We start from the raw sequence: 72,089 nt of genomic DNA, 5'->3' as shown, positions 1-72,089 counted from the left end.
CTCAGTAAAAAATAATAATTAAAGGAAAAATTTATTAATCGGTAAGATTTTATCGAAGGTGGAAGATGCTAACAATTTCTCCGAATACCTTTGATAAAAAAGAATTATTAGGCACGCGAAAAGGCGAATTAGACAGACGACTTGACCAATTCGTTTTGCTGCATTTGGGTAATTGGACCGTTTATTCAATTAGCCTTTGTTATAGGTCCAATTGTCCTAAAAGTTTTCTAGGCTTAAAAAATATGAGTTTTGCTTTAATACTGTTAAGAACTAAAAGAAATAGATAAGTATTCTTTTAAAAAGGAATGAAAATTCCTATAAGAGAAAAATAAGAAAAATTCGAGTATTTAGTAAAATCACTATGCTTATGTTGAAAGCGCTTTGCAGTATAGTTATAGTGACATATGGCAAAGAGTAAAGAAAGTTTTTTTTATCAACAGTGGATGTTTATACTGACAATTGTCTCCTCTCACCTTTGAGGGGAGTTACATCGTCAAAGAAAATCTTGCAGTTCCCTCAAACATCATCCTTCAACCTTGGACTTAAAATTAAAGGGAGATATAAATGTTCATATAACATATGAATCCTGGTTTGTTAATTAATTAAATTTTTAATGCAACTTTGTTTTTATTTTTACTGCTTGAAGGTATTCTATACACAACTTATACCTATATTTTGGTTATAAATATTGTATATTATGCTTTTAAAACTTCGCGCTGCCTTATGCGCATGTGTAATTTTACGAGCCATCGCGTCTGCGTATGCCTTTTCTTTTGTTCACTTGTAAAAACGATTTTTCTAAGTAAAGAGTTAAACTGAAATCGTTTACATTTTTACTTGCATTTAACCCCAAATTACATTAGGTTATGGGCCTAGGACGTTACTCGGGCAAGTAAATGGTGAATCACGGGCCGCTACGGAGGTTATTTACGTGAATAGTGTGATACGCGAAATTTTCGTAAAAAAGACGCTTTCTTTTCTCGTGTGCGAGTGATTCGTTGTGAAAGAAAAATGGCTGATCTGATTTCAACGCGGCATATGAATAAGTTCAATGGTTCAAACTATCAAATATGGAAATTTCAACGCGAGTGAAGCCCAGGGTCGCCGGTAACGAGCTAAATACTTGGAAGAAAGACGACGCCATTGCTAAGTATTTTATTTCCTTGACTATGGAACCCGCTCATATCGAAAGCATATTGACAAGTAGTTCGAGCCAAGAGATGTGGACGAAGCTCGCTTTAATACATGAGCAAAAATCGGAAACGAATATACTCATTATGACGCAACATTCTCACAAGTATAGGATGGAATCGAATGACACGATATCTCAGCACATTTCAAAGGTGCAAAATATGTCCGCGCAACTCAAAGACGTCGGTGAGACAGTTTCTGACGTAGCGATAATGGAAAAATTTTAGCCAGTCTGCCTTTTAGATTCAACGCTTTAAAAACTGCGTAGGACAGTGTCGATCCTGCGAGACAGGCATTAGAATATCTCCAGGAAAGATTGCTGAAAGAAGAAACCAGATCCTTGCCAGATGACGGCGCGATGTCGGCGTTCGCAACTTTTTCGAAGAACGCGAAAAAGTTTCAGAAAAAAGAAAAGAGATTTGTCAAACGTCGAATGTTTTTTTTGTCATAAAAAGGACATTTCGCCTGTCAGTGTCGCACAAGAAAAAGAAGAAAAATGACCCAGCAAAGAATAAAAATGACCAGAAAAACGACAAATCGGATGATTGTGCATTCATTATTACCAATGGCGAGAAATCTCGCCAATCAATCGAGAGATTCGATACGATGGACGGTGGTGACGTGTGGCTTCTTGACAGTAGCGCTTCTAGGCACATTTCCTTCAGACGTGAGTGGTTCACAGATTTTTCTATTGCCTCCGGTGAATATGTCGTGCTCGGTGATAACGCAAAATGTGAAGTGCGCGGCATTGGAACTATAAAGATTCGGAAATTTGTGAATAACGAGTGGATTTTTTCAACGATAGAAAATGTTCTATACGTTCCGAAACTTTAGAAAAATTTATTTTCGGTTAGAGTGTGCGTGGCGCGAGGTTTCGATGTGACATTTTCGGAAAATCGCGTAGTGATCTCAAAACACGGAAAAATCGTCGCGGAAGATGTGAAACAGGCAAACGATATTTATCAAATGTTCTTTGCCATGCCTCCTGTTGCGGAGACTGCACAACGGAGATGAATGTGAGTGAATCATCAGCTGATTTGAGGTTATGGCACGAAGGTTTCGGGCATGCAGAAAAAGTAATCATTCCGACTTGTGCGGGCCGATGCACATTGAGTCGCTAGGTGGCGCTAGATATTTCGTTTTGTTTGTTGACGATGCTTTGGGATATGGGCAAATCTCTGGAAACTTTAACATTCAAATTTTAATTTTTTAAAAAAATTTTTTGTGTGCACAATTTTGATATTTTTGGTCTTACATCTTTGACCAAAATAAATTTCATTTTAATTACTGTACAACCATTATTTTGTTGCCTTCTATTTTAAAATATAAATTTTTGGAAAGAAAATAATGTTAGGTTATCTAAATCTGTAACAAGATATACGTAAACATTTTATCTCCTACACTTAAGTAAGTTATTTCTCAGTATCACAAAAACATAATTAAACATGAAAATAAATATAATAAACGTCTAATACAACTAATAAGGACAAAATCCCAATAAAAAAATTTAATGACAATTTTTTACGTATAATTATTTGAATTAGTAACATGAAATTTTCTAATTATTTGATTGGCTGAATTGTTTTGAAGAAATATCGAGGATCTTAATATAACCTTGAAAAAACACTAACAGTTTCATGAACGTTTAATAAAAAATAAATAAATATTACTTAAGTGCCTTCCGTTGATAAATTTTTCATTCCGCGTTTACTTTTTCTCGCTTTTTATTTTCTTTTCTTTGATTTTCTTTCATTTTGTCACTTTTTATTACATTTTTGGTTACTTCATGATAAATAACACGAAACAAATAAATGCGAAACTTCAGATTGATTGGAAAACTATTGATTTGACCAAGCGACATATTTGACGAGCGACAATTTGAATATCCACGTAAAAAAAATAATTAAATAAGAATTAGAATAAATAAAAACATATGTACAGTTTTAAATACATCTAAAGTAATATGTGCCCCAATTTTGGAGCAAATTAAATAAGAAACTTTGGAGAAATTAATGATTTGACCAGCGACATATTTTTCGTACTACACCAGTATCACAAGTATCCAACAATTATTTTGCTTAAAATATAGTTCAAAATAAAAATAAAAATCACGCACATAAAATTTGAATTACTATTCAATTGTGCCTCTTATTTCAAATTTTTTCATTTAGTTTTTAAATGTTTATTTTATAAAACCATTTTGATTTGACCAGCGACACAAAAACTGAGGGACACTTTTTAGAAGATTATATCTTTCATAATTTTTACTTTTTATTTTTTTTTAAGTTTGTTTATGGAATTCTTAAGATATTTTTAAATAGTTTATAACAGTAAAAAACGTGTTTTTCAAAAAAATCTTATTTAAACAGTTAAAATACTTTTAGAAAAAGTGAAAGTGACATTTGCAAACTCATGGTATTGTGAACTTTAATAAAGAAAAACATAGAAAAAATAAACAAAATAATTTATATTAATGGTTAAATCTTAATCCTTATTTTCTTTTTAAAAACATGTAAATATTTAAAAATCGTTAGTTTTTATATTTAGGCTGTTTAAGTGAAAATAATGTGAGGGACATAAAGGTTAAAAGTTCCAGAGATTCGCCCATATAAAACTGTGTACTTTGTGCGTTCAAAAGATCAAGTTTTCGAGAAATTCCGCGAGTTTGCTACGATGATAAAAAACAAATTCAATCGATCTATAAAAGTTTTCCGAAGTGACAATGGATTAGAATAAATGTAAACGCCAAGCTTAAGAATTATCTCGCCATTTGAGTTTTGGAACAACGAGAAACCCGAGCTTAATTACCTTCGTGTTTTTGGAAGCGTTGCATACACGCACATTCCAAAACAATTTAGAAAGATATTTAACGCAAAGTCGGAAAAACGCATCATGGTTGGATATCAAGGAAACTCGAGTAACTATAGAGTCTACGACCCGATCACAAAGAAAATAGCTGTGTCTAGAGATGTTATTTTCAACAAGAAATTAGATAGTGACATTATTTCATCGAAAGGTTATAATTACGAAAGCGCCTATACGCCACTGTAACCGAATAGCGTATGTGTGCATAAAGTAAGGTACAAATGCAAGAATTGCGTGCGAGGGACCCCCTTAGGCTAGCTGAAATTTCCTAGAATAGAATTAATTGCGAGCGAGCCTACCCCTTAGGCTAGCTAAAATTCGTTAAAATTAAACGACTGTGTGAAAAGGAGGTTGTTTTCTTTCCTGAAACATTAATTAAAATTAATTTTTTTAAACATTTCTTTTTCACAAATTGGAAAAAAGAAATCTTGTGAGGTAATAAGTTAAATTTATTTGGAAAAAAAGTAAAATTATCAATTTAACTTCAAAATTATTTTACTTTTTTTCCAAATAAATTTAACTTATTACCTCACAAGATTTCTTTTTTTTAATTTGTGAAAAAGAAATGTTTAAAAAAATTCATTTTAATTAATGTTTCAGGAAAGAAAACATAACCTCCTTTTCACACAGTCGTTTAATTTTAAAGAATTTTAGCTAGCCTAAGGGGTAGGCTCGCTCGCAATTAATTCTATTCTAGGGAATTTCAGCTAGCCTAAGGGGGTCCCTCGCACGCAATTCTTGCATTTGTACAGTAGGTTTCAAAAATGCCTTCCTAGTATAAACGTGTCGCACTCATATGTTCCCATGGAAACATATGAGTGCGACACGTTCAAACTAAGAAGGCATAATTGAAACCTACTGTACCTTACTTTATGCACACATACGCGATTCGGTTACAGTGGCGTATAGGCGCTTCCGTATATAATGGCGAATTTTTCTGTCCGTCAAATGAAAACTCGAACGATGAGCAGATTCTCAGCGAGGACGAGGAGGATTTTCAAGGTTTTCGTCAAAGTAAGGAGAGACCGCAAGGCAACGAAAACAACGACGGAGCGAGAGATGAGCGGATTGTAGAAGAGGAGCAACAAAGTAATGTACCATATCGGTATAAACTTCGATTTTAGAATTATTTACAACGGAACGAGTAAAAATTCAGTTTTGACTGGTATCACTGATTCGGACTTTGCGGGAGAGAAATAAATAAATTAATTCGACATCAGGATTCGTATTCTTTTTGTGCGGTGGAGCTGTTACTTGGTGTTGTTAAAGACAGAGGAACGTCAAACTAAGTACTACTGAAGCGGAGTGCGTCGCGGCAGCATTGGCCTCGCGCGAAGCTGTTTGGCTGCGTCAAGTTTTGAAGGATCTTGCTCGCGAACAGACTAATGCGACATGTTTGTTTATCGACAATCAAACTACGATTGGAATGTTAAAAAACCCCGAGGTTCACAAGAGAACGAAACATATCGACATAAAATTTTATTTAGTTCGGGAATTAATCGAAAATAATACGTTACTTGCAAAATTTGTGTCTTCGAGTGAGCAATGTGCAGATTTGTTTACAAAGGCATTTCCAAGATGCAGATTTTGTTATTTGTGTGAATGTATTTGTATGAGAACGATAATAGTATATTAAGCAACAAGAGGAGAAAGGCAGCCATTTCTTTACGGTGATTTTTGTGACACGAGTGGAGGTCGAGGGCGCCGTAGGCGCCCCGAGACCGGAACGAGTGTCACAAAAATCATCGTAAAGAAATTGGCTGCCTTTATTCTCGTGTTACTTACGATATTTTTTATTCCTAATGCACAAAAGCGGCGATTTCAGATAGCAGACGACAGGGAGTAAAAGTCATTCACTTGTTCGATTTGTATGAAAATGGCGGCCGATTTCTCCCTTGGGCAAGAAACATGCATGTGAACAGCTAATTTTCTTGCCCTTGGGAGAACACGGCCGCCATTTTCATACGATCGAAGAAATGAATGACTTTCCTCCCTGTCGACTGCTATCAGAAAGCGCCGTTTTTGTGCATGTGGGATAAAAAGGAATTTTTCGATACATGCGAATATTAAACTTTCAAATGTATTGTGCATTTTGTATTTTATGCAAAGTTATAAAGCAGAGAGGATATTGTGTATTATGCTTTTAAAACTTCTTGCTGTCTTATGCGCATGTATAATTTTATGAGCCATTGCGTCTGCGTACGCCTTTTCTTTGGTTCACTTGTAAAAACGATACAATTCTTGTTTGTCAACAAGCCTACGGATAATAGAAATTGATTTCATTAAATTGTAGTAAATAAAGTAATATTTTTCCCTGGTAACATAATAAAGATTTTGCTTTGAATTATCTATATAAATTCTTTTTCAAATTGAGGTGAGATACCTGTTCGGAGTTTGCATGACTTAAATATCATCTAAATAATTTAAAAAGCTCAAATAAATTTTGAATGATCAATAATAATTTGTACACTAGCTTGGGGCAATTTGATTATATTATCTTATAATATTCTTTAAATTCACAATCTCAACTACAAGCAATCCCCAGAAATTTAGGGGAGAGAGGGGCAAAGGCGCTATGCAGGGCAAAGACGTTTTTTAAAATATCTCCTTTATTTTCTGTCTATTCCAATTGATATTAAAAATTTAGTTTCAATGCAATCAGACCAATTGATTAAAAAAAGAAAAACATAAAAATATCAAATATTTTAAGAAATATAACAAAAAATTGTTTTGCCAAGATGAAATGATAATTATATTGAACGAACTCTTATTTTTCAAAACATAAGTTTATGTATTTAATTTTTAAAAAATAACATGTAAATAAATTAAATATTTCTCTACACACAAGTGGTGTGGTGTTTTAGTTTAATTTTGTATCTAAATATTTGAAATTTAAAGTAAAAAAAAGATTGTTATGTGGGGCAAAGACAATATTAAAAATTATTTGGTTAAAAACAATTGAATATTCGAATTTTCTATTCATTATTATTTATTAATTCAATGTCACTTACATTATTTTTTTTTTTAATTTTTGTTGTACATTGAATTTAAATTATTCATATGCCCAGATAGCCAAGCGTACTGATTGTCATTTTCCAGTACGGCGTGCTGAGATTATTCTCGTATTGTACCAGCACAAAATAATTAAGTATATACGTATTGGTACGGTACCAGTATAACGACGGTATGTCGTACGACTGAAATTGTAAAATAAAAGTACTCCATGAAAGTATGAGGCTAGTATAATACCATGACGTTGTACTGTCATTTATGAAAATACAGCATATTCGTACGATACAAGTACCATACCGGTTCACCGTACTCTGCGTGGTAATGCGAACATAACCTAATTTACTTTACAGTTGTCAATGACATATGCCTCCAGTGCACATGGTGCAATGATTTTTTGTTGAAAAGCTGACTTTTAGGATGCAATACAAAAGTTTTAATATTTGTAACATGTGTCATTATATTTAAATTAGAAATCAGTGGTTTAGTTTCTATTCATCTATATGTAATATGTGTATACTATTAATCTCAAGTGGTTTTGCTTTGTCATGATGCTTATTTTTATCATTAGCGTATTCTAATTACTACAACAATGGACAACTTCTGATTTTTAAACTGTTTTGTGCTTTACACTTGAGAAAAAAATTTTAATTCAAGAGTTACAATAAAATATATAGAAATCGCAATATTTTTAAATAATTTTTCTTATAGATTACATATACATGTGTTATCATTTATAGGTTAGAACGTCCAAATTATTTTCCTTACAATAAAGTACTTTAGATTATAAATGGTCATTATTCACAGTTATTTTAAAGAATGTTTAAAAATTAGCAAAGCAAAACCACTACAGAATTATTTAATTAAAATACTTAAAAACACTGATTATTCTAAAAAAAGTAAATGTGGTTACAAGTTACATGATTTACATATAATATCTTTAGGTACAAAAAAAAAATAACTCTTTTAATAAAAATAAATTACTTCAAAATTAAATTGATCTTAGTAATGATTCTTTCAGAAAATTTATCATTAAATATTAAATTAAAATAGTTAATACTTAATACAGACTAAAGCACAAGAGGGGGAGGGATATAAAAGACTTTACACGCGGTACTAGTATAGTACGAATACAGTAACCGTACGATAAACTAAATTACAAAAACCTTCAGTACACCATACTATTATCGTACTCGTATTATACGAGCATAAGCATACTGGTACGACATATTAGTACAGTACCTGTTACCGTGCGAAGGTAGATGGCGAGTACAGTACCAGTACGACTAATACGCCATAGTCGTATTGTACATGCATCATACTAGTACGCTGGTTATCTGGGTGAATATTAAAAAATTCATTTGAAACCAGAATTATTAAATTTTTATTTAAAGTCAAATATATGTTAGAAATTATTAAATTTAATTAAATATTTAAATAATAAAAATTAATTAATTTGATAACCTTATTTTAAATAAAACAAAAAAGACCCGAATTCACAATATAAGGTTAAAATCACTTAAAGTTTTTATTTTTTATTTAAATAGTTTAATTCTTTTAATAATATGTTGTTAACCCTAGTAAAAAAAGTATTGAGTGGAGCGTTTAGGAATTGAGTGAAGCTCTGAGCCAATACGGATTCGAGTAAAAACCTTATTGGGACGTTGCGTCAGCGACTAAATGGGACCTTCACCCCACAAAATTTAAAGCCATTAGGTAGTTCCGTGGGTTGAAGAAAAGTCTAGAATAAGACGGGAGTGGTTTTTAGAGAATCGACCAGAACAAGATACGAAATAATTTTAAATAATGAAAGATAGTTAATTTACTCGAACAGATGAAAATTAAATTATAATTAGTTGCAAATAAGATGAAAACCATCTTCTTTGCCCTACTGATTTATACATACTTTTAGGTATAACTTCCTTGCAACAATGCATGAACAACGACGACGTTAGCATCTGTAATCGCACACAACCATAATATTTATTAAGCAAAATACACTCTTGTAAAACAAATATTATTAGAACCCGAAACAAAATTATGACAGATAAAATGTGTCAATTTTGAGTATTCTGAATTCCTGAACTTGCCTGTATCTTACTTAAAGACCCTAATCAGTAAATTCTGAATATGAATAGCTCGACAGAGTGACTATATTTAACCCTCTGCTGACGCTTACTTATCCCCACTCTATCGCCAAAGAACGTAACTCCCATAGTCCCCACCAGGCGTCCAGAATGACGATTTTTGACGATAACGGTCGTTAGCATCAGCAGAGAGTTAAATAAGAATATTTCTTATAAGTCGAACGCCGAAGATATAAATTTTTTTAGTTTACCGCAAATTATTACACCAAATGTCTATTATCCCTGTTGGCATCCGCGATCCCGGACAACTTAAGGAACTAAGTTTCTTCTAAACTAGGGAGGCCTGACGTTATTATAAAAAAAATTATGTAGTTTCCCTTTTTAAATGACAAATCCCTTCAATTTTTATCCACCCTTACTTTTGTCTAAGCATGTTTAGTCAGCAAGTCACGAATCTACGTACCGATCGATTACATAATTTCTGATCTGCGGACTGTTTTGTAATTTTATTTAGCCGAGTAAAAAATAATTGATATAATTTCTCATATTAAATACAAAAATTTAATCTAAATAATAGTGTTTTTTTTATCCGTCACACATGTACATGTAAATATATTTGATCTTGTTTGTGAACTTCTACAGAAATTAAAATATTTCAGGTTTTTGTTAAAAAAAATTTATTTTTATGTTTTAACCCTCGGAGCACATGCAGAGTCTGTGTAACTTTGTCTTTTAGTTCAAACTGGAATTTCTTTTAAAAAGATTGTAACAATTGAAGGTCCTGTGACCTAAAAGTATTTCTGTTAGGTTCTAGTAACACGTTCTAATGTTCCTCGAGTATAGTGCTCCAGTAAGTTGTCGCCTACATCTCGTTAAAAGAACCACCTTCATCAACTTGCAAAAAAATCCTTTTTTTAAAAATTACAGTATAGAATTTATTTTTATTTTATGGTACTACTATTCAAGAATGCAAATGTAAAACATTAGTTAAAAATATTAAAAATTACAAGAACTTCAAGTATAGAAACTTATTCTTAAATGTTTAAAGAATATTAAACAGTTCTTTTATGTAAATTTAATGATACATTTTTAAATGGTAAAGTTTTGAAAAGTGAATAGGATCTGAGTGACCCTAAGTGTGCTTCTTGTTCGAAATAGAGGTATGTGCTCCGAGGGTTAAAAACAGAATAAGGTACGGTATTTCCAATTAAGCTTACTTACCAGTGGCGTAGGCATTTTGCAAAATGCCTAGGCAAATCGGGAAATACCTAAAATCTTAGGTATTACTCGAATTTCCTGGACATTCTTAGGTATTTTCTGAATTGCCTAGGCATGTTCGTAAATTTCCTAGGCATTTCACGAAATACCGAAGTCGATTTTGTCAAATTGAAAAATTTATTAAAACTTTAATTCTAAACATATATTTTTTGCTGGTTATTTGTTGCAGCATGTCGAACTTATAGGATTTTGCCGTAGATTACGAATCTGTAAGTGAAATTGTCCCATCACGTCTCAATTTTGAACAAAACGATGTCAAAGTGTCAAAATATGCCATTTTTTGTGTTTTTTGAAGCACTATAAAAAAAAGAACGCGACGTGATAGAAAGCTCAAATATGTTTTAAATGAGAGCTCGAACCCTCAACTTTAACATCCAAAAGCAAAAAACCATATAGAAATAACTTAAAATTGTGGGGAACAATTTTTTACCGCGTGCGCGCCCAACAGCTATTATTTTAGTCAGCGATCATATAGGGTAAATTAATAAAAAGTTGTTCCTCACAATTTTGAGTTATTTCTACATGGTTCTTTGCTTTTGGATGTTAAAGTTCAGGGTTCGAGCTCTCATTTAAGACATATTTGAGCTTTCTATCACGTCGCTTTCTTTTTTATAGTGCTTAAAAAAGTGCTAAAAATGGCATATTTTGACACTTTGAAACTGTTTTTCTCCTCAAAATAGAGACGTATTCTTGTAGCAAAATTTTGTCGAACAGTGTAATAGACTAATAATTTTGTCAACAATATGTTTACATTAGTATGCTGCTTACAATGATCAACTTTTCATTTTGCCTAAAATTTCTAGGTAAAACTCGAATTTCCTGGCCACTTTTAGGTATTTCCCGATTTGCCTAGGCATTTCGCAAAATGACTGGACTTCTGGTTTTACCAGTAACACATATATATATATATATATATATATAGCTTTGCCCCTCCGGAAAATAATAATTCGTTCCTACGCAGCTGTTCCTTATATTGGTATATTTACTCTAATACTAATTATAAACGTACGGGATATTTTTTTAAAGAAAGAACTTATATCCAATGTGGCAAGTTCCTAAAAATCCACCCGCATAGAATACTGATATGTGACCTGGTTTAGAAAAAGAGGGGTTACGTTTTTCCTATCTATATAGAATTTGAGAAGCTCTTTATTCACATAGCAAAAACTAGAAAGTTATAAGTTGAAGCTCTCACCGACAGATTAGCTCGGTCGGATAAATGCCTGGCTCGGTGGGCGGACCAAGAGTACTTGGTTCGCGCCCATTAGCCTGGGATTTTTCCGGCACGTAAGATAATCTAAGCGGGAGGTTTGACGTCGAGGTATAATGATGTGCACTGTCGATTATTGTCCAGTACACACCGTTAAAACTCGGCTGTCGATAAACCGGTTGTACTCAGGAGAGGTTTTCTACACTTTCCCTCTTCTCTGGCGAGAAAACCCATTGACGGGTGGTCCTGGCAAATGCGAGTACTCCTAACCTCAAAAAGTCGTTCTGTAGAAACGCAAAAGTAGTTGGTATATAAGAGTGTGTGTTCTGACAGTTGGCCTAGCTTCAAGTCATTTAAGAAGAAAAAAAAAAGTTGAAACTCTCAATTCAAGAATCGGACGGACGCTCGAACCGTAAGCGCTAATACCAGTCAGGTAGCAGTGAATGGCCCAGAGGCGCTCACTGCTCACTGACTGGTATAAACGCGTGCGTCCGCACCGGTTCTTGAATTGGGAGCCTCAGTTGTAATTGTTGTTAAAAATGAAGAGAAAAAAGAATAAACATACGAAAGAAACTGATTTTTCTACATCGATAGAACATGTATAAACTTTTTAAAAATTCAACGAGTAAAATCTCGAAATAATGAATTTAATGGGAATCCATTAAATTTTCAAACAAAATCTTTGGAATAATAGATCCACTATTACAAATTTTACAAATCTGGTATCGAATTCCTAAAAGCCTCCGATTAATAAATTATCAAAATAATAATTGACGAGAACTGACAAAACTTAGTTATTTAACGTTAACAGCAATTTTCTCAAAAACTTCTATTAGCACGTAAACCCCCTTTTTCCAGATTATGTCACATATTATAAAGAAAAAGGAATAAATTTTACTTGAATTAGTAAAGAACTGATGGCTATAACATTTAAACCCACTGAACAAAATAGAAGTGGCGAAAAGCAAGAGTTCAGTATCTTTGAATATCTAAAAAATAATTTGTAATTATTCTTATGTTATCTTATTATACGTCATTTATTTATTATATTAATTTACAACTTACTGAATTGCATGGTTGTGGCATTTAATACAAGATGTCAACTGTTTATAATAAGTATCATCTATTATGTTATAGTTTTTTTCCTTATTCGAAAGCATCATTGCGCTATTTAACTTATAACTAATCGGAAACAAAAAATAATTTTGAATGTTTTTATTTTAGGATTATTAATAAATAGGTAGGGTAGAGTGGGGTAAAAAAGCCATTTGAGTTTTATTTAAAAACTATTAAGCCGACTTATCAGCTGTTTAGAATATAAATACTATTAGGTAATACGCAACTTTTGAATCTAGTTTGAATGTTGTACCTAGATTAATATTGTTTTTATTGTAATTTTAATTTTTTGTTGCTTTTTTGAAAACATTTTGGTGAACTTTTCAAACATATTACAGTCTGATTAAGTGAACGAATAATAAAAATAAATGTTTGTACATAAGGAGAAAAGTATACCGAAAACGTATACAATGTTAATTTTTGGAAATTGAACTGAATTAAAAATTTATTTTTGCTTTTTTAATAACTGGTCTTGGGTGTAAAAAAGCCAGGGCAAAAAATCCATTGAATATTTTGTGAAATTCACTTGTTTTCTATTTAAACTAACCTTATTATTTTACAAAATTTCTCGTGTTTATTTAATAAAATTAATTAAACACGACGAAAAAGTAGTTCAAAGTGCATTCAAAAAATAAACAATGGATAAACGGTTGCAACGAAATATGTTATCTGTGGTGAAACTTAAAGAGAACCTTTAAAAAAGGTACGAAAAATTGGCAGTGCAAATCGAAAACAGGTAAACTTAATATAATTTTCAATTTTCCTTGCTAAAAACTCTTTCATAATTATTAAAATATTTTTTAAATAAGACTATTTGTCATATAAATAAAGGAAAACTATAAAAATACCTAAATTGATAACATGTTTTGCTAAAATCGTAAGGTGGCTTCTTCACCCCACCAGGTGGTGCAAAAAAGCCACTTACAGTGCTTTCGTAAAACTCTTATAACTTAGTCCTTTCATGAGATAAAAAATATTTCCGTCAAGAATTTTCAAGCTTAATAACTAAACTTTCAATAACAATTGGAAATTTGAGAAAAAAATTTTAAATACAGATTTTACAGCATCAAAAGTAAAAATGTGGCTTTTTTACCCCACTCTACCCTAAATTCTTATAGCAATGAAAATTTTTCTAAATTAGCTTTTTCACCTTATAATTTTAAACAAACCACAAACATGCTGTGTTGTGACTACTAACATTGACTCGCAACTAAACATTACTGTCAAATTGTATAAAGCAGTAATAGAGCCATGGACCAATAGCCAAGGTAAATATTTCTCTTCATCCAAAGGAAATTTTGCTGCATAAACTAACTCCCTTGGACGAGTTTCATTTAAGGGAATAAAATAGTCAAAAACAATTGGTGTTAATGACATTAATATGAAAGTTAATGCTGAGCCATACATATTTACTAGAAAAAATAATTTTTTAATAATAAATAATAGTCTTCAAGCCAAGAGAAAACAGTAAAAATGAGATTTTAACGTGTAAACACTACTTTCAAAAGACAGATACAGGATCTTTTACGATAGGGATGTCTCTGGGTAAAAGTGAATGTTAAACTGTACTGTATGTTCCAGATTGCTTTAAATGGGAAATACTCTCTTATGGAGGCATGATAGTTACTTTGGGCCTTCTTGATAAAAAATTGTTTTTTTCAGACAAATTTATGTTTATTGTTATTGACAATTATATGAACAATAATTAATATTGAGAGTTAACAAAAATATTTTTGTTTGAAAATAAAATTTTTAGTTTTAATCTTTATGGGACTAAGAAAAAAAAAGACCTTTTATGGACGGACGAAGCACCCGGGTACCAATGTTTAATTTGTTCAATATTTCTTATAGATATTGTTATTTCACTATAGTAACTAAATTACATATTTTATAAAAAAAATTATGTGCAGTACTATTAACATTGTTTAATAAAAATTTTCATAATTTTTTAATAGAATTTTCTATACATTTATCTGCTTGAAATATATAGAGGTACCAGGGTACCTTGTCCGCCTTTAATGGGGGAAAAAACTTTGTTTATTATTTCCGAATAAATAAATAAAAAATGTGCGTTATAAGTAATATAAAAAAACACTTTGAGTCAAAACGCGTCAACCGTGAATACATTTTTTTATAGTTTTGGAAAAGTCAAAACATTTATGAAAATCTGTAGTTCACAGCAAACCAAAAAAACACTTTTAACCGTTTTTCAAAATTTTAAATATTTATACCTTTTTTTATAATAAAAAATTTTTGCATTATTTAAGAAAAAAATTAATAACTCATTACTGTTTTGCTAGAAATTAATGGCAATTTTTTTGGTAGTCATTGAATATCCACTCTTTGAAATAAACTTAATTGTGAAAAAAAATTTTGAAAAATTTTTAATTTTTAATAACAATTTTTTAAACAATTAGTGTTTTTTATGCTTTCTAGAGCAAGGATTTTAATGAAATTTATATGTAAGATACATTAAACCTACATCTTTATATTCCCAAAAAAAAAATTGTATTTCCAATTACAACCGGAGATTTTGAATTTTTGGTTGCGCCGTGCGCCGTCTGCTCGTTTACCGCGGCATTTATCACAGCGATGGATGCCGCGGTGACGGCGCACGGCACAACAAAAAATTCAAAATCTCCGGTTGTAATTGGAAATACAAATTTTTTTTTTCAGGAATATAAAGATGTAGGTTTAATGTATCTTACATATAAATTTCATTAAAATCCTTGCTCTAGAAAGCATAAAAAACACTAATTGTTTATAAAATTGTTATTAAAAATTAAAAATTTTTCAAATTTTTTTTTCACAATTAAGTTTATTTAAAAGAGTGGATATTCAATGACTACCAAAAAAATTGCCATTAATATTTAGCAAAACAGTAATGAGTTATTAATTTTTTTCTTAAATAATGCAAAAAATTCACCATTCACGGGTGACGCGTTTTGACTCTTTGTATGGATAAATTTTAGATGTCAAGAAACCCTTAGGTCGATACGATTTTAAAAATTATGAAAAAAATCCATTTGAAAATGCAAAAGGTACCCAGGTACCTCGTCAGTCCCATAAAAGTTAAATGATCCGTTTGAGAAATTCTGACCCTAATAAAATTGAAGGATAAGCTGATGTGTTTTGATCAGTAATTTTAATGATGACATATGCAGACCCAATTGAGAATGATTCGTTCAGAATTTCTTAAGAATTTGTTTAGAATTCGTGTGAGGTTTGGAAACAATTTTCGTTTGAATTCCAGTCCAAAAAGCGTATACACAATTAATAAAAAAAAATTTCTCAAGCAAATCCGAATAGCAAATCCGAATAGCAAATTCTTCCTGTAATAACTAGGATTTTTTTTGTAAAAATTCCACTAGGAATTCGTTAATAATTATAATAATTTTCGATCACTTTTGCAAATGAATTTTTGTGAATTTATAACGAATTTTTTTATAATTTTGTAAAAATTCAGTTGTCAATTCAATAGTAATTCCGCACGTAATATTCGATGTAAATTTTTTATAAATACACGCTTAACCGAGACCGCCAAACTGTGTCTACCTCTTAAACTTACAACATTAATAATATATATTAATAAAATTGTATTATTACTAGCAAATAAAACTGTAAGACGTCTTCCATGTACTGCACCCTTTTGCAAAATTGATCGTTCTATTTTAGACGTCAACAAATTCCAATCGTTCTCCATATGCTTGACAAGATTCCGCAACTACAGTATTAGTAGATTTTGTAGTAATTATATGAAATTTACAAATAATATAAAAAATTTTATTATTATAATAAATAAAAAAAATGTTTGTACCTTGTCTTGTTTGAGTGTGAATATCCCAAGTTGACAATAGGATAGAAAAACAAATAGGATAGGTGGAAGACACTCAAATATTGCATTAGCATTGCCAACAACCGAAAAGAGAAAGTTAAACTAATGGGTTTAAGATAGTTTTTCAATATACAAAGATCATTTGAAAATTTATGTTTTTGATTATAATAAAGGTTAGCACATTTGCGGTAATTTTGTGAGAATAATGTCTCGGCAATATCTCAGAGGTATAATCATAAACAGGTATTAAGTTTTTTGGTACTGTCCTCTAATAATTTTTATATTAAAAAGTATATTCAACCAGAAAAATCAGTATCGAAGAAAACCTGTTTTTACTGAATTAACCATGATCAATTTTACCTTACCTGCACTTTTTTTCTTGCAGAATTAATGAGAATTTTTATAAATTGTGTAAAAATGTAATGAAAAATACAATTTTTTTATAATTATAATAACAATAACCTAATATTTATTCTAATATACAAAGCATAAATAATAAGTATCACAGCAAATAAAGTTTTGAAAAATAATATTTTATCTCAATTTTGGTTAATTTTGTAATACACGCAGAAAAAAGGTTGGATTATACATCCAATTTTTATTGGATAGAAGAAAATTAGCTTTTATATCTAACTAACCCTTTCGTGCCCCCGGGGAATCAAGCGGTTGGATTTGCTTCCAAATTGGTACTTGGGGGTTTTCGGGGTCGCTGATTACGAATCCTATGTCAGTTTTAAAAAATTCAAAATGGCGGATCCAATATGGCGGACAAGATTTTAAAAAAATGCTTGACTTTGCTTCAATATTGCTACTCGGGGGTTTTTCGCGTCGCTGATTACGAATCAGATGTCAGTTTTTCAAAATTCAAAATGGCAGATCCAATATGGCGGACAATATTTTTAAAAATTGCTTGAATTTGCGTCAATATTGTTACTTGGGGGTTTTCGGGGTCGTTGATTGCGAATCAGAAGTCAGATTTAAAAAATTTTCAAAATGGCGGATTCAATATGGCGGACAAGATTTAAAAAAATTGCTTGAATTTGTTTCAATATTGTTACTTGGGGGTTTTCGGGGTCGCTGATTACGAATCCGATGTCAGTTTTATAAAATTCAAAATGTCTGATCCAATATGGCGGACGAGGTTTTCAAAGATTTGTTTGAATTTGCATTAAAAAACGTTACTTGGGAGTTTTAAGGGCCGCTGATTACGAATCAGACGTCAGATTTAAAAAAAATTTTAAATTGAAAATAGCGGATTTAATATGGCGGACAAGATTTTTAAAATTACTTCTATTTGCTTCAAAACTGCTACTCAGGGGTTTTTGGAGTCGCTGATAACGAATCTGATGTCAGTTTAAGTTTTATTGATAAAATAGTAGAAAAAATCTTTCATGCTCAATTTTGTAGAGAATATGTTTTTGAATCCACAAAAAATTGCCAAATGAAAAAATTAATTTTCATAATTTTTGAAGCATTTTTAATAAAATTCTTTATTTGTACGATTGTTATTCTATTCTGGTGTATCGAAATTCATTTGTATAAGTTTGTAACTAATTTCAGATCATATTTTTATTCTAAATTTTTTGTATATTTTATTTTTTATTTAAAAATTAGGATCTGAAATTAATAATAAAATAAAAAGTTTATTTTTAGTAATAAAAATAAACGAATGAATTTTCATATAAAAAAATTGAACAATAATGGTATTTTTTAGTATTTTCTGCCTACAAACGAAGATTTTTATTGGAAAAAATATGCTTCAAACATTAGGAAAATGAATTTTTTCATTTGGCAATTTTTTTGCGTTTTGAAAAACATGTAGGGGAGGATGGGGCAAGGATACTTAGTGGCTGTATTGATTAAACGGCTTGTTCAAATTAGCGCGTCATTCATGATATTTTCGCGTCTTAACACCAAAAGATGATACTAAAAATTGGAATTTCCTGCTGAACACGAATATCATATTTATTTTCAATTAAATTCACGTCGTTTCACAAAAAATTAGAAATAATTAAAAGATGGGCTACTTTTTCCTCACGGGGCAAGGATAATTAGAGCTAATATGGCACTGTGCAATCCTACTAATGCGACTGTAAATTATAAAAAAATGTTTAATTGTTCTTTTTAGGCTGATATACAGATTAGTGCGTAATTATATACGGAAAACAAAGCTTATTGACCAAGAAATTGGCAGTTGTCTAAAGAAAATTAGTTAAAACTGAGATTCAAGTTCAGACGAATTTTAATGTAAGAATTAAAATTCAGAAAATGTTCAAAACATATTGTTAATACTTCAGATATCAATATTGAATAGTCTAAATCGAATAAAATAAAGAGAACGAAAATCTACTGATTTTAAAGCAAATAGAAGCAATTTTTTGAAATCTTGTCCGCCATATTGGATCCGCCATTTTGAAAATTTTTTAAATCTGACTTCTGATTCGCAATTAACGACCCTGAAAACCCCCAAGTAACAATATTGACGCAAATTCAAGCAATTTTTTTAAATCTTGTCCGCCATATTTGATCCGCCATTTTGAATTTTGAAAAACTGACATCGGATTCGTAATCAATGACCCCGATAATCCCTGAGTATCAATTTGGAAGCAATTTTGATGAAATTTAAAAAAATGTTGAAATTTGTTTAAAAATTTGTCGGCCATATTAGATCCACCATTTTGAAATATTTAAATCTGACTTAAGATTCGTAATCAACGACCCCAAAAATATAAAAAAACGAAGTGTTGTTAAAAATTATTCACTAAATGTTAATGAAATGTATAGTTTGTAACATAACTGTTTTTTTTAAAACAGTCAATGTTTATTCTATTGTTTAAAATAAATATTACAACTTTTTGTAATTTACTATTTTTTTAATTGTAACCACATACATTGGGAATAGAAAGCAATTTAGCGCTAATTAATTGGTTAATTTTTATAAGAATTGCATAAAATTTTCTAAGTGGGACATATATGTCTCGGAGGCACGAAAGGGTTAAAATCATATATGAACAAATGGCGTTGGTCCCAGTGACAATTTTAAATGTATACTTATGATTAGTCATTATATCTGTTTAGTTGGATACGGTTTCCAACGTGTTAGATGTAGCAGCCAACTGAAATTTGTAAGTTCCGATTCCTATAATGCGTATGCGCTGTCAAGATGTTGCGACTCGATTCCAACATTTTCGTGCATGAACTGTCAAGACGAAAATACTATAATGGACGAAAACACGATAAATTTTTTTAAAATAATAGCGTTAACAAACTGTGAACATTTAATAACATTGTTAAATGTTTGTTAATTTTAAAGTCAAAAAATCATAAAGAGAATTAACTCTCAGTTATAACTAATGATATTTAAGTCTTAATTATGTCTAAAACATGCAATAACAATTACTTTTGGTTTTACAGAATACAAAAATGCTTTTCAATCAAGATGAAACGATCACAATTTAAATTTTTGGTCTAACATGGAATATTTGAAAAATTTGTAGTTTCTTTAAAACAAAACGAAAATACATTTTCTATTTTGGGTTTTTCTGCTGTTTTTCAACACTTTCTAATGGTGTAAACAAATGTAGAGAAAAAAAATTTAGACCTTGAAAAATTAAATTAAAAAATAAAATTTCATTTTTTCATCAAATGGACAGTTTTAATTTTTTTAAAAAAAATTTTATCATAAAGGTGAGGTTTTTTCCTAAAAAAAATGTATAGGTCAAAACGTGGGACAAGAACTTTTAACTGGTCAAAATAAACATCTTTTTTCTCTACATTTGTTCACACTATTAGAAAGTGTTGAAAAACAGCAGCAAAACCCAAAATAGAAAACGTATTTTCGTTTTGTTTTAAAGAAACTACAAATTTTTCAAATATTCCATGTAAATTTTTGACCTGGGTCACTTGACGTGGAACCCGTCATTTATGTAACATAAAAAAGGTAAAATTAAATAAACAAATAATTTTATTAATATTCATGTGTAAATTTAATTAAATATGTAAAATATAAATAGTTATTTCACTATTAGAAATTAGTTGCATTATCCAAGTTAAAAGTAGTGATAACAAAAAAATAGACAGTTTACAAAACAAATTGGCCCCCTAGCCATCAGAATTGGATAGTATATCCAACATCTAAGGATCCAATTAAATTGGTTGTCCTGTCCAACTAAATAGATCGCGCTCCAGACACTATCTAAAATAGCTGGGGTATACAAAACATACTATACTGTATATAACTATTTTTCTGCGTGTAGGTAGCTTTTTAATTAATTTTAATATATTTCTTATAGTTAAAGTAACAATTTTGTTAATAAACTTGAACAGAATTAGTTTTGCTTATTTCACTAAGCAGACATTCATTTTTACTACTATGTTTAGTTCGATCGACAAAAAAAATTGAATGCTTTTTTGTAATCTTTATTTAATATTTATTTGTCCCAACTCAAATTTTCTTATATTACTAAATGCAAAGTACAACCCACTATAACTTTTCTCTCCGTGTGATGACGTTTTTAATATCCTTTTATATTTTTTGTAATATGTATAATCCAAGAAAGATTAAAACATAATGACATTTTACATTAGAAATAATTATATAATAGAAATTATATATGTAATCAGTTTTAAATATAGAATGTAGGGGAGGATGGGGAAAGGATAGTTAGGTAAGACGTTTTCGGATCTAGCGGCCAAACCTGAATATGTATCTGCAAACGAGTAGAATTTTTGGAAAGCCTGGTTATTTGGCCTGACCTTGCAAATGGTGGCAGATTGACTTCCAATCTTTATTATCATCTATTGGTATGAAGACGCGAACATATCATGAATTACGCGCTTTTTGAACAAGCCATTTAAGTATGACAGCAACTAACTATCCTTGCCCCATTCTCCCCTATACATTTCCTTAAATGTTTTTTGACTAGTGCCATTACCCTACTTTAATCTTGTAGAAAATGCTGAAGATATTTTGCAAGAATATAAAAAAGTTTTCAAGAACTATATACATAAACCGAAAGACATAAAAATCTCAGAAATTTAGAAAATTAAAAATTATATTACAAAAAATGTTTTCAATAATTACTTTATAGAATATGAATACACATTATACTTAAACGTTAAAAACCAAATAAATTGAGTTGTGACAACAAACATTTTCCTATATGGTATTTGAAGCATGTTTAAGCCAAAGTTAGTTCAAATTTTTTTATATTTGTATTGAAAAGCTTAGCAAAAAGATGAAAATGATTTTTCACCTAATTTTGTATTTTAACTTAAATAACAAATATACACCAAAAATAATCTGTATTGTATTATTAAATATGAACCTATAATTAATCTTAAACTAGTAAAATTAATAAGAATTCCTAATAATAGTCCAGGATTTAAAGTTAAGCTATTTAATAATATTAGTTAATTCTTTTAGACTTTTTTGATTAGGCTTCAATATAAATCGTCAAAATTTTCACACACGTGGTGACAACATTTTTTTTAATATTTTAATCAGTGTATTTAAACGTCTACCGTTGCAATAATTTGTGTATTTAAATTTATTTTTATATTTAAATGTCACAAATAATATAAAATTAGTAGTTTTTGACAAGCAGATAAAATTGTGCACTTTAATTATATAAAACATCATCTGATTAAGTATTGTATTTTGACTGAAAAATCTAATAGTATCTACTAAAAATGAAAATACAAAGTGCGTATTTAGTGTAGTGGTTATTATCATTCCGGGTTTGAAAGTGTGTATTCGTTAGGTTCAGGTGTTCCCGTGCCCCCAACGTTAAATATTTATTTCATAAGTTTAAATTAATTTTAAGGTATATAAATACAAAGTCAGTTATAAATATGTTCAATATAAAAATTAATTATTTTTTTAATTATATTTACTTTTTGTCTTTTATCGGATAATATTAATTTGATTAGGAATTTCAAATAATTTTGATACACAGTCTAGATCTAATATTATTATCCTAGTCAATTTGTCTATTTTTCCTGGTTGCATTGACTAATTTTTCTGTTAACTTTAACTATGCTTGAATCTTATTACTTTGACTAGGATTCTATAATGGGTTGCTCTCGTAACTAGGAAACATAGTCAACTCCTGATATACAGGTCCTAGGCATTTTTTCGATGCAAAACTTTCGACATAAACAATGTTGAGGCAATATTTTCACAAGATTAAGCTCAAATGTTGTGCTTTTTGGGAATAATTGATTCTTCTTATAAAATATTTTATAGAGATGAAAAGCAAAATAAGTAGTATGTAGCATTGAAATTTTCATAAAAGATACAGCTGTATTAAAAAAAATGATTACTATAAAATACCTGAGGAATAATTGCAGTTGTAAGTGATGTCAAAACTAAAATTCTAGTCAAGATTTTCATTTTTACTGTCTGATAAACCCATTGTCCTATTACAAAGAGTGCGATTTTGTTGACTCTAAAATAAGGACTCTCATATAGGTCCATCGAAGTAACAAAAACCGAAAAATGATACAAAGAGATAATGTGTAAATAAGGTGAAATAATAAATCAATAAAAAAACATTTATGTGAATTAACGTGAAATATTATCATGTATTATCTTTTCTACTGTTGTATAAAATAATGTTTGAGAAAATATATCTTATAACGGAAATAAACTTCTTAGAAAGAACTGCAAATAACATTGTCGATTACATTATTTCGAAGAATGAAAAAAGAATTCATCGAGTAAATCTATAATGGAAAAAAATTGATGTATGATACCTTTTACAATATAAAGAATTTATTTCCCTCGCGATAATAGACAAAAAATTGATTTTCTTATCGTTAAATTTAGTTATAAGATAATGTTCTATAATTAGGCGTTCTTCCTTCCCAGTAAAAAAAGAAGTATTGAGTGAAGCGTTTAGGAATTGAGTGAAGCTCTGAGCCAATACGGATTCGAGTAAAAACCGTATTGGGACGTTTGACTCAATCTTTTTTTCATCTGCCGAATACGGTCTTATTTTAGCATTAAAATTAAAATCACATGAGCAGAGTACACATTATAAATTGAAAGCACAATTGTCCTGGAATGTGAAAATGCCGATTTAGATAAAAAACTGTGAATATTTTTTATTTTTTGTTAAAAATTGGTAAAAGCAAAGTTTGACAAGCGCAACTGAATTTACCATGTGAATAAATGAAGTGGTAAGTTTAAATGGACGAAATGGACTAAAAGAAATCTACTTTTACCGACAGAAAGTTCCTAGAGAATTGTGGTAAATTCAACAAAACAATGAAATTTCATTGTTTTCTAGGAACTTTTTGTCGGTAACAGAAGATTTATTTTAGTCCATTTAAACTTGCCACTTCATTTATTCACATGGTAAAATCAGTCGCGCTTGTCAAAATTTGCTTTTACCAATTTTTAACAAAAAATAAAAAATATTCACAGTTTCTTATCTAAATTGGCATTTTTACATTCCAGGACAATTGTGCTTTCAATTTATAATGTGTAACTCTGCTCATGTGATTTTAATTTTAATGCTAAAATAAGACCGTATTCGGCGGATGAAAAAAAGATTGAGTCAAACGTCCCAATACGGTTTTTACTCGAATCCGTATTGGCTCAGAGCTTCACTCAATTCCTAAACGCTCCACTCAATACTTCTTTTTTTTACTGGGTTGTAAACAATTCGCGGAAAATAATTATTTGTTTTCTAATTTCAATGAGTATGGATTAAAAATACTAGTAAGAAAGTTTTCATTTTGTTGCTGTTGTTATATCATTGAAGAATTATAATTACAAAAATCCTCAAATTCGATTTTTAAAGAAATCCTATTTTTTGATTTTAATAATTAAAAAATTTCGTCTTTATAAAATGTTATTCCATGTGACTGTGCTTATACTTTATACTTATTAGGGTGGTTCTTTTTTTAGAAAAGTTGGAGTTTTATAACTTTTCCATTTCTTAAAAATTTGACTTGTAACTATGTATTTTTATAATTTTTAGTACTCCGGAAACGAATATGATGTCAAAAATAACTTTTTACAGCTACCGGTTGTCAAAAAAGATATCAAAATTCTGTTCAATTTTGAAAAATAAGAATTTTCACGACTTTTACATCAACTTTCAGAAGTATAGAGGTTTGTTGTTAAATTTTCAGTTTATATCCAACATTTCAATACATTTTGACAGTTGAGAGCTGTCAAATGAGTTGTTAACTTCTATAAAGTCCAGTTTTCGGATATACTTCCGAATAAGGGGCGCAAATTTGATGTTCATGTTGAAAACCATAAAATTGTGGTTTATTGCGTATAATTCGTAAAAGACGCAAAATTTTAAAAAACTTTTTAAACAAAAGACGGGGTACCAGCCCTATTTAACAAACGAATTAACCAATCGCGATTATATTTTACATAATACTGCACCGAGACGATAGTTTCTTGTTTACAAAACCTAAAAGCCATGAGAACAAATCGTTTATCTGTTTTACTAAAAAAACTGTTTTCGACGATTTTGTTGTGATTTTTTCACTTTTTTATAAGGTGTTTATTATTTAATAATAAAAGTTAATGAACTGTATAAATTTTTTTCTAAATGGCAAGGGTTACAGAAGAAGGGAAGCATATGTTTATTTTCTTTGTTGAATCGTAAATTGTAGTAATTAACCTTTTTCTTTAATTTCGTAGGTGGGGGCAAGATGGGGTAGGAGAGAGTGGGGCAAGACGGGGTACACAAATTAAGCAAAAGAAAAGAGAAATAAGAGAAGTTAAGAAAACTACTTAAATCAAGACTGAATAAAATAAGAGTGACCAAAAAGAAAAAAGCTTGTCAGGTTAAATCATCAATTAGCGATGGTAAAGTGAAAAATACACCTTGTCTCTATTGTATTAGTTATTATTTAGACTCAAATGAAGGCTGGGCTGCTTGTTCTGCCTGTGGCCAATGGGCTCTCTGCAGTTGTGCTGGTGCAGACGACGAAGATCAAGATGCAACCTTCACTTGTAAAATTTGTCGACAGAAATAGGTTGTTTTTTAGTACCTTATCTTACCATTTACGGTACCCCATCTTGCCCGCCGGTGGGGCAAGATGGGGAGATTTGAAATTTTTTCAATATTATTAATTTAAAGCTTTTTTAAGAAACAGATGGCCTTTGTACGCCTTTTTTACGAAAGACTGATTCACAAAGATGATAATTAAAAATAATAATAAAGTATATAATTATTTGATAATTTTCGCTTTTTGCACTTTAAACCTTAAGTCCCCCATCTTGCCCCACTCTCCCCTATAACTTTTTTTAATTTTTTTTTTAAATTTTGCGTTTTTTATGATTTATACTCAAAAAACCACTATTATATGGGTTTTTTATGGTTTGTTACCATGAACATTAAATTTGCACCAATTTTCAGTATTATTTTCGTGATCAGAGCATCAAAATACGTAAATAAACTATATTTTGTTAAAATTGGATGTTCTTTTGAGCGAAAGTATTTGTTAACCCGTTTTTATAGTATTTTATGGTTTTTTACATTTTTCTCCGAAAATAATAGATTTTAGCAAATAATGATAAGACCATTAAATGTTTATTTTAGTGAGATCTATAACTTTTGTTTAAAAAGTTTTTAAAAATTTTGCGCTTTTTACGAACTATACGCAAAAAACCACAATTTTATGATTTTTTATGGTTTTCACCATGAACATCAAATTTGCGCCAATTTTTATTATCATTTTCGTAATCAGCGCATCAAAATACGTTGGTATACCAAGTTTTATTAAAATCGGAGGTCCCACTTATTCGGAAGTAAACCACCCCATTATTTTCTAATTTTTTGAAAATTTAATTATCTAACCTATAAAATTTACATTTGTTTTTTATTTTGTATAATAACATAAGTAATTATATATTTAATTATATAAACTATCCACCTGTCTCGGTATGATAATAATTGTCCATTTTTTTGGTTAAGCTCTGTAGTTCAATAAACTGTTATCTATAATTTCCGAAATCTCTCTTGTTAAAAAAAGGGAGACTACCAATATTCTTTTCATGTAGCGATGTTAATACTGTGAAATGTTGAAGAGGCGTGCTATCGTAATCATTAAATTATTTTAAATAATTAATTGTTCTTTCGTAAACAAACAACGCGTTTCGACTATTTGAACATTCGACTACTTTACCATTCTACTGCTTGACAATTCGAACAAATGGCGTTTCGACTATTTGAGCATTCGACGAACTGACAATTCGATGTTCTGAGTATTCTACGATTTGATAATTCGATGTTTTTAGCATTCGACGTTTTGAGAATTCGACGAATTGAAAATTCGATGACTTGAGCATTCGATGAATTAACAATTCGATAATGTATTGAGTATTCGACGAATTGACGATTCGATGTTTTTATCATTCGACTAAATGACGATTCGATGTTTTTAGCAGCTTCTGTCTTACAATAAAGAAAGATAAGAATAGTTACTAATTCAGTAATCATGTGTAATTGTTTTGTTTAAATAATTAGCACGATTTTAATTTAATAATGTTATTTTTTTAAAACTTTAAGGTTTTTATCGCAGATTGATTGTCATCGGAAATGTTTACAACGAAATTATCGGATATTTGTAATTCAATTAGTAAGTTTCTTAACCAGCAAGCTTCACTTATGCATTGACTGAGTGACACGTACTCAGCTTCGCATGAGAATAGTGTTACTATCGGTTGTTTCTTTGACTTCTACATTATCGTATTTTCAAAGATTTGAAAACAATAACCGCTTGTGGACTTTATGTCTAATTTGTTTGACCCCTAGTCTGCATCAGCGTAGCCTGTTAGTATATTATCGTTAACGTCTGATTTACATGTTAAATTTAAATCAACAGTTCCTTTAATGTATCTTAATATTCTTTTTAATTGAACCCATAAATTATTATTTGCACACGTTTAAAATCGAGAAAGAAATGTGATACTCGCACACAAGTCTGGCCTAGTACCAATTATAGCATACATTATCGAACCAATTAGTTACTTACTTTTTTGTATCTGCTCTGCAAATCTGAATCAGCGAAATTTCACTGATTCTCAGCGATAAGTATGCCACTATTTTCAAACAGCGTATATGCGCTAATTAACTAGTGAAATTTCACTGATTATTTAGTTAAATTTCACTAATTCACAGCGCATATACGGTAATTGAAATAGTGGCATACTTATTACTGATTCAGATTTAGAGAGTGTGTAATAGTATACACACTGATCATTAACTCGAGGCTTTCCGTCAATATAGCATTTATTCGAACGCCAGTGCAATAAAGCGTTAATTCAGAAAATTGTGCTATATGGTGTCTATTCAATTGTTTGTGTAATATAATCTCATTTCATGTTGAGTTCATTAAAGGGTAAATTTAATTTTTAATTCCATATGACAGATCTTCAATATTTTTCATTTTTCGATAATATTTTGTAAAAAATTTACAATTAATTGATAAAATTATATTGCACAATTGTTTGAATATAAGCATCATATGGACTTTTAAAAATTAAATTAACCCTTTTTTTAAAACAATGTGAATTAAGACTATGTTGGACAAACAATTGAATACACACCATATAGCACAATTTTTGAATTAACGCTTTATTGCATTGGCGTTCGAATAAACACTATATTGACGGGGGGCGTCGAACTGACCTTTTAAAAAGGGCAGTTAAAATTCCTTTTATGACCTCCGTGAGATCGAATGAAACTGAATAATGTTTCACCTTTTTTATATCGTGAATTGAAAACATCAAAAACATCATTTACTTTTTCAATAAATTCTATTGTATAGGTCCACAGTTATAAAATATTGTCAAATGAAGGGGTCATCTTTGCATGTTCTTAGAGCATCTGGAACTGATTTAATAAATAGCTGGGTTGACAACTTAACTTTCATCTTCTGTTGCAAATAGTTAAGATGATCATGATGCAATTTATTTCCTAAGTGCAAACCGTTTAAAATTTGAAGTTCATGGAGATATATTCGAAATATTTCTATTCAATCAACCCTCCATTACTATCACGAAATACTTTTACATTGACAAAAATAATGCGCATTAACTTAACCAGATGACGAGGATCTAAATAAATATAAATCTCTTCTTGAGTCACAGGATGCTTAAACCACCACTTGTAATCTTCGTCATTTCTTTCTTGTTTTCTGCGTTTAGAAATTTTATTGAAATTATCATCATTATTATTTTCATTTTGATCATCATTAATCTTTTTTAATAAATTAGCTGTATGCGTGCCATTAAATGTTAAAGAAACAACTTTTACATTGCAATCATGTAACGTCCCTAACACTGGTTTATTAACCCCGTAATATCTACACTAGGCAGTCCATCAATTAAAAAAATATGCTATTGGAATTTTCCAAGACTGGTTAATGCAATTGACTAAAAATATCAATGCTTTTTTTTGCTAATGAATTACTTTTCTTAGGATTATCAGGTACAGACTTTTCCATATTCACAATACCCTTTCCATCTATATCTGAATGTTGCATAATATGCATGCCATCAAACATGAGTGAAACAAGAAGAGGATCTAACTTATTGTTAGAAATTATTACAGCATAAAAGGATTTTTGGTATCTTCGTATATTTATATTTCTCTTGTATATATATGTCTTTAAGAGCTCAAGGGACGTCGTGGAGAGGGTATTGGGGAATTTTAGTTATTAAAACAATGCTCTTCAGTTTTACAGACCTTATCGCTTGAGTTCTAAGAAACGATTTACACCACTCTGATGTACATTGCTAATGACACACCAGGTAGGCGTGGTGGGATTTCAATTATTAATTTTTGTATATTTTATTTTGGGGGTTTAATTAATTTTGTTTGAATTATAGTTCAAATAAATAAAGTAAATTATTTTCATTTATAATGGTGGGACATATTTAATTAGTGGGTGAATTAGATGATTGTGAAGTCGTCTACTTCAGAGTAGATATAGCTATGTACGGTCTTTTCACTACTGCAACTTGACACACTCAGAAGGCTCGATGGGTTTTTTTCCTTTTCTCATTCAGTCTGCAGACATTCTGCATACTTTAAGCAGACTCCTGTCTGCCGAAATTACGCTAAAAGTCTGCAGATATTCTTTTGTAATTCTGGTCGTTTAAAAGACTATAGACAACAATTATTATTTATTGGAAAGTAATAGACTTATGATTATCCTGCTCGGCAAAATTAACAACTTAAAAACTTGATGTTACATCGATGTTTTCAAACACAACCTCACAATAAAAGAATATACTGAATTAATGTAGGATATTTCAAAATATGCAACGGATATCTCAGTATGTCTAAGGATTATCCACATGATATCCTAGTATATCCAAAAGTTATCCATGGGATATCCAAACCACCTATTTGTAGGATATTTTTAGGATATCCCTAGAACGTGTGTAGGATATTATTAGGTTATCATGTGGATATGTCTAACATATTCTCAGGTTATCCTGATGATAACTTCAGGCTAATATGATGATATTCTACGCATGTCCTAAGAGATATCCTTAAAATATCCTACAAATAGGTGGTTTAAATATCATGTGTAACCTTTACATATACTAGAGTATCATGTGGATAACCTTTTGATATCCTAAGATATCTTTGTATATCCGCAGGTTATTCTGATGATATCTCCAGTCGTTGTTAAAATGAAACTGAGCTTCACTATACAACAATTGAAAAGGAACTTCTGGACATTGTATATTCTGTAATGAAGTTAAGAATTTATTTGTTGGGAAATCCTTTTGTAATAGTTACGGATCATAAAGGGTAAACATTTCTTAATTCTAAACAGTTTCTAAATTCTCGTTTTATACGAGGAAGCTTGCTCCTTTAGCAGTATGATTTTCTGTGGAATATTGCAAGGGATCGGATAATGTGGTAGCTGATTTTTTTACCCGAAATCCCCATGGAAGGTTTAAAGCGATATCACAAGGTCATTTATCCATTGATGTTATCAATGGTGATGGGGAAGGAGTCAAGATTAATAAATGTTCCGGTTTATGTTTTACCAAAGAAGTGACCAATGATTTTAAAAATTTTGAATATTTGCAAAGGGAAGACGAAAAAATTTATTTAATTCGAAAAAGAGTTAAAAATAAAGAGTTAATAAAGTTTTTTGTTCTAGAGCATAATATTTTATTTCGCTATGACGATACTTTGATGTCTTAGCAAATAGTGATTCCCGGGATTTTGACTCGAAGGTAAATTGATTGCATATACACTGTAAATTGGGTATTGTATGGTTCATTCTGAGAAACCCGGGGATTTGGTGAGTGTTGATTTTTTTGGGCCGTTACCGAAATCTTGTAGGGGTATGAAATATATCTTTGTCGTGCTGGATGTATTTTCGAAGTACGTTAGTTTGTATCCGATAAAAAGGGAGACAACAGAGGTAATTTTGAGGAAACTTTTTGATTCATATTTTCTGGAAGTGGGTAGGCCCGATAGAATTTTATTTAATCAGTGGGAATAAGGTGATAATAATTTTTTTTACTTTATAGTGGGGACAAAGATTGCGAGAGGAAAGTGTGAAAATAATTTCTGATTAATTCGTCATCCACAAGGCAATCCAGTTGAACGGGTGATAAGAAAAATTAGACGTATGTATGTTTAGAACTCTTTTCGCTGATATACATACTCTATGGGACCGGTGTATGAACGATATTGAATTTTTTTTAATGCAATGACTCATATAAGTACAGGTTTCTGTCCTTTTCAACGTCACTTCGGAAAAATCCAAAAGATTAAATTTTTAAATTGATTAAATTTCCGGGAGCTAAAGAGATAACTCGAGGTTCAATTATAATTTTGGCCAAAAAAAGACTAAAGACGATATTATATATATATATATATATATATATATATATATATATATATATATATATATACTAGGAGGGCTCCGCCCCCCTGCGCGCTTCGCGCGCCAACCCCCTTGTTTTTTTCTTCTTCTTTCTTTAATAATTTACGTCAATAGTATTTTATAATATTTAAAAATTATAATTATTGGTTTAAAAAAAATAAAAACATAAAATTCATAAATAAATAACATAAATAACATAAAATTTTATGTTGAAATTATGAATTTTATTATTATTGTTAATTATAATAATTATAATTTATTAATAATTAATATAAAAGTAAAAAAGGTTGTTTTGAATATACTATAGCTTTCACTTGCAAGAGGCCTTTGAGGTTATACTTGCCCTGTGACCTGTCCTTGGGGATAAAGAGGGAGGGTCAATTTTGAGGTTATATTTGACGTGTAACATGTGAGTGAGAATAGAGGAGAGGGGAGATTTTGAGGTTATGATTGTCCTGTGACCTGTGAGTGGGAAGACGGGGTGTAATGTAATAATATAAATGAGGGTTTAAGGTAATGTTTTGAGGGGGTTTCGAGGTTACATTTGTCATGTTACCTATGAGTGGGGAGGGGGGTTTGTGGTCATATTTGCCATGTGACCTATGAGTAGGGAGGGGGTTTTGAGGTTATGTTTGACCTGTGAGTGGGAAGGGGGTTTTGAGGTTATGTTTGACGTGTAAGTGGGAAGGGGGTTTTGAGGTTATGTTTGACATGTGAGTGGGAACGGGGTTTTGAGGTTATGTTTGCCGTTTGCCCTTTGACCTTGAGTGGGAAGGGGGTTTTGAGGTTATGTTTGACCTGTGAGTGGGAACGGGGTTTTAAGGTTATGTTTGCCCTTTGACCTTGAGTGGGAAGGGGGTTTTGAGGTTATGTTTGCCCTTTGACTTTTGAGGAGGGGGGATGGAATCTTGAAACAGCGGCGACAGCGATATATTTTTGTAATATAGGGAGATATATATATATATACTAGGGGGGCTCCGTCCCCCTGCGCGCTTCGCGCGCCAACCCCCTATTTTTATTTTAAAATTAAGTTTTAAATTAGGAAATAAGTAATAATATTTATTATCAATATTGGTTTTTAGCCAAATTCAGTGAAATTAGTGTATATTGAAATTATTTGTTTCATTGAATTTGCTTCCAAGATACGCTACTGGAAAGTAACCAGTTTCGTATCTCAAAATCTAAATAAAAATTAATTAGTCATGTCTTATGTAAAGATTATATAAAATTCATAAAAATTCTAAAAAGTGATTCAAAAAATAATACTGAATTATAATAATGTTTTATAATCGATACTAACAGAAGAAGGAATTTACTTATAGAAATTTTGATGAGAAATGATTTTTAAATGATCAGACATTTTTATTTTTCAAAAAAATTTCTGAACAATTTTTTATTGGAAGAAGAAGAATTAATTTACAGAAATTTTGATTAGGAATGATTTTTAATTGATAAAACATTTTTCTTTTTTAAAAATTTTCATTAAAATTAACATTGTTTTTGTAAATTTTTGTAAATTTAAATTAAAATTTATTTTAATTTGTAATATGAAGTGGATTTTAAATAATATGGAAGGTACGAAGAAATCTAATTTAATTTTTGACACTGTTGACATTAATTGTGACATACGATAACGATTCCTTAATGTCCCCCTTAATGTTAAAAAAAGGTTGAATTTTATCTAAAGGCCTTTTAATGTGTAGGTTAATAAATAAGGCAAATTTGAAATAAATTTTTACCTAATTTACATTTAGGCTCCTTTACCTTGAAAAAAAGTAAACTTTCATCTAAATTTTGATCTCTTGAAATGCCTTAATAAGGCCTTTTTTATGTGTAAGTTAATAAATAGGTCAATTTTGACCTACATTTTGATCTAATTTCAGAAGATATAAGTAAATTTGTCGATTTAATAGACATTCACCTACGTCTGTTACAGCAATAACTTTTGACCTGATTTAGAGGTTATGTTTACCCCTAAACCTACGTTTATGACCTGAGGCCAACTTCAGAGCGATGACCCTTGACCTGATTTTGAGGTTATGTTTACCTCTTGACCTACGTCTGTGACCTGAGACCAACTTCAGAGCGATGACCTTTGACCATTTGTGGCCAACTTCAGGGCACTGAATCCGGCGGCGAAATCTTTTTATAATATATATATATATATATATATATATATATATATATATATATATATATATATATATATATATATATATATATTATATATTATATTATATTATATTATATTATATTATATTATTATATTATATTATATTATATTATATTATATTATATTATATTATATATTATATTATATTTAAGATGATATTATCTAATGAAAATTTAATCAGAAATATTGCAAAACAAAATCTGTATTCCAGATAGTACTTTACATGAAAAGGTCAGTAATTTAAGAAAAGGATTAGAAATCAATATGTCTCCAAAAGTGGGAAGATTCAAATGTACTTTTCTTATTATTTGTGAAACTGCACGTCTTATGCCTTTGTCTAAAAAAGAGTTTCTAAAATTTTAGCTTTCGACTTAGCAGAAAGTTTGAAAATTCCACATAGATTTTTAATTGAAAAACGATCAACTGGGAAAGATTTTTATAACAGTTTTGTAAAGAGACATTTAGAATTATCGCTTCGTAAGCCCGAGGCTACCAATCTTGCTCGAGCAGTAGACTTCAATAAATAGTCTGAACGGATATGGAGCTATTATTGGATTTTTTACGGGCAAAATCTTTGATTATCGAACTCGAAACAGAAAATGTCGTATGTGTGATCTGGGACATTTAGTAAACGACCACGACTACAGGAAAAATTGCTATGGTAGTACGAAAGCCATGGAAACGAACATTGGAGAAGAACTTATAAATTGAAGCACTATTCTAAAAGAACAAATTTTAGATGTTGTAGGCAGGTTGTTAGGTTGTAATAGGAAATAAAGACAGTACTACGATGGCTGCTGTAAATAATGCGAATTTAAAAAGCAACGTTACTAAAAAGATTTATAAGCTAGCTGATATGAATCATGTTAAGAAAATCCTATCCAAGAAAATTTTTTAAATAAAACCGAAATTTAAATAATTGCATAAAAAAGGTTTAATTTTTTACATCAAGAAATGCTTTGCTTACGCTTTATCTCAGTGAAAGAAAAATGCAGTGAAATTAGCAACAACGGTTTGATGTATACCGAATCATTTATTTATTCTTTGTGAAAACTGCGATACATGGTGTAGAAGTAAGAATAAAACAAATCCTGGACTGACGACACAAAAATTTGTTATTACAGACGAAAGTTTACATATCGAACTAAAAACTATATTTAATGTATATGCTGATAATGCTTCAAAATACAGTGTTCCTGCATCGAGTCAAGCTATTATATTCTTCGATTTGGATCTGGACAAAAGAAGACGTCTGATATTTTACAAATTGCTGCAAAAGTAGGTGAAAAAACATTCTCTGTATTTATTCAAGCTACTTAATATTATTATTGAAGACAAATGCATATATATTCATTTTTTAAACAAAAACTTTAATTATCTAGATAAAAAAATTAAAAATCTTTTCCTATTTAACACACTAAAACAAATAACACATAATTGCCAAATACTTGATTCCAAATAGCGCTGTTCTTTGAACAAAAAACATAAAAATAAATTTGATTCCGTTTACATTCCACCTGAACTAAAAATATCCAAAAAATGGTTCGTTCATCTCATAGATATTGATATACCGTCTGATGTTCTTACAACCGTTTTACATGGTGACAAATTTATTTAAGACAGCAAATTGGATTTTACCAACATTGTCAACTATATAAAATCTATTGAAACTTTCATTGACTTAAATAAGATTAATACTAATATTGCTGATAATATAAGGACAAATGTCCTTGATAATATTAACGTACATACTCGTAACAAAACTTAACACACAAAAATACAGGATCGAATTTTAACAAACAAATTGAACAACATCAAACTTTTTGTAAAACAACATAATGACTTAATGTTCACAATGGCTGACAAAGAAAATGTTACTGTTGCTATCAAAAAGTCTGATTATATTTACAGGATTAACGATCTGCTATTTGACAGTTACACTTATTTGACTGTTAACCATAACCCCCTTTTGTTTTTTACAAAAAAACACCTATTGTTTGTTAAAAATTTTGATTGAAAATGAATGTCTTGATAGAGTATATAAGAACAACCAATTGACACAGACACATACTAAACTTTTGAGAATATATGGTTTACTTGAGATTCATAAAGAAAATACCCCTCTCAGACCAATTGTCTCTATTTGTAATTTTTCTAAGCACTTTTTAGCAAAAAACTTATGTAACGCCTTATCCGATTATTCCTGATTACCATGTTCTCATCAGTTTAGATGTTAAATCTTTGTTTACAAATGTTCGTACCAGACTATTTTTTAACTATATGTTGAAACAGTTTAAAAAAAATAAAAAATGGAGGAAATACACGCATTTCAGTGCAGCAGTACATTTCTTCATGGTGGGCATGATTGGCATTTCAATTTAAAGTTAGATTTTACTTATTCAAAAAATTTAATCTAATTTCAAAGTGCTCCAATTTACGTAAAAAAAATTTTTACCTAACCCCTTAATCATTTTTTATGTATTTTTTTGGATTTTGAATCAAATTGAGGGCTTGGATCGAATAACTCGCTCGACGCTCGGAGGAACGCGCAACTGCCAGTCAGTGAGCCGTGAGCGCCTCTGGGCCACTCCCTGCTACCCGACTGGTATTAGCGCGTGCCTTCGAGTGTCGCGCGAGTTATTCGATCCAAGGCCTCAATTATACGTTTATTCTATATATTCAATAAAAAAAATCAAGGAAAACAGATTTGTCTCCAAACAGTAAATGTAGAGTTGACATTATAAAACAAGTGATTTCTCTGCCTCTTAAAATGAATGGAAATAAGAAAAATACTTCATCCTTGCAACCTGAAAATAAATACTTAATAGAAAATTTAATGAACGACTAATTTAAGAAATTTGTTACACTTTCCATTATAATTTATAACACGTTCCATTTTTGTAAATACGGATATGACTGTTTTATTACTTATTTTATAATGTTAGTAACTTTGTATTTGTCAGGTTAAACGAAATAGTATTTTAAAAGGTTGGCAAGAGTGGATCTAGGTGTGTTCCGCGGAAAGAGTAAGATCAGAACTCGGTGTCTCGTGTCGAAAGCGTAAAAGGTTGAGATCGTGTGATAAAGGAAAAGTGTTTCGTTTTAATTTCATTGAAAAGAAATAATTGTTGGCATTGGTCGATTTAGTCAAGTTAAAGGATTTGTTCCGAGTATATTTGTACTTTTTTATACTTTCAACTTCTAATTTTATTTATATTAATTTAACCTTTAATGCCTCCCTAGGGATCGTAGGACCTTGCAGCTGGTGGGGTGGCTTAAAGGCCTAATCGGCGAGTACCTCTGGACCCCGTTCTTTCCTTCGTTGGTCGTTTGCGGCGGCCTGCTCATCATAAAGGAGGGACCGCCCAATAGACCAGCTCCATGGAGTAGAGGGTAAGAAAGGTGAGGAAGCAACCTTTGGGCGATCAGAAATGATCACCACTGGAAGCGGAGGGGTGTACTGTCTGCGGGGCCCCAACTAAGAAACGGTCCCCCAATCCAAGATGTTTCTGCCGTGTCGACGGATGAATGGCACTAGGGTTGCCAAATCTGTCGCTCACGACGGGCCGGCTGCCTGTCTGTCTGTCGGAATTGTACTGGTCGGTTAGTGATTCCGTAAAGCTCGGGGGAGCGATCTGGCTGGGGTTCCGGCGGACGGGCGGGCGGCTGGTCTTGGCGTGATGTGAACGGAGGTGTCTTAAACGGCGGCTCCGGAACACCGGGCGACCTTCCAGTAGTACTAGCCTTACTCCTGCAAGCGAGGCTCTGCAGGAGTGGACTTTCTTTTCCCTTGCTACTCGTGGGTCTTCAAATGGAGAATCAATTTAACAATTTAAATTTGGGTGACAAAAGTGTCTCGTTGGCTGCGTCTGCAACCTCCTCGGAAGTTGTGGATGTGACGGTCTCGAACCCTGGAGTCGTGGGTCAGTCTCCCCCTCCTCTTTGGCTGCTCCTTCGGGTTCTTCGGGATCTAATGGTAATGTGGTCTTAGGTGAAGGAGGAGATTCAGGGGCTGCAGAAATGCCCCTAGGCAAAAGAAAGCGCCTTACCGGTTCTGAAAAGAAACGGTTAAGGAAAGAACGGCTAACAGCCGGTGTAAACAACTCGGTTTCCTCGGGTGTTGCTACTGGGTCGAAGAGAAAGAGTGGCCAGGATGCATCACCTCTGGAAAAAAAGAGGGTGTAAAAAGGCCAAAGTCGGTCCAGCAGAGTACCAGGAGAGAGGGGTACAATGTTAAGCTAACAATGGACCAAAGGACAAATCCTCTAACGATGGTGGTCTGTAGCGAGGGCTACCCAGATTTGGCGCTTACAGATGAGCAGTTTGGACTTCTTAGGAAGACCGTTGTGACGCTCACCTGTAAGGAGCCAATCGAAAGGTGGCCGCGTTTTGAGGCTTCCTTCTGCAGAGGAGGAGTCTTTATTTTCATGGCTTCCAATTCGGAGGCTAAGGAATGGCTGACAAAATGTGTGGCCGACCATGAGCCCTGAAAGGGAGCGAGGTTGAAAACTGGTGGAGTTGAGATGCTCCAAAGAATGGTAAAGGCTACTGCGTGGTTCTCGGGAGAAACGGCGGACGCGCGGACGGTCTTGCGACATTTGGAGGCTTTCAACCCTACGTTGAAGACATCGACTTGGCGTTTGCTGAATGTTGATGGGTCTCAGGTGGCGAACAGGGGTGACAAGAGTTTTCTTCTTGTCGCTAAAGTCCTTGAAAGTCAGGCAAGGGCTATAGAGGCTCTCGAATTTAAGCCTCACTATCACTTCGGGCGGATAACCTTTAAGGTAACTGTCCCTGATCGTGACGGCACAAGCAATGTAGAGGAGGGAGAAGAGCAAACATAATTCACTGTTTGCAAGCTCTCCGCCATTCAGATTAACTTGCATCATAGCAAAGGCGCCTCATCAGTACTGATGAGGAGCATGGCTAAGTTGCACACAGGCATCTCACTAATCCAAGAACCATGGTTAGTAAGAGGTGTCATTAGGGGGCTTGGTGGGGCTGGTCTAGTTTGTTACAGGGACTGCAGAGCTGCCAATACCAGGGCGTGCATTCTTACTAAGGGTGTCAACGCAACTCCACTTTTGGATCTGTGTTCAGGGGACCTAATGGTGGTAGTAACTAACCTGGAGGGTATAGATAAGACGGTCGTAGGATCGGCATATTTTCCATATGATAATAAAATTAATCCGCCAATTGAAGTTCGCAGGTTGGTGGACTACTGTATGGAAAAGGGACTTCCTCTGCTGCTGGGCTGCGATGCAAACTCACAACATACGGTGTGGAGGAGCTTAAAGCACAACCAGAGAGGACAGAAGCTATTGGAATATCTAATTGGAACGGATCTAGATATTCTCAACACGGGTTCGACCCCGACTTTTAGCAATGCGATTAGGCAGGAAGTGATTGATATCACTCTCTGCTCCAAAAGCATTGGAAATAAGGTAAGTAGATGGAAAGTTTCTAATGAACCTTCTCTTTCTGATCATTCACAGATAGTCTTCGAGGTGGAGTCTGCGGTTTGACCCGAAACTAAGTGGATTCGTAATCCCAGAAGGACGGATTGGGCTAGTTATATCTCAGAACTTCAAAGGACACTTTCTGGTTTACCGGGTAAGATAAGAGATTATCAGACCCTATATGAGGCTGCGAATGATTTTATAAAGGCTATTAAGGCAGCTTATGAAAGTAGCTGCAAACCGACAAAAGCATTCTCGGGAAAAGAGGTGTGCTGGTGGAACCAGAGATTAGAACATCTCAGGAGAAAAACCAGGATACTCTTTAAGCGTGCCAAGAAAAGGCGCACGACTAATGGTTGGTCTGATTTTACGAAAATGAGAGACGACTATAGAAATGAAGTAAGGAAAGCAAAACAAGACAGTTGGAATGCTTTCTGATCTAGCATCGAAAAAAGGAAAGAGGCGGCCAGATTGGATAAGCTGCTCGCTAAGAACCCTGATGCAATTCTGGGCACTTTAATGTTGCCGGACGGGACTTTCTCTGAGTCGGACGATGAGACCTTGGCTTGTCTGGTCCAGGAACACTTCCCGGGCTTTTCGAGGTCTGGAGAGGGCGGATCCGATCCTGGGCCGCCAATAAACCTTTCGCAGGCTGATTACCGGTCGCGGAGGCAGTTGGCTAACAGGATTGTGACTGCTGAGAGGATCAGATGGGCCACGGAATCTTTCAGCCCTTACAAGTCTCCGGGTCCTGATGGCGTCTACCCTGTCCTCTTGCAAAGAGCGATAGATGAGGCTGTTGGACCATTGGTAAGGCTTGCTAGGGCGAGTCTGACTTTGGGATATGTCCCGATAGCGTGGAGGGGTACAAAAGTTGTATTCATACCTAAAGCGGGCAAGAACGGTTATACCTCACCGAAGGATTTTCGTCCTATTAGCCTTACATCCTTTATTCTAAAATTAGTTGAAAGGTTGGTGGATAGATATATTCGCAGTGAGATTTTGGAGCGGTTCCCGCTACAAAAGGATCAATATGCGTATAGAGCGGGATGCTCTACGGAAACAGCTCTGGCTAGAGCAGTAGACCTAATTGATGGGCAACTGCAGAATCAGGGCTTTGCTGTAGGTGTTTTTATGGACATAGAAGGAGCTTTTAGTCAGGCCTCTCCGGAATCCATAAAAAGAGCTATGACAGCTTTTAATATTCCTACAGGAGTGGTTGATTGGACCTGTCATATGTTAAAAACAGGAACCTCTTATCAACTAAAGGAGACTCAGTCCTGAAAGGGACAGTCAACTCTGGATGCTCCCAAGGAGGTGTTCTTTCACCCTTGCTCTGGTCCTTGGTGGTGGATGAACTACTGAGAATTCTGACCGAAGCAGGATACCATGTAATTGGTTATGCGGACGACATTTTGTTAATCGTTCGCGGTCCCCACCTCGAAGTTATACTCGAAGTGGCCCAAAAGGCGTTAAACCAGGTAGATAAATGGTGTGAGAAGGTTGGTTTATCTGTAAATCCGGGGAAAACGGAAGCGGTTATCTTTACCAGACGGTACAAGTGGAAAGCCTCGTTCTCACTTACGCTGTCTGGAAAAGAGATCAAATACACAAAGCAGGCAAAATATCTAGGAGTAATCCTGGATAGTAAACTGCTTTGGAAAAAGCACTTGGAAGAGAAGTGCAGGAAACTTACAGCTGCTCTGTGGCAATGTAGAAGGGCCATAGGTAGTAGCTGGGGTCTCAAGCCGGATACACTTTTGTGGATCTATGAAGCAATTCTGCTCCCTAGGCTGACCTATACTTGTGTGGTCTGGTGGAGTAGAGTTGAGTTAAAAACAGCACAAACAGAATTGGAAAGGGTAAGGGGGATGGTACTTAGGGGCTGTCCATAAATTACGTAAGACATTTTGTTGAAAAATTTGACCCCCCCTCCCCCCTCGTAAGATTTTTTTTACATACATTAGCGCCATTTTTTCTATTGTTCGTAAGATCTTGCTGACCCCCCCCCTAAATGTCTTACGTAATTTATGGACGGCCCCTTAGGGGCATAACGGGGGCGGTGCGTACAACTCCTACTGCTGCCCTTGGTGCCCTCTTGGGGCTAGAACCCTTACACCTTACAATTAAAGCAGCGGCGGTTAAGGCTGCCCTGCGGTTGAGTGGTCCTGTGGGCTGCAGGGAGGTGGGCAGATGGCGTCCCCCAAAGAAATTGGTAAGAATCCCTTTTCTAAGTATGATTAGGGACAGAACTGTCCCTTTGTACCTCTTCGACAAAAAGTATAGGATAAATATACCTAGTAGAGAAGATTGGATAAATGGACTGACAAGTATTCCAGCTGACTGTGAAGTCTGGTACACAGATGGATCAAAAGGCGGGAATGGAGTTGGTGCAGGAATCTATCATGTAACCTCCCAAGCGGGACACTCCTTTAAGTTAGGGACCACTGTTACTGTGTTACAAGCCGAAATTGTGGCAATATTTTATGGTACTGTTGAAGCCTTGAAAAATTGTCACAACAAAGATATTTTTATCCTTTCGGATAGCAAGGCGGTTATTTTCTCCTTGAAACGATACGTATCAACATCACGGCTGGTCGGTGATTGTCATGAAGCACTCAACAAACTAGCTGAAACGAACCGTGTTACCCTCCTCTGGATCCCTAGTCACAGTGGATTCGCGGGAAACGATAGGGCGGATGAGCTAGCCAAAGAAGGGGCTAGAAAACAACTTATTGGACCTGAACCTCCCATTGGTGTTTCCAACAAATGCCTGACACTGGAAATTTAGCAGTGGATAGCTGTGGAACACCAAAGGGAATGGCAGGTAACTAAGGGCTGTAGACAAGCCAAGGTACTCATGGGAAGTAGTATTAACCCTATAAGGAAAGCGGAATTCCGCAAATTAAATAGAAAAGAGGCAAAGATCATAACAGGGCTATTAACTGGCCATGGTGATCTGCGCTATCATAGGCACAAAATGGGGATCCTAGACGACCCGAAGTGCCATAGGTGTGGAGAGGAATATGAAACCCCGATACACATTTTGTGTCACTGCCCTGCACTTGTGAAGGAGCCGGAACACATTACGGGCTACTTCTTTCTGGAGGAGACCGTTATTGCTACCAGAAACCTGGCCGAAGTCCTCCTGTTGTGGAAAAGACTTCGGATATAGGGGTGGTTATGGGGAACGTAAAGGGATTACCCAAGCGTTAGTGGCTTTGACCTGCAAGGTCCTAGGTCCACAACCCTCTTCTTAATAATAATAACCTTTAATGTAATAGAAAACAAGTGAGAAATAAAATTCCAAATTATTTCAAAAAAGGTGCTGGAAAATTATTTTAAAAACTCTTTCTTGTTTGAAAGTGAAAAATAAAAGCTTCTATAATTAAGTTTACATCATGGCTGACAAAGTAAGTTAATTCATTTCGCTATATCATGATCATGAACTTCGCAAAAATTGTTAAATCAGATTTTAAAAAATACAAAAGACTTTAAACATATAATACTTACGAAAGATTATAGCCAAACAATATTATTGTAAAAAATACGCTTCTTGAAAAAGTGTCATCGCTGGAAGACTTGCAAATTGGAATGATAAATATTGTAACTTTCAGTCTTCGTGAAAGATCTTGGATAGGTCTATGTAAAAATGGATATTTCATTCCAAAACCTTACAATCATAGTAACAAATGTAAAGATTGACAAAGAATCTTAAAAAGATATATATATATATATATATATATATATATATAAACACGTTTTCAAATTAATTCCTTTTTTATACTTATTTTATTATAATTATTTTTTCATTACAAAACAGTAACATGCTTTCTTTTACTTTTTAATCTAAAAAATTTAATATTAGTAATGTTGATAATGTGTTACTTAATTCAAATTCGAAGACAATTCGCGCCAATTTTCAAACATCCGGGTTCCGGAAACCCTTGATCAATCACCGTTTAAGGCATATTAACGCAACTCTCCCTTGAGGATCTCTACACGTCATGGTGCAGGTGGGCTCAAACTTCGATGACGTGTATAGACGCAAGCAGATTTTTGGCTACAAAAACACACAGATTTGTCCACAAATTTATACTCGGGGGTTTTCGGGATCGCTTATTACGAATCCGTTTTCAGATTTTGAAAATTCAAAATGGCGGATCTAATATGGCGGAAGACATTTTTAAAATTTCATCGGATTCACTTGAAACTTGTTACTCAGGGGTTTTCAGGGTCGCTGATTACGAATTCGATATCAGATTTTGAAAATTTAAAATGGCTGATCCAATATGGCGGACATTTTCAAAAATTCATCGGATTCACTTGAAACTTGTTATTCAGGGGTTTTCGGGATCGCTAATTACAAATCTGATATCAGATTTTAAAAATTCAAAATGCCGGATCCAATATAGCGGACGACATTTTCAAAAACTCGTCCGATTTATTTAAAACTCGTTACTTGGGGGATTTCAGGGTCGCTGATTACGAATCCGATTTCAGATTTTAAAAATTCAAAATGGTGGATCCAATATAGCGGAAGACATTTTTACAAACTCGTCCGATTCATTTAAAACTTGTTACTCGGCTGTTTTCGAGGTCGCTGATTATGAATCTAGCATAAGATTTTTAAAATACAATGTAGAGTTTCGAATATGGCTGGCGCTATTTTAAAAAATTTATCAGATTTACATAAAAGTTGTTACTTGGGATTTAATGGTGTCGTAGATTAAAAATGTAATATCGGTTTTGAAGATGGCGGATCCAATATAAGAACAAAAAAAATATAAAAAACAAAATAAATAAAGAAGTGTAAAATACGACCGCATACCTCCACGTGGTAAACTCTGAGGTCCGGTCGTAAGTAACGTAGTATACTTAACAGCTGACTGCGGGGGTAGATTTTGTATTTATTATCATTTTTAAAGTTTTTCGTAATCAGCGAAAACCCTCTAGTAACAAGTTTCAAATGAATCCGTTAAATTTTAGAAAATTTCATTCGCCATATTGGAACCGCTATTTTAAATTTTCAAAATCTGAAATCGGATTCGTAATCAGCGACCCCGAAAACCCCTGAGTAAAAAGTTTTAAGTGAATCCGATGAATTTTAGAAAATTTCGTCAGCTATATTGGATCCGCCATTTTGAATTTTTAGAATCTCAAATCGGTTTCCTAACCAGCGACCCTGAAAATCCCCGAGTAAAAAGGTTCAAGTGAATCCAATGAGTTTTAGAAAATGTTGTCCGCCATATTGGAACCACCATTTTAGATTTTTAAAATCGGATATCGAATTCGTAATCAGCGACCCCGAAAACCCCTAAAACACATGTTTCAAGTGATTTCAGTCGATTTTTAATTTTCATGTCCGCCATATTGGATCCGCCATTTTCAATTTTAAAAATCTGATATCCGATTCGTAATCAGCGACTTCAAATACAATAGTATGCTCGTTTGCGCAAATTTTAGTTTTTTAAAAAGTTGTCGACATTTTGAGCCCACTTATGAGATTTTGGTCTTGACTGCGAAGGGGATAACAAATGGAAAACAACGCATAAGACATAAAGTTTCAAATGCTCACATTTTTATTTTTTTTTCTTTGTTTATAATTATTTGAGGTAAAGCAGTAGTAAGTCCTAATTGATTATAATCAAAAGATTGTATAAGAGTATTTAAAGTTTGCAATGTAAAAAATTTGTTAACGAAAATAAATTCCCATATTATAGATTCCAAGACGTACAGAGAAACACCTTCTAGTAAATCGTGCATAAGATCTACTGATACATTTTCCGTAATATTAAAACCTTTAATATTATGAAAAGTGCATTCTTCTTTTATACCACTTTCAGAAAATGTATTTTTTTAAAATCTTTCTCGTAATTTTCACGTGTTCTTAGAATCTTATCATTTTCTAAAAATAATTTTTTATATTCATCTGGAGAAATTGTGCAAATTCTGCAAAAGTGAGTATTTGTAAAAGATTCAACAAATCCAAAAATACTATTAAGTCCCAAATTATCTCCAAGAATTAAAGTTAGTTGAGATTTTACGCGTTGTAGACTTCCATTGATTTTGATGAGAATCCCTGTAGATTGCAAGAAATTAACTTCTTCAACAATTTTTCTAAAAACCTTGTCATTTGAACTATTTTTTTATCATTAGTGCGTACTAAAAGGGTTTAAAATATTTAATTCAGTCGAGATGAAATGTGAGGAGGAAGACAAGCTATCGACGCATATAAAGCACCAAATTTGTTTTTACCGGCGTGGCTACCTAATGGATTACCCGTTTCTAAGTCATCGTAGAAAAGATAAAGCGGCAAAATAATGCTATCACTAATTTTTAAATATTTCTCTAATCATAAGTCAGCCTGCATAATATTTGTGATAATATTTGATTCTATCTTTAACTTTTCTATGTATGAAGTGATTTGCTTTAACATACAGGGATTTCTAGAAATAATTTTAATGTTTTCCTCAAAGGAACGTGTATTCCGTGTAAATTTTCTGAAACAAGTATCATCTCATTATCTACAAGTCTATCTACAAAATGTCTACCAATAGTAAATTCTTCAAAATCAATTAATAATCCTCTCTGTTTTAATAATTGGAATCGTTTACATTCTGTCGAGACATCATCTAAAATGAAACTGTATGTTTGAAAACATTCTTTTACTTTTAATATTGTTTTATTTTCAACATTGTCGTCTTTAAGAATTGATGAAATATCTTTTAACAAACCGGGTAAAAAAAGCCTGCAATAAAATTTCTCATATAATCAATTACGATCTGAACAATATTTCGTGGAAGTGAAGGATTGCCATATAATCCCAGGATAAATGTTAAAAGAAAATTAATCATTTTGTTATCTATATTTTATTAATAAAAAATCTTGATTTATATAAAAACTTATAATAATAAATAATATTTTTAAAAATATAAAATCAATTTTAATAAAATATAAAAAGTACTTGAATTTGCTTCAATTCACTTAACTTGCTTGTAGCTTTTAAAAAACTATTTTAATTTTTTTAATTCGACTAATAACCTTGTTACAGGTGCACAGCTTTTGATAAGATCAAAACCATAGATTAATTTTCCTACAAGGCCCCAAACAAAATCACAAGCAATAGGCTAATAATAATAATAGCTAATAATAATAATAATAATAGCAATAGATCTAATGCTTTTAAACATTTGTAACAAGCTTCGACAGCTTGGGAAGCATGTACATAAGTATATTTAAGTAGTTATATTATTTATCATTATTTTCATTAAATTTAAATAATTCAAAGAAAGGTTATAAGTATCTTGCACTATAAAAATATTATTTTTTGTTCCATCTATTTTCATGTCATAAAACACATGGACAAATGTCACTCCCGCCATCTGTCGTACAAAACGCGCGGCGACATATCAACAGCGTGTAGGTAACTGTCCTTCACTATTTTCATAGCCGCTATATATACATTATTTATACTATTAAAACATTAACTTTTATTAATTATAACACTTTATAATAATAAAATTACACTTTTTAACTATTTATCTGACATTAAAAAATCATGACAATAACACTTTCTCAATAAATACACACCAATTTATCAATTCACATTCACTTGACATTTCCACATAATTTATCTTTTATTTCACTTATTTTACATTAATTTGTAACAAATAAGGTCATAAACGATTAATAAACACTTTTTATACAAAACCCAATACTTACTTTATCATATTTTTGCATTTAAAACACTTTTTTTGTTAACGTCAACTTTTGACGGATTCTTGACGTTTTCGCGTCAAGAAAGCATCCACCCGTTCCCCCAGGGAATTTTTATGCGTTGATATTTCAGAGTCTAAATTATCTGGATCCTAAAAAAAAGAATAAACCATTAAATATAAAATAATATTATGTATTATATGTTATAAAATACTTAAGTAATGTGCATTTTACATTTAAATCCCGAGTGAAAAAAGTTCCTAAGAATGAGACAGAGTTATTTTCGAGAGTCACTCCAGACAAATTCTAAGAATCTCTGGATTATGCAGGGACTGAAAAAAATTAATACAAAAATTATTTTTTTCTCGCCCGAGACATTCCTAGGAACTTTTTAACATGGGAATTTATTTAACTTACTTTTACATGCAATATGAAATTTTTGGAAATTTCTTTCTTAGAGAAGTGAATTGTAGATTTTTCTTCTTTATAACTTTTTATTACTTTAAGGCAAATCGGTAACAAAAATAACGCTATTACATCATTGTGATTTCCTGAAAAGATATTAAGGATTAGAAAATAAACAAAATTTTTTTGTAATTTAATTTCAAAAATTAAAAAGTTATTACCTTTTTGTAAAGTGTTCTTGTGCAATTGGAAGAAGTGCTTTACTTCTTTAGTTTTGGAATTCTTGAACATAGAAATTAATTTACCGGAATATTTTGACCACGTTGTAGAAAAAGAGAATGTTGATTGTTGAGTGTCATTTAATTCGTCCAATTTTTTATCGAGATCCGATTCGAGCTCATTCATAACAAATTATATATAATAATTATGGAAAGTTACTATTTTTTTAAAAATCACATTAAATATCTTTGCAATATGATAGAATATTTACCAATGTTATTCCCAACGGTGTTTTTAAACACGGAAAACTTCTCAAATATTTCTTTAATACTTCAAATCGTGGATCGTAAACATTTAGTTTTTTCATCCGTTCCTCAAAAGTATTGTTCCATGTTAATATAAATTCTGATTTGGAAAATGTTTCTGCATTCGGATCCGTTATACAGTTAATGTTCTCTTTATCCTCTGTAGTTCAAAGTAATTAATTTAGGAATTAATTATTAAACATGGCAACGAAAACTGAGTTTTCTTAATAATGTAAATTATTTGCTATAGCTTACCTTCAAAACTGCTACTTCTTTCATGTAAGGAACTAGTTCCGTTTAAAAGATTTGCTTCCCTCAATTTTTTTCTTAAGAACTTGTAATGCTCATACAAGCAGCCTCTAGCACCAATTGTTTCTTTATTTGGTCCTCTATTGTATGGAATATAGAAGTAATCTTTATCCTCCGATGGGAACAGATCAATTATTTGATCTCTAAGATCTTCAAACTCCTTAGAGTTAATACAGTAAATAAATAATATTTATTCGTTAAATATATTGATAATTGATATTTTAATTTAAAACAAATACCAAGAAATAAATATATTAATAACAATTATCATTTTTCCGATACTGCATATAAGTTATATTGTTTTCTGTCTACATTTTATTGTACATTACAAAAAATGTTAAATTCAAAAGAAATACATTTTTTGTAATTTTATCGAAAATAATTTTAAATTGTATTTTGATAATTAGTATAATTAAAAAAAATAAATTGTTCTGATATTAATAAAACTGGAAACTTTTATTTCCAAAATACAATAAAATTATACTTACGTGTAACTGTCAGGACGTTCGTTCAATTTATTTGATATTACAATGTTTTTCAGTAAATTATATTCTAACTCTTTATTTTCATTGTATTTACCTAATACAATTCTTCCAAGTAAAGAATTATTCAGAAGATGAAAAACACTATTTTCTCTAAATTGAAATTGCTCTAAAAAAATAAATAAAAATAAATAAACCTAATTCATTAAATACACAGCCACACAAAAAAAATTTATGTTTTGACCTAGAGGTCTCACTATGTGTACTTTATGTTTTTGGGGTCGCTGAATCCGAATCCGAGGTCCATTTAACCCCATCAGATCAGGGTTTTGATATAACCCTAGAAAACCAATATATGGCGGACACCTTTTGAAAAAATTCATCGGATTCGCTTGAAACTCGTTACTCGGGGTTTTAAGGGTCGCCGATTACGAATTTGATGTCAGTTTTCAAAAATTCAAAATCGCGGGTCTAATATGGCGGACACTTTTTGGTAAAATTCATCGGATTCGCTTGAAAATCGTTACTAAGGGGTTTTGGGAGTCGCCGATTATGAATTTAATGTCATTTTTCAAAAATTCAAAATGGCGGATCCAATATGTCGGACACTTTTTGTAAAATTCGTCGGATTTGCTTGAAAATCGTTACTCAAGGGTTTTAGGGGTCGCTGAATCCCAATTTGATGTCAGTTTTCAAAAATTCAAAATAAGGGACAAAATTATTTTAACGGTTTGGATCAAACCCACTCCTGATGGAGGTATGCTTTACTCTATCCCGTGTAGAAGTTCCTATATTATGACTAAAATATGTCAATTTCTACACAGGATATTAACGGAAAATATCGATATTAAATTTTATTTCAACATAAAAACTCTTAAAGAATTTGAAGCTTAAGTTCCATGCAGAGTAATTGGATCTTGCGTGTGTTTGCATCCAGGGCACCTCCACGTGGTGACGGTGGGCAACAAAGATTGTTCGCTATCCGGCTAAGTCCCTGGATAACGGCTTTGATGCCGTCATGGTAGACCCACGTAAGAAACGTGTTACGATGCAGGGACTCGGAACCCCAGTATCGGCGGTTGAGGGTGAGAAAGCAGGCTCTCAGGCGTCGTCATCAAACAACTGCAGCTCTTCATTGGTGAGAAACTTGGCTAATGTAGAGTATACTGCGACAAGACAAAGTAACAATCTATGTCACGACTGCGATAGTAATCGCGATGTGTTTTGTTATATCTGCTGCAAGTACGAAATCAGTTCATTGCGAAAACAAATCAATGATGATGCCAAAGTCACATACAAGGGGATTTTTTATTCAGAAATTGATAAGAATGCATGGACTCCCAATATAATTTGCAATTGTTGTAAATTAATGCTTAACCGTTGGAAGAAAGACAAAAAAGCAATCAAATTTTCCAGTCCAGCAGAATGGAAGAAACCTCTTTGTAAAGAAGATTGCTTTTTTACTCAAATAAAGTTAGTCAGAATTACACTTCTAAAAATAAACACAACATCGTTTATAAAACAGTAACATCAGTAAAGGATCCAATTTTACCCAACAACAAAGAAGAAAAAACTGATTTCGAGAGCATTAACGCAGTGAGAAATGATGAATTTATGAATGTTGATGAATACGAGCCTGAAAGCGACCATGACAATAGCGACTCTGACTATTTTGCAGACACTAAAAAATCAGTCCCGAAGCTAGTTTCACAGCCTGTATTAAATGATCTCATACGCGACTTAGGTTTGCCAAAAGATAGTGCGGAGTTTTTGGCTTCATTTATGAAGCAGCATGATTTCCTAGAACCAAAGACAAGGGTTTTCATATATCGTAATCGAGAATCAGACTTTCGAAAATACTTTTCTAAAGATGATGATCTTGTATTTTGTACTGATATCAATGAACTGATGAATAAAATGAAAAAAAATTGCTACAAAGCAACAGATTGGCGACTTTTCATCGATTCTTCAAAAAAAAGGATTAAGGCAGTATTACTCCATAATACCAATGTTTATGCTCCTATACCTATAGCTCATTCGACTGTAATGAAGGAAAAATATGGAAATACTTCTGAATAAAATTGGTTACGAGCAACACAGGTGGCAGATTTGTGGAGATTTCAAAATCATAACTATGTTACTTAGGCAACAATCTGGATTTACAAAATATCCCTGCTACTTATGTTCATGGGATAGTAGAGCTAGAAAACATCATTACAAGATAAGAGATTGGCCTATGAGAAAGTCCCTCACACCTGGATCGCACAATGTCATTAATGAATCGCTCGTAGATCCATCAAAGGTCCTGCATTCTCCTCTCCACATTAAGTTAGGTCTTATGAAACAGTATGTCAAAGCTCTTGATAAGACAGGTAAATGTTTCGAGTATTTACAGGCGACATTTCCTACAATTTCTGAGGCTAAAATTAAATGAAGGTATCTTTGACGGTCCTCAAATTCGAAAATTGCTTAAGGATAATGTCTTTATTAGTCAGATGAATAATGTGGAGAAAGCAGCTTGGTTGAGTTTTCGAGAGGTTGTAGAAAACTTCTTGGGAAATCGAAAAAGTTCACAATGTAAAGAAATATTGGCCAAGATGATAAATAACTATGAGAAGTTAGGATGCTTGATGAGTTTGAAACTGCATTTCTACACTCTCATCTTGACAAATTTCCGGAAAACGTAGGACACTTCAGCGAAGAACAGGGTGAACGATTCCACCAAGACATTAAAATTGTTGAAACTCGCTATCAGGGAGCGTGGGATGTCAATATGTTGGCAGACTTTTGCTAGATGCTCAAAAGAGAATCACTTGAACAGAACAACATGCGTAAAAGAAATCCTCTCCACAGATCGTTTGAAGAGAAAAGAACACGATATAGTTCAAAAAAAGAAAACCATTAAAATATTATCCGTTTTTAAAGCAGCATTCTTATTATCAATCAGCCCTTTTAAGGGCTATACATGATGTACAAAATCCGATCGAGCAACCTCCCCGCGGTGTACATCAGGTAATGCCAATGCCGACGGTACAAGGATTTAGAAAATTGGTCTTAATTAAATGAATGTAATAATAAAGTCATTTTTTGAGGTTAGAAAAAATTTCTGATTTTAATGGAGTTAAATAGACCTCGAATTCAGGTTCAGCGAACCCTAAAACCCCTGAGTAACGATTTTCAAGCGAATCCGACGAATTTTACAAAAAGTGTCCGACATATTGGATCCGCCATTTTGAATTTTTGAAAACTGACATCAAATTCGTAATCGGCGACCCTTAAAGACCCGAGTAACGAGTTTCAAGCGAATCCGATGAATTTTTTCAAAAGGTGTCCGCCATATATTGGTTTTCTGGGGTTATATCAAAACCCTGATCTGATTAGGTAAAATGGACCTCGGATTCGGATTCAGCGACCCCAAAAACATAAAGTACACATAGTGAGACCTCTGGGCCAGAACACAAATTTTTTTTTGTGGCTGTGATATTATTATGTGTGCCGCACAGTTCATATAAATTATTATACAATAGTGATAATAATATTCTTATAAAACGGTTCTTAAACAATTTTATTATTATACAATAGTGTTTCAATTACACAGCCACACAAAAAAAAAAAGTTTTGATCTGGGGGTCTCACTATGCACGGTGAGCTTGGATGAAATTCAACCCAAAAGTCATGACCCTTTCTGGTTTATTTTTGATATCATTTAAGTGATGTCTAATAATCATTTTAAGATAAAAATTAAAATAATCGTTGGAGGGAAACTCAAATTATATTGATTTTTTAATTTTTTTTCTAGGTTATTGTACATATTTTCTGAAGGATAATGTTTTAAACAATATTTATTGCTTCAAAAGATATCTTTTAACATTAAAAAACATTCTATTTAGTAAAAACAATATTTTAATATTTATAAAGCTAAAAAATTGTCGAAAAAGTCGAAAAAGTGTGAATTTTTTCGTTTTTCTGAAAATTACTCTTTCATAAGTCATTAAACACTACTATTATGCAAATGTAAATTAAGTACATAAAATTTCCTGGAAAACTAAACAAGAAAAACTATTCTATCTATTGTCGTTACAGAAATATGATGATTTAAAGTTCGTTTTTAATGAAAAAGTAATTGAAATTTGTCATTAAGTCCAGTTTCTTTGGTGAAATCTTTTTTTCTGGACCTTACTTGAAAACCATATAATAATAATTATGTTTAAAAAAGTTTAATTTTAAACAATTTTAAATAAATAAACTTTTTATTGAACTAACAGAAATCATGTTCATTTATTTTAGAAAATTCAACGAAATTCCATTAACGATTTTTAATTTAATAGTATATATATTTAATATATTTAATAGTATATTTATTTAATAGTAGTGTTTAATGACTTATAAAAGAGTAATTTTCAGAAAAACGAAAAAATTCACACTTTTTCGACAATTTTTTAGCTTTATAAATATTAAAATATTGTTTTTACTAAATAGAATGTTTTTTAATGTTAAAAGATATCTTTTCAAGCAATAAATATTGTTTAAAACATTATCCTTCAGAAAATATGTACAATAACCTAGAAAAAAAATTAAAAAATCAATATAATTTGAGTTTCCCTCCAACGATTATTTTAATTTTTATCTTAAAATGATTATTAGACATCACTTAAATAATATCAAAAATAAACCAGAAAGGGTCATGACTTTTGGGTTGAATTTCATCCAAGCTCACCGTGTATGTAGACTTTATGTTTTTTGGGTCGCTGAATCCGAATCCGAGGTCCATTTAACCCCATCAGATCAGGATTTTGACATAACCTCAAAAGACCAATATGGCGGACACATTTTTGAAAAGTTCATTGGATTCGCTTCAAATTTGTTACTCGGGAGTTTTTGGGGTCGCTGATTACGAATTTGAAGTCTGATTTCAAAAATTCAAAATGGCGGATCCAATATGGCGGACACGTTTTTGAAAAATTCATCGGATTCGCTTGAAATTCGTTACTCGGGGGTTTTTTGGGGTCGCTGATTACGAATTTGAAGTCAGATTTCAAAAATTCAAAATGGCGCATCCAATATGTATGTGTCAGCCATATTGGATCCGCCATTTTGAATTTTGAAAAACCGACATCAGATTCGTAATCAGCGACCCCAAAAACCCCAGAGTAACGAATTTCAAGCGAATCCGATGAATTTTTCAAAAACGTGTCCGCCATTTTGAATTTTTGAAATCAGACTTCAAATTCGTAATCAGCGACCCCAAAAACCCCCGAGTAACGAATTTGAAGCGAATCCAATGAACTTTTCAAAAATGTGTCCGCCATATTGGTTTTTTGAGGTTATGTCAAAATCCTGATCTGATGAGGTTAAATGGACCTCGGATTCGGATTCAGCGACCCAAAAAACATAAAGTCTACATAGTGAGACCCCCAGATCAGAACTTTTTTTTTTTTTTGTGTGGCTGTGTTATTTTGAGATTATTTGTAAAAAAGTATTTTACCTTCCACAACTGTTTCACTGTTATCATTCATATCAATATTATTAAAATAAAGGTCAAAATTTGTGTCCATCGTTTCCATTTCTTCTAACATTTTCGATTAACATTAAGGGGTTACGCCACCCTGAACGCATGAAAATCGGATGGTTTTTTAGGAATTTTTTTGATAAAACTGTTTCAGGTAGGACTTCTTTACATTTATTGATGCTTTAGTACATATATTGAGCTTTATAAATATTTAAAAAAAAATTGTTTTTAATTAAAAATGGCGGAGATATAACTATTGGCGTGGATCAATTTTTCCGGAGCACTCCTTGATGGTGTACATGATTGGCAGTTCAATTTTTGTCAGAAACAAGTAAAACAATATTTTTCTTAAAAAGTGATAAATTTTGAACAGAGTGACGAAGCCATTTTAAAAAAAAAAAATTTTTACGCAAATGGAAGCACTTCAAAAATTGACATTTTTTTTTTGGCTAAAATTACCGTATAAAAAATTGGATAAAAAATTTTCAAATTATTCAATCAAAAAAATCCCACGTCACTCTGTGGAAAATCTATTTAGGAAGATGTATATTAATTTTCAAGTCAATCGATTGAATAGTTTTTGAGTTATCGTGTACACCGTCTCGAAAATTGTGGTTTCGAGAAAAACGCAAAAGAAGAAAAAAATGAACTTTAGTGTATTATAACTTGAAAATTTTTCAATTTACTATTTAATCAGCAATTCCTGGGCCATAATTTTTTTTTATTTAAGAATGGAAGGGATACAATGAAAAGGACCCTTCCTAAATCATGAAAGGGCCCCCTAGACCATTCGAAAATAGAAAGTCGCTGCTTCCAGCAGCTCTCGGCGCGTCCCCACCGCGCTGACTTCTAATGACCATAACTTTTGTAATTAGTGAGACATTGTCTTCGGCGACATCTCAAAATATTCGTTAGAATATAAACTTTGAAATTAAGCAAAAAAAAAAAATAAATTTTTTTGAAAATTTCAGGGTGGCGTAACCCCTTAAATATCATTCAATGAATAAAATTATGCAGTATTTGAACTTGAATAAAATAAGCAAAAATTTTTTGCATAAAATGTAATTAATTTGAAAATGTATTGCTTATAAAAATGATAAATTTTCATATATTTTAGAATTTTATTTATTACTTTTATTATATTCATTTAATATTTTTTCAATATTTATTAAATAAAGTAATATTTATCTATAAACTGTAATTGTAAAAATATATATGTATACATATATATTATATTTTATTTATTGAAATTGTTTAATAATTTAATTTTTTAATATTTATGACAATAAACTACAAACAAAAGTAAAATTTTTCTGCAATAAATTTTTAAAAATATTACAATATTTCAAAGAATATTATTATAAGAATATAACACTAATTAATTCTTTTAAACAATACACTTGATTTAAATAATTTTAGTTCTTATTTTTACTACTTACTTGTAATAAAATAATTTCTAAACTCCAAAACGAATCTTCCAAGAACACTAAGATACCCGAACACTGCTTTTCTTTTTTGCAGAAACTACGAACTGTCGCGTAAAATTCTAAAAGCTATTCAATTTCCCCTCTTCCTAAATTTTGGGAAATGAGAGTTCTCACTTTTGCGGGGAACTGCTTTACCAACGCTGTGAGACTTGTACATACCTAATCCTAATTGGTCAGACCCCTCAACGAGAGAAACAGTCATCACCACGCTGTTGGTTATGCAGGGACTTTCTTTTTGGTGGTTTTCACGCACGCGTTGGGGAGTCTGAACCCACAAAACTTTTTCAGTGCAAAGGGGAAGAATCATTAACAGATTCCTCCTTTGAATGCACAACCCTTTTTACATTAGGGTTTTATTCAAAGAACATTTTTTTCTTTGTTTCTTCCCGGTTACAATTGGTAGAATATCACAACCTCAGAATGCAAAATTCCATTTTTTATCCATAGTAACATTGGAAGAGTACATAACTCTCCTGATACTAACTATGTTACGTAGTATGTTTGACGCACATACCCGAATTATACCCTTAATAAACCGTTTAGCTGAAAACCAATTCGTGAATCCTCTTTTTCTAAGAAAGGATTCAGGAATAAACATTTTATATCCCCTTTTTTTCAGTGCCTTCGAAGAGACCGAATCATTAGCGCCCTGCATTGAATGTGAATACATTTAATTTTAACCTGATTAATCCCAGTTCTATAAATTAGCTTTTTTCCTTTAATAAATGGGGAAATAAGATCAATCACTAAAATAAGGTCAAACTTCCTTAAATTGTATCCTCTCACTATGCTGTCCATGAAGACAGTAAATGGAGGAGAGCTAAATTGACTGTATAGTTGCAAATAGCATTTATTATTAGGATCTTTTGTGGTTGTTGAGCATCATTAGTGATTCTGTAAACCTCGTGTAAAGCTGCGCTGACGTACCACTCTTTCCATCCGTGGAGATGTTTATAATAATTATTATTATAATAGTGTGTGTATGTTATTATAATTATTATATGAACATAGATCAAATACTAAAATGTGTCAAAAGATAGTTTCATGCTCGATTAATAAATAAAGCTCTCGAAACCAAATTTTGTTTACTTTATTCTTGTGTCTTAAAAAAATTAATGAAGAACAGTTTCAAAAGACACCTCAAAGGTTTCACTCCCCCCTAACAGTGTTTTCTGAACACTGTTGTAACTACAAATTCTATGTTTAAAACAAGTTCATGTGTGAAGTCATGGAAGCGTGTTTCAAAACAATGAGAATCGTGTTTATGCAGGATAAAACTATTTTCAAACATTTATGAAACCTACATTTGTTGATTACATTTTCAATGAGGGAAAATCATGTTCATATTATTAAATATCCAGGTTAGCTTTTAAATCTAGACATTATATACATTCTTACAAGAGAATATGTAATATTTTAAATAGAAATAAAAATACAAACGTTTCTTGGAAGTTTTCCTGAAATAATAATGTACAGAAGAAAATTTAAAAATTTATTATTAATGTATTAATTTATTATTAAATTAATTATTTATTTTTAAATGTGTCTTTGTTGACAAATTAAGATGTGTTTTTTTGAATTATATATTTAGTAAATTTCCGGGAAGAAACCTTCTTGGTAAGTTATAGGTTATGTTATAGGTTATGTTCTTCTAGATATTTTTCGATATATTTATTTCACTAATAATTGTATGTAATTTCAGTTTAAAATTATCTGAGGATGCCTGTCGTCGACGGGCAAAAGCTAATAAATAATAATAAAATTATATGAATGGATTTAAAAAAAAACAAAATAAGATCTCACTAAAATTACAAATGCAAACAAAATAACATCGTAATATTTATTATTAATATTTTGTAAATAATATTTTAATTCATACAATAATTGCTGAACTATTTTTGACAATTTAAAGAATAGCTATTGGAAATATTCAAACCTTTTACTAAATGCAGGTGTCACATGTAAATACTTATTAAGAAATTTCATCTCTTCTTTTGATTAATGTTATTAACGCATGGATAAAAGGACCGTAAAATAAGAAATAGATGTCTTTAAAAGCTTAAAAAAACATATTTTTATATTTTTTAAACCACCAGACTTTCTGCAAACAAGAATCCGCTGAAAGTCCGCGGAAAGTTTCCAGACATTTTGAGTTTTTCTTTAACCCCTTGGCAGTCGATGACGTGTATACGTCATGGTGCAGGTGGGCTCAAACTGTCGGTGATTTTATCGTTTAAAAAGTTTTTCGTAATGAGTGAAAACCCTCTAGTAACAAGTTTCAAATGAATCCGATGAATTTTAGAAAATGTCGTCCACCATATTGGATCCGCAATTTTGAATTTTCAAAATCTGATATCGAATTCGTAATCAGCGACCCCGGAAACCCCCGAGTAAAAAGTTTCAAGTGAATCCGGTGAATTTTTAAATATCTCGTCCGCCATATTGGATCCGCCATTTTGAATTTTCAAAATCTGATATCGGATTCGTAATCATCGAGTTAAAATACAATACTTTGCGTGTTTGCGCAAATTTTAGTTTTCTAAAAAGCTGTTGACATTTTGAGCCCACTTATGAGATTTTGGTCTTGACTGCGAAGGGGTTAATGGGTGACTACGTCACTACCGTCGGTCGGTATTTATATAATCTGGTGATAGGACGTTAGATAAATACTACAAAACGTTTATTTGTTTAATATTGGATTATCTAAATACCGACGATGACGATGTGGAGGTAGTCATATAGAAACTCTATTAGCGATTGCAGAAGTTCGACTAGCGCTCTATTAGTCAGATGCTGTACTAATGTGTTTGTTAGACGTTCACAGTGTTGTGAGTTCAGTTATTTATTTCTTAAAATTGATTAATTTTCTTATTCAGACATATTTGTTAACGGCAGAATGAAGAATCTCAAAATTAACTTAGCAAACAAGGTTTGAATCGACCAATCAGAACAAGAATTCTGAAGTAGACAAAGCTCTAGGATTCTTTATTAAAGGGTAAAGCCACTATTCTCGTATAAAAATCGTCAAATATGCAAATTTTTGAAAGAGTATACTAAAAGCAATTAAATTTTCGTATTCAGTACTTTATTATCTATCCCAAAATGTACCAAAATTGTTTTCAAATTTTTAGAGTATCTTTATACATTATATATATTGTAGACGACGTAGAGATTATTTGATACGTAGTAATTTTTTGTAAAAAATTAATTAATTAAATTTGTATGTAAAAACTGTATTTTTGTTTTATATATACTCGCCACATACATATTAGTTCATTCTTTGTCCGGTGGAGCGCTACTCAAATTTTTGAAATTGCTAATCAAAAACTTATAAATAAAAAAGTTGTTAAGAGAAAAATTATTTATAGCTCTCACCGCTGCGAATGCAATCATATCCATGTCACAAAATTCCCCAACAGTTAAAGTTGAAGGTATTTGACCTCGGAGTATTATTGGCACAATTAATTTTTGTCCATGAAGTGGTAAATTATACCATTCACCGTTATATCTGTTTAAGTTTAAAAATACATTACAACGTCAAAAGCTGGAAATAAGAAGTTGTCAATCCCGCAATTGCAAGAGATAATACTAGTCAAGTCCAACTTAAGTTGGTTTCAAGAAGACTATATACAAGATGAGTTGGATAGGTGCAAGAAATGGAAATATGGTTGGCGAGAAATGAGTTGCGCCAGAGATGAATTCGGGCTTTGCGCATACTACCTGTCTGCTACATCAGATGATATATATATATCACTACTATGCGCAGAACCCAAATTCATTTCTGGTGCAACTCACTCCACGTTATCCTTCTTAGGGATCATTCACATATTACGTCACTCAAATTTGAAAATTTTTTAACCCCTCCCTCTCATTTTCTTACACAGAAATTGGTAATTTTTTCACAGGCCGTCACAAAACTGTTTAAAAAATGTTATTGCAACATAAAATTTTTCAATTTTTTGGGGTTTTCTTAAAGCGATACCGTTTTTTAGGAAATCATCGCATGTGAATCACACTTATATCATTTTAAAGCTAGTTTTATCACCTTTAAAACGCATTTTTTTAAAATTTTTTACGATAATTTTTAAGAATAATATGATTATTTGTTTAAAAAATTAGCCATTTTTTTCAATTGTTAATAACTCAAAAACGGTTCATTTAAAAAAAAATTTTTAAGAACATAAATTGTTTATTTTTACATGTAGAATCAGAAAAAATATGCAAAATTTTTTTGAAAAAAAAAAAATTTTTAACTTATTTTTTGAAAATTTTTTTTTCAATTTTTTATATTTTTAAGTTTTAATTGTAGAAATTCGCAAATTTTACTCACTACAACAAAGGAATAAATTTATTATCATATTTATGTAATTATTGTCAACTAAGCAATTGTTTAAATAAGTTTTAATCAGTTTACAAACAATAAACTTAATTATATTATCAAAAGTTATTTAAATGATTACTGAGTTAAAATTATTAAATATAATTAAATAAATACCCAAGTTTAAAACTTCTACTTTTTTGCTGAAGAAAAATAAAGATCAACTCCAATATTTTTCGCTGTATTTTTTCTGTAATCTACAGGTGAAAATAAATAAATAACCAATTTTCATCTCTTCAGATAAAAAACTGTGGGCGCTAGGGTGAAAAACACGCATTTTTGACGAAATTTTTAAAAACTTTGATTTAGGTTTTCGCTCAAAACGCAATGAAGATCAATTCTTATCATTTCCACTATATTTTTCCTGTAATCTACACTAAAAACTACAAAAAACTAAAAATTAGCTTTAAAATTATATAAGTGTGATTCACATGCGATGATCTCCTAAAAAACGGTATCGCTTTAAAAAACCAAAATAAAAAATAATTGAAAAATTTTATGTTGCAATAATATTTTTTAAACATTAACAAATTAATTTTTTTAATTTCTGTTTTATATAGTGTCAAAGCTTAGGAAAAGAGATTTAAAAAAGACCTTTTTCAGCTTTTTAACTAAAATAATAAACAAAATACAAAACTTTTTGTAAAGTGTTTAATCGCTGTAGGGTGGGCAAAAGTTATTGAGCGGCACTGTATTTCTAGAAAACAGTCCTTCCGTTTTGGTAATAAAAAAATTGTCTATTTTGATACGGCATCTGTCACCACCATTTTGTAGTAAAATTTAAATTAAAGAATTTTTTTTACTTTTTAATATATATTTAATAAACCCTCTAAAAAGAAATCCTATTCCTTTTTTTTATTTTCACAAAATACATCATCCAATATAGGTCTTTTTTCTGCCTCTAGAGTGGTGTTACCCCTTAACAAAATTGTCACGTAGCAGAATTGACATGTAACATGGACAATTAACAGGATTGACAATTATGTTAAATGTCAATTATGTTGCATGACAATTGTGTTAAATGTCAACTCTGTTATGCATGGCAATTAGGTTAAATGTCAATTCGGGTGAATGACAATTGTGTTGTTGTGGAATATTCATGCTTCCGGTGAGAATCTACTTGAGATTATGCTATTCCGTTATTACTAATGATCTGCTACGTTACAAATAATGCTAAAAATCTAAGCTGCTTATTATAAATACTACAAAGTCTGGTGTTAATTCTGCAAAAATTGTTTCCCGAGAATTACCTACGTGTAGCATTGTAGCATAGTAAAATTACATAGTTACTTGACTGGTATTATTCCTTACAATCGTTTTAAATATACTTACGTTCCTTGTGAAATTAATAAACTACTATCTAATAATCTTTGAGCTGGTATCGTTAAAAAAAATAGATGAAGCATAAAAGCGCTACAAAAAGTTCCGTATTTAATTGCCAAATTAGAATCATTAATTGAGTTCAAAGTCTACAATTAAAAAATTGTTAATTATTGCATTAATTTAAAAGTTATTAACAATAAAAGGGAAATTTTAATTCGTATATATGTATTAAAGTAAAAACAGGCGAATTTGGTTCTTGTTCGAAAAAAGACTTGTGTTCCTGAGAGTTAAAACAGAATTAGGTACGGTATTTTCAATTAAGTTTAAAAGCGTTCGATAGTCTCTAAAATTTGTAGGTTATGTGCGACCTACACTTGTCGCCCTACAAGAACGGTACTGCCTGGTTTCAATGACGTGAAATCAATAAACAATCATTTTCGAACGAGTTTTTCTCTGCACACAAGCACTTTTTGCAAAATCTGAATCCGAACCATTGACACAAATCTTCTTAGTTACTTAGGTAACATTATTATCATTATTATCTACATTATTATCTGAAAGATTTTTTTAATCCATGCAGAAACGCGGTTGCAAAATGGGAAATGCAAAAGCAACAAAAGTAATGTAATGACAGGCGGCAAGACGTTTGTTCCAACCATTTGCACTTAGAGGGCATAATCATGCAGGGACGTAAAGGCTCAGCTGCCAAAAGGATTCGTATTACATTACTCTGGCCTTTCCCATTTTGCAACCGCTTTTCTTCAAGGTTTAAAAAAATATTTTGGATTTGGGTAATTAAGAAGATTTGTGTCGATGGTTCGGATTCAGATTTTGCGAAAAGTGCTTGTGTGCAGAGAAAAGCTCGATCGAAAATGATTGTTTACCAATTTCACGTGATTTAAACCAGGCAGTGCCGTATTTGTTAGGTGATAACTATTTGTCGAACATAATCTAGAAATTTCAGAGACCATCGAACACCGTTAATTACTTATATTGATATAAGACCGATGGTATAGCTCGGTTGGAGGAATCCCGTGAGTTGCGATCACAGAGGTTAAGCATCGTTGAGTGCAGTTAATACTTGGATGGGTGACCCTCTGTAAATCGCAACAGTTTTTCGCTGATCGAGGTATATCAAACGGGAGGTTTGACGCCGAGGCTATGTTTGTGCATTAGTGATGGCTTTCCAAATGTACATTTATGAATCGATGTCAATAAACCGGTAATAAAGTTTAGTAATGAAGTTAAGGAGATTGTAAAGGCAGAAAGGCATACAATGAAATCATACTTTACTTTTGCTTCCTCGTGAGGAAGCTTTGTAGTCGTTTAATTTACAAAATTTTTAAAAATCCTTTTAACAAATTTTCTTCTATATTGTCCGGATGTATGTATGGATGTGTGTGTGTGTGTGTGTGTGTGTGGATCCCGATTTTTGTGAACACGATAACTCGAAGAGATTTTAACGAATTTGGCTAAAATTTACCAGGTATATTTATCATAAAAATATCTCGAAATGGATTGATAGACTTAAAAAAATTCTCAGAACAAATTTTTTTTTGACTTTTTTCTAAAAAAAATTTTTTTGTCAAAAAATTTTTTTTAAGTTGGTTATTGAAGTTAATATATACCTAATAAAATCTTATTCTTTGCATCAAGACGAATCGATTGGTATATAAAAAGTATAAATTGTATGAGAATTTATAGAGTTAATCACAATTAAAGCTGAAAAATTTGCATTTTTATCAAAAAATGAGTTCTTTCCGCAAAATTATGTTGCCGTATAAGAAAATCTTACTCATTTATTTCTAAAATTTTATTCTTTGCACCAAGACGGATCGATTGGTATATATAAAGTATATATTGTATTTAAGTTTATAGAATTAAAACCAATTACACAGCCCCACAAAAAAAGAAAAGTACCCTGCGCGAAAGTCCACAGTACCATACCCCTATGTATTTTGATGCGCTGAACACGAATCCAAAGTCAGATTTGCTCCATCACGTCAGGATTTTTTTCTAACCTCAAAAAACATGTCAGATTTTATGTAATTTATGTAAAATACAAAATTTTTTAAAAATTGATTAGATTTTTCTCAAACTTGTTTTTTGGGGGTTTTTAAGATCGCTGATTACGAATCTGCAGTCAGTTTTTAAAAATTCAAAATGGCGGATCTAATATGGCGGACAAATTAAAAAATTTTGTTGGATTTTCACATTACTTGGTATATGTATAGGGGTTTTCGGGGTCGCTGATTACAAATTTGCAGTCAGATTTTAAAAATTCAATATGGCGGTCATTTTTTCGAAAATTGATTTCTTTTGCTTTAAAATGGGTACTCACTGGCTTTTCGGATCGCTGATCACAAATTTTAAATCAGACTTCAAAAATTTCTAACAACTAGTCCAATATGACTTGATATGCAAGCATTTTGGGAGTCGGTTAATTTAAAAGTTTCGAAAAGTTTGTTGGTAAACATTTATGCAGCAGGAAATGCAGATTTTTGGTAACCTGAATGCCTAAATTAAAATGTATTTATCGAGACGACATCTAGGAACATTTCTAGAGAATTAGGCATAATTTCTGGATGAAGTTCAATTCAACAATTGCAGAATACTATTCTCTTGAACGCAGGCCTGCTAGGACATAATACTGTATTGTATTTCCGTTGTGCTTTGGCACAATATAGACCTTTTCATTTAAGACCGGAAGTTGAAGCTACGCCATGACAGACGGCGCGATTTCAAAATTTTCGAGCAACTTTGTGTCAGAATGTATATTGTGCTAATAACAATTCAAATAAAAAACTCGATGAAAATGATATTCCAGAAGCAAAATTAATGTATGAACAGGTAGAGAAAAATACTGTAGCTGTCAATTAAAAATATGGTTATAAAGCCGAAGTCAGTGTTTAAAGGGTAAAACAGTACATTGCGTAACAAGTGTGAACTAGCGGCCTTTTTGGAACGAGCGCTAAGTTTTCGTAACGAGTCGTAGGTGAGGGCGCCGAAGGCGCCCTCACCGGAGACGAGTTACGAAAAAGAAGCGCGAGTTCCAAAATGCCGCCACACGTGTTGCGCACGATACTTTTCATAACAAAATCATAAAAAGGCGTTGACACTGAAAAACATATATAATAGAGCTGTGCAAAATAATTCGAACCGAACTGTTCGAATTTTTTCGCCTAGTTCGAATGTCAAAAATTCGACATTCGAGTTAGCTTAGTTCGAATGTCGGTTTTTCGACATTCGAACTAGCCCAGTTCGAATGTCGAAAAACCGACATTCGAACTATCCCAGTTCGGATGTCGAATATTCGACATTCGAGTTACTACAAAATTCGAACCGAACCGAGTTTTGTTCGGTTTTGGTACGCTAAAATGTCGAATTGTAAAATTCGACATTTTAGTCGCCCAGTTCGAATGTCGAATATTCGACATTCGAACTAGCCCAGTTCGAATGTCGAAAAACCGACATTCGAGTTAGCTTAGTTCGAATGTCGAATATTCGACATTCGAACTAGCCCAGTTCGGATGTCGAATATTCGACATTCGAACTAGCCCAGTTCGGATGTCGAATATTCGACATTCGACATTTCGGCGCCCCAAAACCGAACTAAACTCGGTTCGGTTCGAATTTTGCACAGCTCTAATATATAACTGAAAAGAATGTTGAGAAACGCACACATAAGATTCGGAACACAGAATCACTGTCAAGCGTACTTACTAGCTGATCGCGCGGGGGGTTTCGGGGGGCGAAGCCCCCCGACCACAAAAAACCAACTTAAATGAATAATAATAATATTCGACATTTCAAAGAATCGCATTTTATAATACCTCAAGCCACCGGACGCGTCGGGGGGCGAAGCCCCCCGAAACCTAGTCGTGTACTTCGACGTATTAATAAAAATAATTTTATTAAAGAATAAAAACAGAATTTTTCACACGAGTGATCGCGAAAAGGAGGTTAGAAACTCTCAGTATTTGACAGATACTGTGTTGCTGCTGTAAGACACGGTAAATGTAGTTAACTGAACGAAAACATAATCACGCCTTTTCTGGACGGAATTGCAAATACTCGAGCGTTACAAAAATACTCGAACAAGCACAACCAAAGCTCTTTTTTGAACTGAACTGTCATTCGCAGTATTTTCGTAACTACGTACTAAAAAGAATAACTTTACATTGGCCTACGGAGAGACAAATAACGCCATTTTTATGATTGCGTTATGAAAAAGTCTATATTGTTTACATGTAAATAAAGTTATGTTATGTTATGAACATAACCTTACCCAAAGGTCTTATTTTCGATATACTTGACAAGTTTTGCAATTACTTTGAATATTTTCATTCCTAATATTTTATTTTCTAAATGTTAAACGGTTTTGGGAAAGAAATAAAGTAATAATTTTCAGTCAAATAAGACTTGCAACGAGCATCACTTTTGCAATTCCCAAAACAATATTTTTTTTGTGCATCAATTTTTTTCCTTTGTGGATTATTTTTCTCAGGGATACTGCTCATTTTTAATACACGCTAATTTTTTTTTCTACATTCATTAGTAATATTTTTTAATTACTTTTCACTATTGGCACTGTGCATTTTGTACAAAAAGTGCTCGAAACTTTGTCGGAAGTTATATATATATACTCCGCACTTGCGCAGTACAGATTCCTTAAATGAAAAGGTCTATTAATCCTGCTGCTTCGATAGATGTAGTAGGCGATGACAACTGCCCCGAAATGGGATGTGTAGAAAGATTTGCTTCCTGTCTATCGAAGTAACGAAGCCAGCGAAGGCGCGCTGCCTTGCATGCAAGGCAGCGCGTCTCCCTGCAGGGAGACGTTAGGGTGTGAGGATGATACCGTAGTGTGTCCGACGACGAGTTGATAATGTCCTCGTCAAAGTCGGAAAGCTCTCATACTTAGGCCTAGGGAGGTATGAGGGTTATCACCCCTAGGACGGTGGACTCGCCTGTGATCGGACCAGGATCCCCAGCGTGCGGGAATTTTCCTAAATATCATGGCTTTCAAAAATCAAAACAATAAAAAAACTTCAAACGCTTCAAAAGTTCTTTTTGGAGTGTCAACCTCACAACATACATGTGACAGCAACACAGATGTATTTTGTTACGTATGCGGACAATTTTATATCCCGAAAAATCGCAAATTAATTAATTAAAACATTAAACAAATTTACAGAGATTGTTTTGATTTTGAGATAGTCAATCAGAATGAAAAATGGGTTCCAAATACAATCTGCAGTTCCTGCTACACAATGTTAACTCGTTGGAATGATACGAAAGAGGATAAACACCTGAAGTTTAAAAAACCAACATTGTGGAAAAAACCATTGAATCGAGAAGATTGCTACTTTTGCATGACCAATGTAAAAGGCTATAATAAATAATAAAAAGAATATAATTTACGCATGTGTAGTATCTGTGAAAAAACACGAAATTTTAAGTCATTTAACTCTTTCTTCTGCAAATATGGAAATCGACAGTTCACCATTAGAGTATGTACTTTCCGATATAAGTGATGCGATTAGTAATATTGTAGAAGACAATGATGATATTTATATTCCAGATGGTTATCAGGAAGAAAAGGTTAAAGAAGGCTTTACGCAAGAAGAACTTAGCAACCTCATCAGAGATTTGAAATTACCCAAAAATGGAGCAGAATATCAGCTAGATAGAAAAATGCAGAAATAGAATATGCAGCTAGATATCTAGCTTCAGTTTTAAAAAAGAAAAATTTGTTATCTAAAGGCACCACAGCTTACTTTTATCGTGACAGAGAAAAGGAATTTCGGAAATATTTTACAAAAGACGATGAGCTTTCATTAATATATTGTTCTGACATTGAAGGACTAATAAATGAATTAAAACCAAACATATATAAAGATCAACATAAGACTAGAGGTTATTCATTGACTCTTCTAAAAGAAGTCTAAAGGCAGTGCTAATTCATAACACTAATGTTTTTGCTTCAATTCCCGTAGCCCATTCCACTGAACTTAAAGAAGATTATGAAACTGTCAAATTAGTTTTGGAGAAAATTAAATATAAAGAACACAATTGGCAAATTTGTGGAGATTTTAAAATTATAAGTATCATGTTGGGCCAACAAGCAGGTTTTACAAAAAAAAACACCTTGCTTTTTATGTTTGTGGGACAGTAGAGATCGAAAAAAACATTACGTACAATAAGAATGGACCAAAAGAACATCCTTTACACCAGGTTTCAAAAATATTAAATAAAAAAACCTCTAGTTGATCCTACAAAGGCAATTCCACCACCTTTACATATTAAACTAGGGGTAATGAAACAGTTTGTAAAGTCTTTAGATAAAGAAGGGAAATGTTTCAAGTACCTGGAACAAAAATTTCCAGAGATATCTGATGCTAAATTAAAGGAAGGAATTTTTGTTGGGCCTCGAATTCGCAAACTAGTAAAAGATGAAAAATTTATCACAGTAATGAGTAAAAAAGAGAAAGCTGCATTTGGCTTAGTTTTAAGGGAGTTATTGAAAACTTTCTTGGCAACCATAAGAGCGAGAATTGGGAACTAATAGTGAATGGTATGATCAAAAACTTTCAAAAATTGGGATGCTTGATGAGTTTGAAGCTCCATTTCCTACATTCACATCTGAGTTACTTTCCAAAAAATTTAGGAGACTACAGCGAGGAACAGGGAGAACGGTTTCATCAAGATATTAATGAAATGGTGAGCAGATATCAAGGCAGATGGGACGTAAATATGATGGCTGACTATTGTTGGATGCTAAAAAGGGATATTGTTCCAGGAAGAGTAAACTTAAAAAGAAAACTACTGCACAGGTCTTTCGAAGCCAAACGAGTCCGTTACCATAAACAGACATAAATAAAAATTACATTATTTTCAAACGGACATATTGATTTTTCAAAATCTAATTGAAGATTTGTTATCAGTGATCCGAAAAACCACTGATTACCCATTTTAAAGCGAAATAAATAAATTTTCAAAAAAATGACAGCCATATCGGATCCGCCATATTGAATTTTTAACATCTGACTGCAAATCTGTAATCAGCGACCCCGAAAACCCCTATATACCAAGTAAAGTGAAAATCCACTAAATTTTTAAATTTTGGCCGTAATATTGGATCCGCCATTTTGAATTTTTAAAAACTGACTGCAGATTCGTAATCAGCGATCTTAAAAACCCCCAAGAAACAAGTTTGAGACAAATCTAATGAATTTTAAAAAAATTTTGTGTTTTACATAAATTACATAAAATCTGACATGTTTTTTGAGGTTAGAATAAAATCCTAACGTGATGGAGCAAATCTGACTTCGGATTCGTGTTCAGCGCATCAAAATACATAGGGGTATGGTACTGTGGGCTTTTGCGCAGGGTTTTTTTCTTTTTTTGTGGGGCTGTGTTATAGACAAAAAATTTGCACTTTTAATAAAATTCATTTTTTTAAAAATCATGTTGCTGTACAATAAAATGTTATTATTTATTAAAAAATAAATCAAAAATCTTATTCTTTGCATCAAGACGAATCAATTGATGTATATAAAGTATATATTCTATTGAAAATTAAAGAATTAATTACAATTAAAGTTGAAAAATTCACTTTTTTTGTTTATTTAGATTCATATTACTGTATAAGAAAATTGGCTGCCTTTATCCTCTTGTTGCTTAATATACTATTTAAAAAGTTAACTAGTGAAATCCCCAAATAATGAATTTCATTGGAGTCTATTGGATTTTTAAATATCTCCTCAATATTAAATCCACTATTTAAAATTTTTCAAATCTGTCATCGAATTCCCAAAAGCCTCCGCTTAACAAATTATCAAAATAATAATTGATAATAACTGACAAAACTTAGTTATTTAACGTTAACAGCAATTTTCTCAAAAACTTCTATTAGCACGTAAACCCCCTTTTTCCAGATTATGTCACATATTATAAAGAAAAAGGAATAAATTTTACTTGAATTAGTAAAGAACTGATGGCTATAACATTTAAACCCACTGAACAAAATAGAAAAGGCGAAAAGCAAGAGTTCAGTATCTTTGAACATCTAAAAAATAATTTGTAATTATTCTTATGTTATCTGATTATACGTCATTTATTTATTATATTAATTTACAACTTACTGAATTGCATGGTTGTGCCATTTAATACAAGATGTCAACTGTTTATAATAAGTATCATCTGTCTTGTTATAGTTCTTTTCCTTGTTCGAAAGCAACATTGCGTTTTGTAACTTATAACTAATCGGAAATAAAAAATAATGTTGAATGTTTTTATTTTAGGATTATTAATAAATAGGTTAATTCTTATATCAATGAAAATTTTTCTAAATTAGCTTTTTCACCTGACAATTTTAAACAAACTACAAACATGCTGTGTTGTGACTGCGATCATTGACTCGCAACTAAACAATACTGTCGAATTGTATGAAGCAGTAATACAGCCATGGACCATCAGCCAAGGAAAATATTTCTCTTCATCCAAAGGAAATTTTCCTGTATAAACTAAGTATCTTGGACGAGTCTCATTCAACGGAATAAAAAAATCAAGAACAATCGGCATCATTGACGTTAATATAAAAGTAGACAATGTGACATATATATTTACTAAAAAAAATAAGTTTTTAATAATAAATAATAGTCTCTTCAAGCCAAGAGAAGAAAGTGAAAATGAGATTTTAATGTGTAAGCGCTACTTTTAAAAGACAGACAGAGGATCTTTTACGATAGGGATGTCTCTGGGTAAAAGTGAATATTAATTCATCCCCTGATGCTTTAACAGGGGCGTAGCCAAAAAAAAATTTCGTAGGAGGTTTTATGGAATTTGATAAGAGGTGTACTCAGAATAAAATTAGAAATTTAGGCTTTAACATATGTTTTTCCAAAATTTCGGGGGGGGGGGTGTTGAACCCCAACCCCCCTGGATACGCCCCTGTGCTTTAATGCCTTCCTTCCGGTTTTGACAGCGTTTTAAAAAGTCGTGATACGTCTATAAAAATGTTGTTAGTTCGTGACGTATAAGTTCGTTCATATGTCACGAAGTAACTAAATTTTGATAGATATGTCACGACTTTTTAAAATGGCGTCAAAACCGGAAGGAAGGCATTAAAGAATCAGGGTGTATTTTCCAGATTGCTTTAAATGCGAAATACTCTCTTGTGGAGGCATGATAGTTACTTTGGTCCCTCTTTATAAGAAATGGATGTTTTTGCAGACAAATTTATGTTTATTTAAGTAATCTATGTTTATTTTGGTAAAAAATTATTTTAAATTTAAAAGTTATCAATGTTATTGAGAATTATATAAACAATAATCAAGTTTCTTTTACATTTGTGAACATTTTCGTCATTTTTTTTAACTTAAAATATTTATATCATATGTACAATCATATTATGTCCTTGATTATTGTTCATATAATTGTCAACAACAATGAAAACATAGCCACACAAAATAAAAAAAGTGTCGGGGTTAGAAGATCAGAGTACCCTATCCTCATGTATTTTGGACCGCTGAACACAAATCCGGTGTCCGTTTTGGTCTAGCACGTGCACGTTTTTTCCTAACCTCAAAAAACATGTCAAATTTTTTGTGGTATACAAATTTTTTTAAAAATTAATGGATTTTGATAAAACTTGGTAGCTAGGGGTTTTCGAGGTTGCTGATTACGAATATGAAGTTAGATTTTTAAAATTCAAAATGGCGGATCCAAAATGGCGCATGAAATTATTTAGAAATTGATGATTTTTTAGAAATTTTCTTAAAAGTTGATGGTTTTTAATAAAACTTGGTACCTAGGGGTTTTTGAGGTCTCTGATTACAAATATGAAGTCAGCTTTTCAAAATTCAAAATGGCGGAAGAATTTTTCTTTAATTGATGGATTTTGATCAAACATGTTATCTAGGGATTTTTGAGGTCGCTGATTACGAATATGAAGTTAGATTTTTAAAAATCAAATTGGATGATGAGAATTTGAAAATCTGTTGCATTTTTATGAATCTTAGTATTTGGTAGCTACTCGGGTTGCTGATAGCGAATCTGAAGTGGGGTTTTCAAGATTCAACTGGCAGTCGTATTTTATTACACCTTACCTGTGTCTGCATCCAGGGCACCTCCACGCGGTGACAATCGCAGCTCTACTTTAGTTGGTGACTTGGCTGATATAGAGTACAATACTACAAGAAAACAACCTGAGATTGACATACAATCTCATAATTGTAGCGAAAATCGCCATTTTGAATTTTGAAAATCTGACTTCATATTCGTAATCAGAGACCTCAAAAACCCCTAGGTACCAAGTTTTTTCAAAATCCATCAACTTTTACGAAAATTTCTAAAAAATCATTAATTTCTAAATTATTTCATCCGCCATTTAGGATCCGCCATTTTTATTTTCGAAAATCTGACTTCATATTCGTAATCAGCGACCTCAAAAATCCCTAGATAACATGTATCATCAAAATCCATCAATTTTTAAAAAATTTCGTACGCCATTTTGGATCCGCCATTTTGAATTTTGAAAATCTAACTTCATATTCGTAATCAGCAACCTCAAAAACACCTAGCTACCAAGTTTTATCAAAATCCATCAATTTTTAAAAAAATTTGTATACCACAAAAAATTTGACATGTTTTTTGAGGTTAGGAAAAAACGTACACGTGCTGGACCAAAACGGACACCGGATTCGTGTTCAGCGGTCCAAAGTACATAGGGATAGGGTACAGTCAGTCCCCGCTACCTGCGTAACTCGCAACCTGCACATCCCCGAAACCTGACGCTTTGACGACATAGACCAAACTCGCTATGTGGTCATACT

The 72,089-nt window shown here is 32.0% G+C and overlaps 4 protein-coding genes across 4 annotated transcripts in view; 2 read left to right on the top strand and 2 right to left on the bottom strand.

The window, feature by feature from the left end:
- LOC122510093 overlaps positions 1-23,134 on the bottom strand; it is a 31,212-nt gene extending 8,078 nt beyond the window's left edge. The window contains exons 1-5 of the mRNA XM_043624505.1: positions 22,926-23,134; positions 16,363-16,480; positions 13,955-14,168; positions 12,706-12,822; positions 12,539-12,629 (exon numbers count right to left, since the gene is read on the bottom strand). Coding sequence (XP_043480440.1) covers positions 12,539-12,629; positions 12,706-12,822; positions 13,955-14,168; positions 16,363-16,480; positions 22,926-23,069 — 684 coding nt within the window. The 5' untranslated portion in view covers positions 23,070-23,134. The remainder of the gene's footprint in view (positions 1-12,538; positions 12,630-12,705; positions 12,823-13,954; positions 14,169-16,362; positions 16,481-22,925) is intronic.
- Positions 23,135-38,578: 15,444 nt separating this feature from the next.
- LOC122510092 lies at positions 38,579-39,553 on the top strand. Its single transcript, XM_043624504.1, has 2 exons — positions 38,579-39,100; positions 39,275-39,553. The coding sequence occupies exons 1-2, from the start codon at positions 38,579-38,581 to the stop codon at positions 39,551-39,553; spliced, it is 801 nt and encodes a 266-aa protein (XP_043480439.1).
- Positions 39,554-41,351: 1,798 nt separating this feature from the next.
- On the top strand, positions 41,352-41,906 carry LOC122510091 (ribonuclease H-like). Its single transcript, XM_043624502.1, has one exon. The coding sequence runs from the start codon at positions 41,352-41,354 to the stop codon at positions 41,904-41,906; it is 555 nt and encodes a 184-aa protein (XP_043480437.1).
- A 15,651-nt stretch (positions 41,907-57,557) lies between these two features.
- Positions 57,558-69,315, bottom strand: LOC122510090 (putative odorant receptor 85d). The gene is made up of 4 exons (XM_043624501.1): positions 69,232-69,315; positions 61,261-61,397; positions 58,926-59,058; positions 57,558-57,608 (listed from the first exon to the last, which is right to left on the bottom strand). Exons 2-4 carry the CDS (start codon positions 61,332-61,334, stop codon positions 57,558-57,560), a joined length of 258 nt encoding a protein of 85 aa, XP_043480436.1. The 5' UTR covers positions 61,335-61,397; positions 69,232-69,315.
- Between the last annotated feature and the right edge of the window lie 2,774 nt (positions 69,316-72,089).

The sequence above is a fragment of the Leptopilina heterotoma genome, unplaced genomic scaffold (assembly GCF_015476425.1).
Source record: "Leptopilina heterotoma isolate Lh14 unplaced genomic scaffold, ASM1547642v1 Lhet_66, whole genome shotgun sequence".
Lineage (NCBI taxonomy): Eukaryota > Metazoa > Arthropoda > Insecta > Hymenoptera > Figitidae > Leptopilina > Leptopilina heterotoma.
This window is presented reverse-complemented; position numbering and strand designations above follow the sequence as displayed.

What these genes read in the sequence shown, in the direction of transcription:
- LOC122510092 (XM_043624504.1), top strand. Translation starts at nt 38,579, where the DNA reads ATGGCTAAGTTGCACACAGGCATCTCACTAATCCAAGAACCATGGTTA. An exon ending in CCAAAAGCATTGGAAATAAG is followed by an intron (nt 39,101 to 39,274) that starts GTAAGTAGATGG and finishes TTACCGGGTAAG; the next exon opens with ATAAGAGATTATCAGACCCT.
- LOC122510091 (XM_043624502.1), top strand. Translation starts at nt 41,352, where the DNA reads ATGATTAGGGACAGAACTGTCCCTTTGTACCTCTTCGACAAAAAGTAT.
- LOC122510090 (XM_043624501.1), bottom strand. Translation starts at nt 61,334, where the DNA reads ATGCTTCATCTATTTTTTTTAACGATACCAGCTCAAAGATTATTAGAT. An exon ending in TTATTAATTTCACAAGGAAC is followed by an intron (nt 59,059 to 61,260) that starts GTAAGTATATTT and finishes AAACTTAAACAG; the next exon opens with ATATAACGGTGAATGGTATA. An exon ending in ATATGATTGCATTCGCAGCG is followed by an intron (nt 57,609 to 58,925) that starts GTGAGAGCTATA and finishes TGTTTTTTTAAG; the next exon opens with CTTTTAAAGACATCTATTTC.